Below are 72,089 nucleotides of genomic sequence, written 5' to 3' on the forward strand. Positions count from 1 at the left end.
GAAATCGACGAAGGTAGAAATCAAGAAAGAGCATCAAGTGTTGATGGTTAACAATACCACTAGTTTCAAGAAAAGGGCAAATGGATAGAAGGGGAACTTCAAGAAGAACGGCAAGCAAGTTGCTGCTCAAGTGAAGAAGCCCAAGTCTGGACCTAAGCCTGAGACTAAGTGCTTCTACTGCAAAGAGACTGGTCACTGGAAGCGGAACTGCCCCACGTATTTGGTGGATAAGAAGGATGGCAAAAGTGAACAAAGGTATATTTGATATACAGATTACTGATGTGTATTTAACTAATGTTCGTAGCAACCCCTCGGTATTTGATACTGGTTCAGTTGCTAAAGAGTAGTAACTCGAAACGGGAGTTGCATAATGAACAGAAATTAGTTAAGGATGAAGTGACGATGTGTATTGGAAGTGGTTCCAAGATTGATATGATCATCATCGCACACTCCCTATACTTTCGGGATTAGTTTTGAACCTAAATAAGTGTTATTTGGTGTTTGCGTTGAGCATGAATATGATTTGATCATGTTTATTGCAATACGGTTATTCATTTAAGTTAGAGAATAATTGTTGTTCTGTTTACATGAATAAAACCTTATATGGTTACACACCCAATGAAAATGGTTCGTTGGATCTCGATCATAGTGACACACATATTCATAATATTGAAGCCAAAAGATGCAAAGTTCATAATGATAGTGCAACATACTTGTGGCACTGCCGTTTAGGTCATATTGGTGTAAAGCGCATGAAGAAACTCCATGCTGATGGGCTTTTGGAATCACTTGATTATGAATCACTTGATGCTTGAAAACCATGCCTTATGGGCAAGATGACTAAGACTCCGTTCTCCGGAACAATGGAGCGAGCAACTGACTTATTCGAAAATAATACATGCTGATGTATGCGATCCGATGAGTGTTGAGGCTCACGGCAGGTATCGTCATTTTCTGACCTTCAAAGATGATTTGAGCATATATGGGTATATCTACTTGATGAAACATAAGTCTGAAACATTTGAAAAGTTCAAAGAATTTCAGAGTGAAGTGGAAAATCATCGTGACAAGAAAATAAGGTTTCTACGATCTGATCGCGGAGACAAATATTTGAGTTACGAGTTTGGTCTTCAATTAAAACAATGTGGAATAGTTTCACAAATTCGTGCCACCTGGAACACCACAACTTAATGGTGTGTCCGAATGTCATAACCGTACTTTATTGGATATAGTGCAATCTATGATGTTTCTTACCGATTTACCACTACAGTTTTGGGGTTATGCATTAGAGACAGCTGCATTCACATAAAAAAAGGGGCACCATCTAAATCCGTTTGAGACGACACCGTATGAACTTTGGTTTGGCAAGAAACCAAAGTTGTCGTTTCTTAAAGTTTGGGGTTGCGATGCTTATGTGAAAAGTTTCATCCTGATAAGCTCAAACCCAAATCGGAAAAGTGCGTCTTCATAGGATACCCAAAAGTTACTGTTGGGTACACCTTCTATCACAGATCCGAAGGCAAGATATTCGTTGCTAAGAATGGATCCTTTCTAGAGAAGGAGTTTCTCTCAAAAGAAGTGAGTGGGAGGAAAGTAGAACTTGATGAGGTAACTGTACCTTCTCCTGAATTGGAAAGTAGTTCATCACTGAAATAAGTTCCAGTGATGCTTACACCAATTAGTGAGGAAGTTAATGATGATTGTCATGAAGCTTCGGATCAAGTTACTACCGAACCTCGTAGGTCAACCAGAGTGAGATCCGCACCAGAGTGGTACGGTAATCCTGTTCTGGAGGTCATGTTACTTGACCATGACGAACCTACGAACTATGAGGAAGCGATGGTGAGCCCAGATTCCGCAAAATGGCTTGAGGCCATGAAATCTGAGATGGGATCCATGTATGAGAACAAAGTGTGGACTTTGGTTGACTTCCCCGATGATCGGCAAGCCATAGAAAATAAATGGATCTTCAAGAGGAAGACGGACGCTGATAGTAGTGTTACTATCTGCAAAGCTAGACTTGTCGAAAAAAGGTTTTTGATAAAGTTCAAGGTGTTGACTACGATGAGATTTTCTCACTCGCAGCGATGCTTAAGTCTGTCTGAATCATGTTAGCAATTGCCGCATTTTATGAAATCTGGCAAATGGATAAACAAAACTGCATTCCTTAATGGATTTATTAAAGAAGAGTTGTATATGATGCAACCAGAAGGTTTTCTCAATCCTAAAGGTGCTAACAAAATATGCAAGCTCCAGCGATCCATCTATGGACTGGTGCAAGCATCTCAGAGTTGGAATATACGCTTTGATAAGTTGATCAAAGGATATAGTTTTATACAGACTTGCGGTGAAGCCTGTATTTACAAGAAAGTGAGTGGGAGCACTACAACATTTCTGATAAGTATATGTGAATAACATATTGTTGATCGGAAATAATGTAGAATTATTCTGCAAAGCATAAAGGAGTGTTTGAAAGGAGTTTTTCAAAGAAAGACCTCGGTGAAGTTGCTTACATATTGAGCATCAAGATCTGTAGAGATAGATCAAATCGCTTGATAAGTTTTTTCAATGAGTACATACCTTGACAAGATTTTGAAGTAGTTCAAAATAGAACAGTCAAAGAAAGAGTTCTTGCCTATGTTATAGGTGTGAAATTGAGTCAGACTCAAAGCCCGACCACGGCAGAAGATAGAAAGAGAATGAAAGTCATTCCCTATGCCTTGGCCATAGGTTCTATAAAGTATGTCATGCTGTGTACCAGATCTATTGTATACCCTACACTGATTTTGGCAAGGGAGTACAATAATGATCTAGGACTAGATGTAACATCCCAAATTTTCAATTTGGAATGTTATACATAGATCATCATTTGCATATCATGTTTTGTTGCATTTTGACAAAATCCTCGATAAATCCTAAGCAACTCAAGGACCCTCGGAGAGAGTTGGGGATTTTCTCGAATTTTCTTATTTGATTTTTCAAACGAGGATTGGGATTTTAATTATTTTTCTCTCCGGAAAAATATTTCAATTTATAAATAAACGAGAGGAGAAAATATGACTTCTCCAAAATATTTAAATACTGGAGGAAAAATGTTAAAAATCATTATTTGGAATTTATCGGATTTTATTTGCAATTTTTATTGCATTTAAAAATATGCATGTTTTCAAAATATTTATTTTTGATTTTACAAATGTTCACCCTATTCTAGATTTTCTAACAAGACGGGGAAAATTTATTTCATATTTTTCTGATTTTTAGTTATTTTTCTACGCAATATTTTCCCGCGGAAATTTAAAAAAAAAAAACAAGCGCCCGCGCCGGCTGGGCCGAGCCCAACCGAGCCCACCCGCGCTCTCCTTCCTCCCCACGACGCCGCCGGAGTCCGGCCTCGCCACGGGAACCGCCGCCGCCTCGGTGCCCCCTTCCCCAAGCCCCCTAGCCCCCCTCCATATATACCCCCCCGTTTTCGCCATCACCGCCGCCGCCGCATCTAGCCCGCCGCCGCCGCCCGCCTTTTGCCCCGCCGCCCGCCGCTGGGAGCCCCCGAGCCGGAGCCGCCGCCCCGAGCCCCGCACCCCCGCCGCCCGAGCCCCGTCCGCCGGAGCCTCGCCGGAGTCCCGCCGAGGTACTCCTGCCGCCGGCCGTTTTTGCTATTGACCGGTTTTCTGAAAAAAAAACCTTTTGTTTAAAAAAAAACCCTAGATCGTTTTTTTTCGGTTTTCTTATTTCACGAGCGTTCACCGAACCGTTCGTTTTAACGAACGCGTTCATCGGTTTTTCTCTGTTAACGAACGTCCGTTATTTAACCGTTCGTCCGTTTTTTTTTCGTCGGATTTTCTCGTTATTTTCTCAGATTCGATTTCTGATCGAATTTTCGAATCTGTTTAACTTTTCGCTCGTTTATCGGAATCAGGTGATTCAAGCGCCTAGAGTTTCGTCTCGAAATTCTCTTTCCGTTTAACCTACTCAAACAAGTTTTTGCTACAGTAAAATTTGACCTAGATCCAGATTAGCAAACAAAGTTTCTTTCTTTCGCCGTTTGACTTTCGTTGCTTCTTTCGAGTTGATTCTTTTTGCAAACCGGAGTTCTTAAGTTGAACTTTTTGGTTGGATCTTTCTTTCGAGTTTTACCTGTGCATTAGATGAGTACTGATTGTACGCTTGTTTGTTTGCGATAGAGTACCCGGAGTGTGCCGCTTGTTACTTCGACTCGCTAGGTTTTGCGGATCATCAGCAAGGCAAGTAACACTTTGATCATACCCCGTTCATACCCAGTTTTATTGCATTAGATCTATTCCCTCAAACACATTGCATGATTAGGATCTAATTAAACTATGGGTATTGGGAAGTAGTTGAGGTAGTACCTATTACCTGTTTTCTTATCAAACCCTTGGGAGTTACTTCTACGTTGCTTTTATTATTGCCATGCTATGCTCGTAGACGAGGATTGGGTTTGAGAGATATTCATGACAAATGTGAGTGTTTAATAATGGTTCAACTTAAGGTGGCAACTAAAACTCACATCTGGGTGGATTGAGGCACCTGGAGAACCCAGTGTTGTCTGTATGTATAAGGTCCGCCACCCAGGCTCAAAGGGATCATAAGATTATTCATGCTAGAAACTTCCGTGTGCAGCCGCAAGCTATTATGGGCTCTAGCATTGCTGAGTAGGTTACAGGATCTCTTGAAGAGGTGGACTAGCAGATGTAGGGGAAAGTAGGTGTAGCGGTCCATCCAGAGTAGAGAGTGACTGTTTCTGAAAGACTGTGTCTCGGTCATCCGTTTCTCAAACATCATGCAGTGCGAGAATCAAGCGGAGGCGATCGAGTCTTGTGGGGAAAAGTGCACAAACCTCTGCAGAGTGTACAAACTGATCATGATTAGCCGTGTCCCCGGTTATGGACAACTTGAGTATCTAGTACCTGGATTATCATTTGAATCTCATCACCGTGATACTTATAATTAATTTTGTTGGGTTAATGATGATACTTAATTGGGATTGAGTTGGAGGTACCTTCTCAATGTTTCAACCACCATGATAGTTAAATAAAATTTATTCCTTTGCAGTAGGATAAAATTGGCTTTTCGCAAAAACTGTAACCATAGAGCCTTTCCACCAGCCATATATGCATATAGCATAGCCTTATTATTGTTCATTGCTCTCTATGTGTTACATTGCCAGCATATTCTATGTGCTGACCCGTTTTCGGGCTGCAACGTTTCATGTTGCAGACTTTTCAGACGACGAGTAAGGAGCCTTAGGTCGTGGTCTTATACTCAGTGATGCCGCTGGAGTTGATGGACTCACTTATCTTCCAAGTCTTCCGCTGTTATCGTTATTAGATGGCCTTAAGCCATGTTATTATACTTAATCTCTTTGGAGATATTCGATGTAATAAGTGTGTGATTGCTACTCTGTTATAAATCCTCCATTTGTACTGTGCGTGTCAGCATTACTGATCCAGGGATGACACTGGTGCACAGCAGCACAGGCCATTTGAGGCCTGTTCACTACAAAGTTGGTATCAGAGCACACGCTGACTATAGGACACGACCACTAAGCTTAAGCCCTAGAAAACTTCTCTCTTCTCATTTCTGACCCCTCTCCACTTTCTACTCTTTTAGGAATGGCGAATGCAAGGAGCAAGTTCATGCAACCAGATGAAGACACGCCATTTGGACGACATTTGAAGGAAGTCACCAAGTACTTGAACATAGGAATACCAAGCATCACCGGAACCTGCAACGCTACATTACCTGAAGAGGAGAGCTGGAAGATTCAAGTTATCATTCCAGGAAGAACGTTTGCGCCAATTACGGAACCCATAAGATTGGTTTTCGAAGCACCAACTTGGGGCTTAGGGAAGAGCATGGCCGCACACATCGCCATGGGACGCATTGGAGAAGTCTATCACCAGGAGCTTAAGGATACAATTTATCAAATTTGTGGACGTCGAGACGTGCAATGGGAGATGATCAAGACCAAGAAGGATGGATCAATTGCAGCTTTCATCCAGGAGCAGAACCAACATATTCGACGCCAGGAGAACCAGATATGCACGGACAAGGAAGAACTGAAGAAGGCATTCACGACGATCAAGGAACTCGAAGAAGAACTCAAGACTACACGCGAAGATTATCTGGAAGAAATCAACGCACTAGTCGGGAAGATTGACGACCTGGCGAATAAGATTGGAGCATTTGTGGGAAATCCAGTGCCAAAAGCAGAAGTCGACGAATACACTTGTCCGGATAACTACATCATCATCGACGACACCGACTCGGAACCAAGTGAAGAGGAATGGATTGATGAAGCTGGAGCAGACATCATGGAGTCTTCAACGGATCAGAATTTTTAGTAGACTACCATATCAGTAGTAGTTTTTCCCCCATTTAGTAGTATAGCTCAGCACTTTGTAACGCTAGTTAGCTCGATTGTTTTGCCTTGTTTGGATTGATTGAGTGATATTGATTGAATTTGTCTCATGAGCATATGGGTAGTGTTTTCTCTCTAGACCTCATTCTATTCTTAATTCTCATCTTTTCTAAACCTATCAGATGCCTCCGAGACGCGACACCGGATTTGTTTTCCCGCCAGAGATCACCCAGTTAATTCAACAACAGAATGCCCTGATGCAAGTGTTAGTTCAGAACCAAGGCAACAACAACAACAACAACCCACCACCACCACCACCTGTTGACCACTTAGCCCGTTTCTTAAGGCTAAACCCGCCGGTGTTTTCCAGTAGCACCGAGCCGATAGTTGCAGATGATTGGCTCTGCAAAGTTGGAAGGGAGTTGACCACTGCAGGATGCACAGATGCGGAAAGAGTGCGTTTTGCCGCACATCAGCTTGATGGACCCGCAGCATCATGGTGGGAGAATTATACAGCCACGCACCCTATTGACACTGTCACATGGGATCAGTTTCAGCAAGCTTTCCGTACAGCTCATGTTTCAGCAGGAGCTATGGCTATGAAGAAGCGTGAGTTTCGCAACCTACGCCAAGGAGGACGCACCGTAGGCCAGTATGTGGAAGATTTCAGTAAGTTAGCACGTTATGCACCAGATGACGTTGCTACGGATGCAGCCAAGCAGGAGAAATTTCTGGAAGGATTGAATGATGAGCTGAGTATGCAGTTGATGGTAGCAACTTTCAACAACTACCAGGAGCTGGTAGATAGAGCTCTCATGATTGAAGGGAAGCAACAGCAGATTGAAAACCGCAAGAGGAAGTATGGACAAGGGAAGTACAATTCTGGAGCCCAGCAGAAGCCACGGTTTACCCCAAAGCCGGGAGGACAGTTTCAGCATACCCATGGAGGAGGTAGTTCGCATAACCATAATGGCTCCAAGAATGGTAATGGGAATGGAGGAGGAAACGGACAGAACCGCACCAACCCATCTACCCCAACCAAGAGAGATCTAAGTCACATTACTTGTTTCAAGTGCCAGAAGACGGGACATTATGCAACTGATTGTCCCGAAGCCCAAAATGGAAACGGCAATGGAAGCTCTGGGAAGAAGCCGAACCCGTTCAACAAAGGACATGTGAACCACGTGAGCGTGGAGGAGATTGAAGCTCAGCCTGATGCAGTAATAGGTAAGTTTTTGGTTAAGTCATTTACTGCAACTGTTCTTTTCGATACTGGTGCATCGCATTCATACATATCAAGGGGATTCGTAAACAAGTTTAAGATGTCCACCCAAGTTCTCAAAAGCCCCATGTTAGTAACCTCGCCAGGAGCAGAGTATATGGCCACCCAAGGATGTTTTAAGATACCGTTGGCCATTGGAAGGCATGTTTTCCCCTCAGACCTCATTGTTTTGGAATCGCAAGGTTTGGATGTGATTTTGGGAATGGATTGGCTATCGTTGTATGGAGGAAACATCGATTGTGCCAGCAAGACTATTTTGCTTACCACCCCGGAAGGAAAGAGGATCAAGTATGTATCCAGACATATGCCGAAGAGGACTCAAGTGAATTCCTTATCAGGAGTTGTACAGGAGGAAGTACCAGTGGTGAAGGATTATCCGGATGTATTTCCAGAAGAGTTGCCAGGCATGCCACCAGATAGAGACATTGAGTTCTTGATTGAACTTTTGCCAGGCACAGGGCCAATATCTAAGAGACCGTACAGGATGCCCGCAAAGGATTTGGAGGAAATTAAGAAGCAGATTAAGGAGTTACTGGATAAAGGCTATATTCGCCCAAGTTCGTCACCTTGGGGATCACCAGTACTTCTAGTGGAGAAGAAAGATGGATCACTAAGGATGGTTGTTGATTACCGAGGATTGAATGAAGTGACCATCAAAAACAAGTACCCACTGCCAATGATCAATGATTTGTTTGACCGCCTGTAAGGAGCTAAAGTATTTTCCAAGATCGATCTACGATCAGGATACCATCAGTTAAAGATTCGAGAGCAGGATATACCTAAGACGGCATTTACCACCAGATATGGATTGTATGAGTATACCGTTATGTCATTTGGACTGACTAACGCACCTGCCTATTTCATGAACCTGATGAACAAAGTGTTTATGGAGTTTTTGGATAAGTTCGTCGTGGTGCTCATTGATGATATTTTAATCTTTTCCAAGGATGAAGAAGAGCATGAGGAGCATTTACGATTGGTACTTGAGAAGCTCAGGGAACATTAGTTATATGCCAAATTCAGCAAATGTGATTTTTGGTTGAAGGAAGTTGGATTCCTTGGACATGTTATTTCTGGGGAAGGAATAGCAGTAGACCCTGCCAAGGTTGACACAGTGACAAGTTGGGAATCACCCACTACAGTTGGAGAAATCCGGAGTTTTCTTGGACTTGCAGGATACTACCGGAGATTCATCGAGAATTTCTCAAGGATTGCTAAGCCCATGACTGAGCTATTGAAGAAGGACACCAAATTCGATTGGACTGAGGAATGTGAAGCTAGTTTCCAGGAGTTGAAGAAACGATTGGTTACCTCACCCGTGTTGATTCTGCCCGATCAACGCAAGGACTATGAAGTTTATTGCGACGCTTCTCGTCGAGGACTTGGAGCAGTGCTTATGCAGGAAGGAAGAGTTGTTTCGTATGCTTCACGACAACTTAAACCCCATGAGAAGAATTATGCTACGCATGATTTGGAGTTAGCAGCCGTGGTGCATGCATTGAAGACATGGAGACATTTTCTCATCGGAAACCATTGTGAGGTGTACACGGATCACAAGAGTTTGAAGTACATTTTCACGTAGAAGGAGTTAAACCTCAGACAGAGGAGATGGTTGGAGCTCATTAAAGACTATGATATGAGATTGCATTATCACCCTGGAAAGGCTAACGTAGTAGCAGACGCGTTGAGCCGCAAGAGTCATGTCAACACCCTCATGACAGGAGAGTTACCTCAGGAGTTAGCCGAGGACTTACGCGAGCTATGTTTGGAGATAGTCCCTAGAGGCTATTTAGCGACATTGGAGATTCAGTCTACCCTGATGGAAAGGATCAGAGAAGCTCAGAAGTCAGACAAGGAGATTGAAGAGATAAAGGAGAAGATGAGCAAAGGAAAAGCCAAGGGATTTCATGAGGATGAGCACGATACCTTATGGTTCGAGGACCGCGTATATGTGCCAAACGATCTGGAGATCAGGAAGTTGATTTTGCAGGAAGCCCATGATTCACGGTACTCGATTCACCCAGGGAATACCAAGATGTATTTGGATTTGAAGAATACTTTCTGGTGGACTGGAATGAAGAAGGATATTGCAGAGTTTGTAGCAGTTTGTGATGTATGTCAGAGAGTGAAGGCAGAGCATCAGAAGCCAGCAGGATTGCTACAGCCATTGCCAATACCCGAATGGAAGTGGGATAAAATAGGCATGGATTTTATCACAGGATTACCCAGGACTCGTTCAGGCTATGACTCGATATGGGTTGTAGTCGACCGTTTGACGAAAGTGGCTCATTTCATTCCAGTGAAGACCACTTACACCAGTGCTAAGTTGGCAAAGATATACATGACCAGGATAGTATGTTTGCATGGAGTTCCGAGGACCATTGTATCAGACAGAGGAACCCAATTTACATCGAAGTTTTGGAAGCAGCTACATGAAACATTGGGAACCAGGCTGGAATTTAGTACAACATTTCACCCGCAGACAGATGGACAGACCGAGAGAGTCAACCAGATTTTGGAAGACATGTTGAGAGCATGTGCGCTAGATTATGGATCAAGTTGGGACGACAATTTGCCATATGCGGAGTTTTCATATAACAACAGTTATCAAACCAGTTTGAAGATGGCCCCTTTCGAAGCTTTGTACGGAAGGAGATGTAGAACACCGTTGTTATGGGACGAAGTTGGAGACCGTCAGTTGTTTGGACCAGATTTGATTAAGGAGTCTGAACAGAAAGTGAAGTTGATTCGCGATAGGCTCAAGGTAGCCCAATCCAGGCAGAAGAGTTATGCTGATTCTAAACACAAGGAGACAGTTCACGAAATCGGAGACAGAGTGTATCTTCGAGTATCACCACTGCGAGGAGTAAAGCGCTTTGGAGTTAAGGGAAAGTTAGCGCCCCGTTTTATCGGACCATACAGAGTGTTGGAACGTATGGGAGAAGTTGCCTACAAGCTGGAATTGCCCGAAGGATTGTCTGAAGTACATGATGTATTTCATGTTTCACAGTTGAAGAAGTGCCACGCAGAGATGGCTGAGATACCATTGAGAGATACTGTGCCACTGGAAGCGATTCAGTTGGAAAGTGATTTGACCTATGAGGAGAAGCCAGTTAAGATTCTCGAGTATGCCAGCCGAGTTACCCGCAGCAAGGTTATCAAGTTTTGCAAAGTTCAGTGGAGTCACCACACCGAAGATGAGGCCACCTGGGAGCGAGAGGAAGATCTACGGAAAAACCACTCCCACCTGTTTTCTAGCCAACCCGAATCTCGAGGGCGAGATTCATCTTAAGGGGGGTAGGTTTGTAACATCCCAAATTTTCAATTTGGAATGTTATACATAGATCATCATTTGCATATCATGTTTTGTTGCATTTTGACAAAATCCTCGATAAATCCTAAGCAACTCAAGGACCCTCGGAGAGAGTTGGGGATTTTCTCGAATTTTCTTATTTGATTTTTCAAACGAGGATTGGGATTTTAATTATTTTTCTCTCCGCAAAAATATTTCAATTTATAAATAAACGAGAGGAGAAAATATGACTTCTCCAAAATATTGAAATACTGGAGGAAAAATGTTAAAAATCATTATTTGGAATTTATCGGATTTTATTTGCAATTTTTATTGCATTTAAAAATATGCATGTTTTCAAAATATTTATTTTTGATTTTAAAAATGTTCACCCTATACTAGATTTTCTAACTAGACGGGGAAAATTTATTTCATATTTTTCTGATTTTTAGTTATTTTTCTATGCAATATTTTCCCGCGGAAATTTAAAAAAAAAAACAAGCGCCCGCGCCGGCTGGGCCGAGCCCAACCGAGCCCACCCGCGCTCTCCTTCCTCCCCACGACGCCGCCGGAGTCCGGCCTCGCCACGGGAACCGCCGCCGCCTCGGTGCCCCCTTCCCCAAGCCCCCTAGCCCCCCCTCCATATATACCCCCCCTCCGTTTTCGCCATCACCGTCGCCGGAGGAGCCGCCCGCCGCCGCCGCATCTAGCCCGCCGCCGCCGCTCGCCTTTTGCCCCGCCGCCCGCCGCCGGGAGCCCCCGAGCCGGAGACGCCGCCCCGAGCCCCGCACCCCCGCCGCCCGAGCCCCGTCCGCCGGAGCCTCGCCGGAGTCCCGCCGAGGTACTGCTGCCGCCGGCCATTTTTGCTATTGACCGGTTTTCTGAAAAAAAACCTTTTGTTTAAAAAAACCCTAGATCGGTTTTTTTCGGTTTTCTTATTTCACGAGCGTTCACCGAACCGTTCATTTTAACGAACGCGTTCATCGGTTTTTCTCTGTTAACGAACGTCCGTTATTTAACCGTTCGTCCGTTTTTTTTTCGTCGGATTTTCTCGTTATTTTCTCAGATTCGCTTTCTGATCGAATTTTCGAATCTGTTTAACTTTTCGCTCGTTTATCGGAATCAGGTGATTCAAGCGCCTAGAGTTTCGTCTCGAAATTCTCTTTCCGTTTAACCTACTCAAACAAGTTTTTGCTACAGTAAAATTTGACCTAGATCCAGATTAGCAAACGAAGTTTCTTTCTTTCGCCGTTTGACTTTCGTTGCTTCTTTCGAGTTGATTCTTTTTGCAAACCGGAGTTCTTAAGTTGAACTTTCTGGTTGGATCTTTCTTTCGAGTTTTACCTGTGCATTAGATGAGTACTGATTGTATGCTTGTTTGTTTGCGATAGAGTACCCGGAGTGTGCCGCTTGTTACTTCGACTCGCTAGGTTTTGCGGATCATCAGCAAGGCAAGTAACACTTTGATCATACCCCGTTCATACCCAGTTTTATTGCATTAGATCTATTCCCTCAAACACATTGCATGATTAGGATCTAATTAAACTGTGGGTATTGGGAAGTAGTTGAGGTAGTACCTATTACCTGTTTTCTTATCAAACCCTTGGGAGTTACTTCTATGTTGCTTTTATTATTGCCATGCTCGTAGACGAGGATTGGGTTTGAGAGATATTCATGACAAATGTGAGTGTTTAATAATGGTTCAACTTAAGGTGGCAACTAAAACTCACATCTGGGTGGATTGAGGCACCTGGAGAACCCAGTGTTGTCTGTATGTATAAGGTCCGCCACCCAGGCTCAAAGGGATCATAAGATTATTCATGCTAGAAACTTCCGTGTGCAGCCGCAAGCTATTATGGGCTCTAGCATTGCTGAGTAGGTTACAGGATCTCTTGAAGAGGTGGACTAGCAGATGTAGGGGAAAGTAGGTGTACCGGTCCATCCAGAGTAGAGAGTGACTGTTTCTGAAAGACTGTGTCTCGGTCATCCGTTTCTCAAACATCATGCAGTGCGAGAATCAAGCGGAGGCGATCGAGTCTTGTGGGGAAAAGTGCACAAACCTCTGCAGAGTGTACAAACTGATCATGATTAGCCGTGTCCCCGGTTATGGACAACTTGAGTATCTAGTACCTGGAGTATCATTTGAATCTCATCACCGTGATACTTATAATTAATTTTGTTGGGTTAATGATGATACTTAATTGGGATTGAGTTGGAGGTACCTTCTCAATGTTTCAACCACCATGATAGTTAAATAAAATTTATTCCTTTGCAGTAGGATAAAATTGGCTTTTCGCAAAAACTGTAACCATAGAGCCTTTCCACCAGCCATATATGCATATAGCATAGCCTATTATTGTTCATTGCTCTCTATGTGTTACATTGCCAGCATATTCTATGTGCTGGCCCGTTTTCGGGCTGCAACGTTTCATGTTGCAGACTTTTCAGACGACGAGTAAGGAGCCTTAGGTCGTGGTCTTATACTCAGTGATGCCGCTGGAGTTGATGGACTCACTTATCTTCCAAGTCTTCCGCTGTTATCGTTATTAGATGGCCTTAAGCCATGTTATTATACTTAATCTCTTTGGAGATATTCGATGTAATAAGTGTGTGATTGCTACTCTGTTATAAATCCTCCATTTGTACTGTGCGTGTCAGCATTACTGATCCAGGGATGACACTGGTGCACAGCAGCACAGGCCATTTGAGGTCTGGTCGCTACAGTAGATCACTGGACAGCGGTCAAAATTGTCCTTAGTGGAATAAGGATATGTTTCTCGATTATGGAGGTGACAAAAAGGTTCATCGTAAAGGGTTACGTCGATGCAAATTTTGACACTGATCCAGATGACTCTAAGTCTCAATCTGGATACATATTGAAAGTGGGAGCAATTACCTAGAGTAGTTCCGTGCAGAGCATGGTTGACATAGAAATTTGCAAAATACATACGGATCTGAATGTGGCAGACCCGTTGACTAAACTTCTCTCACAAGCAAAACATGATCACACCTTAGTACTCTTTGGGTGTTAATCACATAGCGATGTGAACTAGATTATTGACTCTAGTAAACCCTTTAGGTGTTGGTCACATGACGATGTGAACTATGTGTGTTAATCACATGGTGATGTGAACTATTGGTATTAAATCACATGGTGATGTGAACTAGATTATTGACTCTAGTGCAAGTGGGAGACTGAAGGAAATATACCTTAGAGGCAATAATAAAGTTATTATTTATTTCCTTATATCATGATAACTGTTTATTATTCATGCTAGAATTGTATTAACCGGAAACATGATACATGTGTGAATACATAGACAAACAGAGTGTCACTAGTATGCCTCTACTTGACTAGCTCGTTAATCAAAGATGGTTATGTTTCCTAACCATGGACAAAGAGTTGTTATTTGATTAACGGGATCACATCATTAGGAGAATGATGTGATTGACTTGACCCATTCCGTTACCTTAGCACTCGATTGTTTAGTATGTTGCTACTGCTTTCTTCATGACTTATACATGTTCCTATGACTATGAGATTATGCAACTCCCGTTTACCGGAGGAATACTTTGTGTGCTATCAAACGTCACAACGTAACTGGGTGATTATCAAGGTGCTCTACAGGTGCTTCCAAAGGTACTTGTTGGGTTGGCGTATTTCGAGATTAGGGTTTGTCATTCCGATTGTCGGAGAGGTATCTCTGGGCCTACTCAGTAATGCACATCACTATAAGCCTTGCAAGCATTGTAACTAATGAGTTAGTTGCGGGATGATGTATTACGGAATGAGTAAAGAGACTTGCCGGTAACGAGATTGAAGTAGGTATTGAGATACCGACGATCGAATCTCGGGCAAGTAACATACCGATGACAAAGGGAACAACGTATGTTGTTATGCGGTTTGACCGATAAAGATCTTCGTAGAATATGTGGGAGCCAATATGAGCATCTAGGTTCCGCTATTGGTTATTGACCAGAGACGTGTCTCGGTCATGTCTACATTGTTCTCGAACCCGTAGGGTCCGCACGCTTAAAGTTCGATGACGATTATATTATGAGTTTATGTGTTTTGACGTACCAAAGGTAGTTCGGAGTCCCGTATGAGACCGTGGACATGACGAGGAGTCTCGAAATGGTCGAGACGTAAAGATCGATATATTGGACGACTATATTCGGACATCGGAAAGGTTCCGAGTGGTTCGGGTATTTTTCGGAGTACCTGGGAGTTACGGGAATACGGGGGAAGAAGTATATGGGCCTTATTGGGCTTTAGGGGAGAGGGAGAGGCAGGCCGCGCGCCCCCATTGACTAGTCCGAATTGGACTAGGGGGAGGGGCGGCGCCCCCTCCTTCCTTCTCTTCCCTCTTCCCTTTCCTTGACTCCTACTCCTACTACTTGGAAGGGGGGAATCCTACTCCCGGTGGGAGTAGGACTCCTCCTAAGGCACGCCATAGAGAGGGCCGGCCCTCCCCCTCTTCCACTCCTTTATATACGGGGAAGGCGGCACCCCTTGGAGACACAACAATTGATCTCTTGATCTCTTAGCCGTGTGCGGTGCCCCCCCTCCACCATAATCCACCTCGATTATATCGTAGCGGTGCTTAGGCGAAGCGCTGCGTCGGTAGAACATCATCATTGTCACCACACCGTTGTGCTGACGGAACTCTCCCTCAAAGCTCGGCTGGATCAGAGTTCGAGGGACGTCATCGAGTTGAACGTGTGCAGAACTCGGAGGTGCCGTGCGTTCGGTACTTGATCGGTCGGATCGTGAAGACGTACGACTACATCAACCGCGTTGTGCTAACACTTCCGCTTTCGGTCTACGAAGGTACGTGGACACACTCTCCCCTCTCGTTGCTATGCATCAGCATGATCTTACGTGTGCGTAGGAATTTTTTTTGAAATTACTATGTTCCCCAACACGAGCGTGAATCATATAGTAGATATGATCAATATAGTGATGTTCACCATTGAAAACTACTCCATCTCACGTGATGATCGAACATGGTTTAGTTGATATGGATCACGTGATCATTTAGATTATTAGAGGGTGTCTATCTAAGTGGGAGTTCTTAAGTAATATGATTAATTGAACTTTAATTTATCATGAACTTAGTACCTGATAGTATTTTGCATGTCTATGTCGTTGTAGATAAATGGCCTGTGCTGTTGTTCCGTTGAATTTTAATGCATTGCTAGAGAAAGCTAAGTTGAAAGATGATGGTAGCAATTACACGGACTGGGTCCATAACTTGAGGATTATCCTCATTGCTGCACAGAAGAATTACGTCCTGGAACCACCGCTAGGTGCCAAACCTGCTGCAGGAGCAACAGCAGATGTTATGAGCGTCTAACAGAGCAAAGCTGATGACTACTCGATTGTTCAGTGTGCCATGCTTTACGGCTTAGAACCGGGACTTCAACGACGTTTTGAACGTCATGGAGCATATGAGATGTTCCAGGAGTTGAAGTTAATATTTCAAGCAAATGCCCGGATTGAGAGATATGAAGTCTCCAATAAGTTCTATAGCTGCAAAATGGAGGAGAATAGTTCTGTCAGCGAGCATATACTCAGAATGTCTGGGTATCACAATCACTTGACTCAGTTGGGAGTTAATCTTCCAGTTGATAGTGTCATTGACAGAGTTCTTCAATCATTGCCACCAAGCTACAAAAGCTTCGTGATGAACTATAATATGCAAGGGATGGATAAGACAATTCCCGAGCTCTTCGCGATGCTAAAGGCTGCGGAGGTAGAAATCAAGAAGGAGCATCAAGTGTTGATGGTCAACAAGACCACCAGTTTCAATAAAAAGAGCAAAGGGAAGAAGGGGAACTTCAAGAAGAATGGCAAACAAGTTGCTGCTCAAGTGAAGAAGCCCAGGTCTGGACCTAAGCCTGAGACTGAGTGTTTCTACTGCAAAGGGACTGGTCACTGGAAGCGGAACTGCCCCAAGTATTTGGCGGAGAAGAAGGATGGCAAAGTGAAAGGTATATTTGATATACATGTTATTGATGTGTACCTTACTAATGCTCGCAGTAGTGCCTGGTTATTTGATACTGGTTCTGTTGCTAATATTTGCAACTCGAAATAGGGGCTACGGATTAAGCGAAGATTGGCTAAGGACGAGGTGACGATGTGCGTGGGAAATGGTTCCAAAGTCGATGTGATCGCTGTCGGCACGCTACCTCTACATCTACCTTCGGGATTAGTTTTAGACCTGAATAATTGTTATTTGGTGCCAGCGTTAAGCATGAACATTATATCCGGATCTTGTTTGATGCAAGACGGTTATTCATTTAAATCAGAGAATAATGGTTGTTCTATTTATATGAATAATATCTTTTATGGTCATGCACCCTTGATGAGTGGTCTATTTTTACTAAATCTTGATAGTAGTGATACACATGTTCATAGTATTGAAGCCAAAAGATATAAGTTTAATAATGATAGTACAACTTATTTGTGGCACTGCCGTTTAGGTCATATTGGTGTAAAACGCATGAAGAAACTCCATGCTGATGGGCTTTTGGAATCACTTGATTATGAATCACTTGATGCTTGCGAACCATGCCTCATGGGCAAGATGACTGAGATTCTGTTCTCTGGAACAATGGAGCGAGCAACAGACTTGTTGGAAATAATACATACTGATGTATGCGGTCCGATGAGTGTTGATGCTCGCGGCGGGTATCGTTATTTTCTGACCTTCACAGATGATTTGAGCAGATATGGGTATATCTACTTGATGAAACATAAGTCTGAAACATTTGAAAAGTTCAAAGAATTTCAGAGTGAAGTGGAAAATCATCGTAACAAGAAAATAAAATTTCTACGATCTGATTGTGGAGGACAATATTTGAGTTACGAGTTTGGTCTTCATTTGAAACAATGCGGAATAGTTTCGCAACTCACGCCACCCGGAACACCACAGCGTAATGGTGTGTCCGAACGTCGTAATCGTACTTTATTAGATATGGTGCGATCTATGATGTCTCTTACTGATTTACCGCTATCGTTTTGGGGTTATGCTTTAGAGACGGCTGCATTCACGTTAAATAGGGCACCATCTAAATTCGTTGAGACGACACCATATGAACTGTGGTTTGGCAAGAAACCCAAGTTGTCATTTCTTAAAGTTTGGGGCTGCGATGCTTATGTGAAAAAGCTTCAACCTGATAAGCTCGAACCCAAATAGGAGAAATGTGTCTTCATAGGATACCCAAAGGAGACTGTCGGGTACACCTTCTATCACAGATCCGAAGGCAAGATATTCGTTGCTAAGAATGGATCCTTTCTAGAGAAGGAGTTTCTCTCGAAAGAAGTGAGTGGGAGGAAAGTAGAACTTGACGAGGTAATTGTACCTACTCCCTTATTGGAAAGTAGTTCATCACATAAATCAGTTCCAGTGATTCCTACACCAGTAAGTGAGGAAGCTAATGATGATGATCATGAAACTTCTGATCAAGTTACTACCGAACCTCATAGGTCAACCAGAGTAAGATCCGCACCAGAGTGCTACGGTAATCCTGTTCTGGAGGTCATGTTACTTGACCATGACGAACCTGCGAACTATGAAGAAGCGATGATGAGCCCTGATTCCGCAAAATGGCTTGAGGCCATGAAATCTAAGATGGGATCCATGTATGAGAACAAAGTGTGGACTTTGGTTGACTTGCCCGATGATCAGCAAGCCAGAGAGAATAAATGGATCTTCAAGAAGAAGACTGACGCGGACGGTAATATTACTGTCTACAAAGCTCGACTTGTTGCGAAAGGTTTTCGACAAGTTCAAGGAGTTGACTACGATGAGACCTTCTCACCCGTAGCGATGCTTAAGTCCGTCCGAATCATGTTAGCAATTGCCGCATTTTATGATTATGAAATTTGGCAAATGGATGTCAAAACTGCATTCCTTAATGGATATCTTAAAGAAGAGTTGTATATGATGCAACCGGAAGGTTTTGTCGATCCAAAAGGTGCTAACCAAGTGTGCAAGCTCCATCGATCCATTTATGGACTGGTGCAAGCCTCTCGGAGTTGGAATATACGCTTTGATAGTGTGATCAAAGCATATGGTTTTATACAGACTTTTGGAGAAGCCTGTATTTACAAGAAAGTGAGTGGGAGCTCTGTAGCATTTCTGATATTATATGTGGATGACATATTGTTGATCGGAAATGATACTGAATTTCTAAATAGCATAAAAGGATACTTGAATAAGAATTTTTCAATGAAAGACCTCGGTGAAGCTGCTTATATATTAGGCATCAAGATCTATAGAGATAGATCAAGACGCTTAATTGGACTTTCACAAAGCACATACCTTGATAAAGTTTTGAAGAAGTTCAAAATGGATCAAGCAAAGAAAGGGTTCTTGCCTGTGTTACAAGGTGTCAAGTTGAGTCAGACTCAATGCCTGACCACTGCAGAAGATAGAGAGAAAATGGAAGTCATTCCCTATGCTTCAGCCATAGGTTCTATCATGTATGCAATGTTGTGTACCGGACCTGATGTGTGCCTTGTTATTAGTTTAGCAGGGAGGTACCAAATTAATCCAGGAGTGGATCACTGGACAGCAGTCAAGAATATCCTGAAATACATGAAAAGGACTAAGGATTTGTTTCTCGTTTATGGAGGTGACAAAGAGCTCGTCGTAAACAGTTACGTCGATGCAAGCTTTGGCACTGATCCGGATGACTCTAAGTCACAAACCAGATACGTGTTTTTATTGAATGGTGGAGATGTCAGTTGGTGCAGTTCCAAGCAGAGCGTCGTGGCGGGATCTACGTGTGAAGCGGAGTACATAGTTGCTTCGGAAGCAGCAGAAGATGGAGTCTGGATGAAGGAGTTCATATCCGATCCAGGTGTCATACCTAGTCCATCGGGTCCAATGAAAATCTTTTGTGACAATACTGGTCCAATTGCCTTGGCAAAGGAATCCAGATTTCACAAGAGAACCAAGCACATCAAGAGACGCTTCAATTCCATCCGCGATCAAGTCAAGGAGGGAGACATAGAGATTTGCAAGATACATACGGATCTGAATGTTGCAGACCCGTTGACTAAGCCTCTCTCACGACCAAAACATGATCAGCACCAAGACTCCATGGGTGTTAGAATCATTACTGTGTAATCTAGATTATTGACTCTAGTGCAAGTGGGAGACTGAAGGAAATATGCCCTAGAGGCAATAATAAAGATGTTATTTATATTTCCTTATATCATGATAAATGTTTATTATTCATGCTAGAATTGTATTAACCGAAAACTTAGTACATGTGTGAATACATAGACAAATAGAGTGTCACTAGTATGCCTCTACTTGACTAACTCGTTAATCAAAGATGGTTAAAGTTTCCTAACCATAGACATGAGTTGTCATTTGATGAACGGAGTCACATCATTAGAGAATGATGTGATTGACTTGACCCATCCGTTAGCTTAGCACTATGATCGTTTAGTTTATTGCTATTGCTTTCTTCATAACTTATACATGTTCCTATGACTATGAGATTATGCAACTCCTGAATACCGGAGGAACACTTAGTGTGCTATCGAACGTCACAACGTAACTGGGTGATTATAAAGATGCTCTATAGGTGTCTCCGATGGTGTTTATTGAGTTGGCATGGATCGAGATTAGGATTTGTCACTCCGATTGTCGGAGAGGTATCTCTGGGCCCTCTCGGTAATGCAAATCACTATAAGCCTTGCAAGCAATGTGACTAATGAGTTAGTTGCGGGATGATGCATTACGAAACGAATAAAGAGACTTGTCGGTAACGAGATTGAACTAGGTATTGAGATACCGACGATCGAATCTCGGGCAAGTAAATACCAATGACAAAGGGAACAACATATGTTGTTACGCAGTTTGACCGATAAAGATCTTCGTAGAATATGTAGGAACCAATATGATCATCCAGGTTCCGCTATTGGTTATTGACCAGAAGTGAGTCTCGGTCATGTCTACATAGTTCTCGAACCCATAGGGTCCGCACGCTTAACGTTCGATGACGATCGATATTATGAGTTTATGTGTTTTGATGTACCGAAGATAGTTCAGAGTCCCGGATGTGATCACGGACATGACGAGGAGTCTCTAAATGGTCAAGACATAAAGATCGATATATTGGAAGGCTATGTTTGGACACCGGAAGGGTTCCCGATGAGTTCGGGCATTTACCGGAGTACCGGGGGGTTACCGGAACCCCCCGGGGAGTCAATGGGCCTTAGTGGGAGAGAGGAGGAGGCGGACAGGTGGAGGGCGCCCCCCCAAGCCCAATCCGAATTGGGTGGGCCCCCCCTTTCCTTCCCTCTCTCTCCCTCTTCCTTCTTCTCCTACTCCAACAAGGACAGGGGGGAAACATACTCCTACCAGTAGGACTCCCCCTTGGGCGTGCCCTATGAGGGCCGGCCCTCCCCTCCTCCACTCCTTGATATACGGGGGAGGGGGCACCCCATAGACACACAAGTTGACAGTTGTCTTAGCCGTGTGCGGTGCCCCCTCCACCGATTTCCACCTCGGTCATATCGTTGTAGTGCTTAGGCGAAGCCCTGCGTTGGTAACTTCATCATTACCGTCATCACGCCGTCTTGCTGGCGAAACTCTCCCTTGGCCTCAGATGGATCAAGAGTACGAGGGACATCACCGAGCTGAACGTGTGCAGATTGCGGAGGTGCCGTGCGTTCGGTACTTGGATCGGTTGGATCGCGAAGACGTTCGACTACATCAACCGCGTTACTAAACATGTGACGCCCGGATAATTAAGCTACAATAATTCTCTGCTAATGATGTCACATCACCCCGATTACTGTTACTAATCTCGCGTTAGTTCGAAACCGGTTCGGATTCAAATTAAAAAAAGCAAGCAAACAACAAATGTTTTCAAATATTAAAACTAAAATGTTCGGAGTGAATCAAATATTTCATAGGTAATTATGGTGGAGAAACCACACCTTTATAAAATATTTAAATACTATAATTTGAATAAAATAATAGCGAAAACTATTATTTAACACTTTTAAATATTAAATAATTACGAAACTAAATTAGATTGGTTAGCAAGTTACTGCGGCAATGGCATATTTGGTAGCATCAAATTAGGTGCCATTTTGGTATTTTACTAAAACAAAAATAAAAGCTATTTAAAAGAAAACATAAACTATCAAAAGAAAAATAAAAAAGGCAGAAAGACAAAGTAAAAGAAAAAGGCTAGAGCCTACTGTGCACTAGGCCTGCTAACTACACGGGAGGCCCAGCCCAACTTCCCCTCTCCTTCCTCCTCTGTTCACATAGGGGAGGTGGACCCCGGGCAGCCGCCCGTGGCCGCGATTGCCACGTGCCGATCATCCGCCGCGCCCCCCGTCGACCTATAAGGGTCGCATCGCACCCCGAAATCCTAGCCCGCCTTTCCGTTCCCCGCACACACGCCGTTTCCTCTTTGCTCGCCTCGCCGAGCGCCTCCATGGCCGCGTCGTCAACGTGCACGCGGCCACCGGCCACCGTCCGCCACACCGACGGGTCCAGGAGGTCCACTGTGGACCAGTTCGTCGCCTGCGCCCTCAAGACCAAGCCGGAGAGCCCCGCATCGCCGCCATCGAGTTCGTCTTCGACATCCTGCACCGCCGACCGCCATCGTCAATTCGCTCGACCCCGACCGTCCCCGGCTTCCCCGACCACGTCCCCGGCCCCGTGGTGAGCAACTCCTCCGGATCCCCTTTCGTCCGCCTCGATTGGGTCGTATTTTGCCGTCCCCGAACACATCCGATCTCGCGCGTACGCGTACGTACGTATGTGCGTGAGCTGCTGCCTGCTTCTGCTGCTTAACTGACGTATGCGGCTGCAGTGTACTGCTGGTTGCCGCCGCGTGACCTGCCCGCAGCCGCCGCTCGCCCCCTGCTACCTCTACTGTCGCTGCCGCAAGCTGTTGCTGCTCCCGCTTGCTGCTGCTCACTGCTGGTGCCCGCCGCCGCTGCTCCTGGCTGCTAGCGATTGCTGCTCCCAGATGCTGTTGATTGCCGGCTGCTGATTCTTCCCTACTGCCGCTGCTAGTTGTTGTTCCAGCCGATGCTGGTTGCTGTTAGTGGCCATGGCCGTGGCCATGTCCAAGCCCGTGTGGTGTGCGTGTGTATGCACAACCACCGCCGGCCGGCCGTGCATTTTATCTTAGCGGCTAATTACTAATTAGTAGTTAGGTTATCTACTAGCACATGACATGTGGGACTCCCCTTTAATTAAATTCGTTAGTTGTTTTATTAGCACTTGGACAATGACATGTGGACCACACATTCTGTTGACCAGTCAAATTGACCTAGTCAACCCAACCCATGGACCTACCTATAATACACACTGGCTAGCACATCACAATGTGACAGGAGTATTTAGGTATATAATTTCGAATTGAAATATTTTAGAAAATCCTTAAAACTTTAAAAAATCATATAAAATAATCCGTAACTCGGATGGAAAAACTTTGTACATGAAAGTTGTTCAGAACGACGAGTCGAATCCGGATACGCAACCCGTTCGTCCGCCACACATCCCTAACATAGCGAACTCGCAACTTTCTCTCTCCGTTTCATTTGTCCGGAAACACGAAACATCGGGAATACTTTCCCGGGTGTTTCCCCTTTGCCGGTATCACCTATTACCGCGATTGGGCACCCCTAGCAACGCTCATTGTCATGTCATGCATATGTTTGCATTATATTTATTGTTTCTTCCCCCTCTTCGCTCGCTAGACTCCGAGACCGACGTCGCTGCTACCCAGTACGACTACGGTGTTGACGACCCCTCCATCTTGCCAGAGCAATCAGGCAAGCCCCCCCCCTTGATCATCAAATATCGCATATTCTTCTCTATACTGCTTGCATTAGAGTAGTATAGCATGTTACTGCTTTCCGTTAATCCTAATCTACTGCATAGCCTGTCCTTGCTACTACTGTTGTTACCTTTACCTGCAATCCTACATGCTTAGTATAGGATGCTAGTATTCCATCTGTGGCCCTCCATTCTTGTCCGTCTGCCTTGCTATACTATCGGGTCGTGATCACTCGGGAGGTGATCACGGGTATATACTTATATACTTTACAAGATACCTGTGGTGACTAAAGTCGGGCCGGCTCGTGGAGTACCCGCGAGTGGATCTTTGTGGCGGAGCGACATGGCAGGTTGAGACCACCTAGGCGAGAGGTGGGCCTGGCCCTGGTCGGCGTTCACGGTTACTTCATAATAACACGCTTAACGAGATCTTGGTATTTGATCTGAGTCTGGCCATTTGGTCTATACGCACTAACCAACTACGTGGGAAAGATATGGGCACTCGACGTCATGGTATCAGCCGAAGCCTTCGTGACGTTTGCGACTGAGCGGCGTGCGCCAGATTGGACCGCGTAACGTAACTTGCTTTGTAATGGAGGTTGCTAGGTCCCGGCCGCCCTCACAACATGCAGGTGTGCAATGGGCGATAGGCCCAGACCCCTGCGCCATAGGATTTAGACCGGCGTGCTGACCTCTCTGTTCTGCCTAGGTGGGGCTGCGACGTGTTGAACTTCCGAGGCCGGGCATGACCCAGGAAAGTGTGTCCGGCCAAATGGGATCGAGCATGTTGGGTTATGTGGTGCACCCCTGCAGGGAAGTTTATCTATTCGAATAGCCGTGTCCCTCGGTAAAAGGACGACCCGGAGTTGTACCTTGACCTTATGACTACTAGAACCGGATACTTAATAAAACACACCCTTCCAAGTGCCAGATACAACCCGGTGATCGCTCTCTCACAGGTCGACGAGGAGAGGATCATCGGGTAGTATTATGCTATGCGATGCTACTTGGTGAACTTACCATCTACTCTCTTCTACATGCTGCAAGATGGAGGCTGTCAGAAGCGTAGTCTTCGACAGGACTAGCTATCCCCCTCTTATTCTGGCATTCTGCAGTTCAGTCCACCGATATTGCCCCTTTACATAGATACCCATGCATATGTAGTGTAGATCTTTGCTTGCGAGTACTTTGGATGAGTACTCACGGTTGCTTTGCTCCCTCTTTTCCCCTTTTCTTCTTTTTCTCGGATGTTGCAACCAGATGTTGGAGCCCATGAGTCAGTTGCCACCTTCGATGACTCCTACTAGCACGAGGGTGCCTACTACTACGTGCAGGCCGTCGCCGACGACCAGGAGTAGTTTAGTAGGATCCCAGGCAAGAGGCCTGCGCCTCTTTCGATCTGTATCCCAGTTTGTGCCAGCCTTCTTATGGAAACTTGTTTAACTTATGTCTGTACTCAGATATTGTTGCTTCCGCTGACTCGTCTATGATCGAGCACTTGTATTCGAGCCCTCGAGGCCCCTGGCTTGTATTATGATGCTTGTATGACTTATTTATGTTTTTAGAGTTGTGTTGTGATATCTTCCCGTGAGTCCCTGATCTTGATCGTACACGTTTGCGTGCATGATTAGTGTACGATTGAATCGGGGGCGTCACAAGTTGTTATCAGAGCTGACTGCCTGTAGGAATCCCCCTTCCACACTCCTTGGCCGAAGTCGAGTCTAGACATTACAATTTTTTTACTAACATGGTTGTGTGTCTTACGGGCCCATGTCACCATTGGGTGGTATTAGGATATTTTACTCCTCGATCCTTACTCTGGGATTCTGATCTCTCTTCTATTCGGGTTAAATGATTTTACTAAATCTGACTCTAGGTTCTCGTAACTACTTCTCCCGGAGAGCCCCTTATCACAGATGATCGCCTACTGCACCAGAAGATTTTGAAGATACTCTTCGATCATTTTCGAGACCCTTGTGCCCTCTGCCTTTTCAATTCCCTATTACCGATGTATCCATATGGATAACGACATATACTTGTTGTTCATACAATTACTCTGAGTTTCTCTTGTTATTACAAGATGCATCGAATTGCTCTCCGACTCTTAAGAATCCCTTGTACCACTGCCTTGTAGTTCCTTGCCACAGAAATACCCATACGGATAATTCCTCGCACTTATCGAGTATCCACTCATTCCCAGATGTTCTTGTGTTCTGCAAAAGACTTCGAAATACTATTTGATCTTTCGAAACCTCAACAACCTGTTGTTCTGGGAATTCTTGCATACTTGCATTCCGGTTAATTCCTTTGGACTAGCAATTTACTTTAAAAACCTTTGTGATTGTCATTCTGATCCTTTTGATTCCACTTGTGTGTGAATGCACACAATCATCAGTTGTTCCCTGGAATTTATCCTTCCAATTCAGACGTCATTCCAGACATGAGCTGGATCTCGACCAATCAAATTGCCATCGATTGTACCCCTAAGGCTATTCAACTTATCCATCCCTAATCAGAGCATTGCTTCTGATCCCTTGTCTTGGAATTCATAATTCCTTTGCATTTAAGCTTTGAGTTAGTCAGTTGTTTCTATAATTCGATGCACTTGCATTCCTTCTTCCTTTGATAGAGTACCGATACTCACATCAGCTCCGTTGTAGACCACCAGACCTCTTGTTGGATTATTATCCGACAGTGCCCTTCATATTCAAATAATCTTGTGAGCCTTTCCACGAATATATAAAGCCTTTGGTAAATTGTATCCTCTGTTTTCTCAACCATGCTCTGTTTTCGAGCTGGTGGTATTTACTATTGAAGCTTGTGGTATATGTTTCCATGATACCCTGACGGGTTGAACCTATGCCTTCCTTAATATGTGTGAACTCGGAAGTTTTCACGAGTCATACTCTTCTGGTATTTTGCTAGATAAAATTTCAACACTACAACTTCTTCGAAAGTGAGAGGTGAATGGAAGGTTATACATTGAAGAAGTGGGAGTCGACCTTGAACTTTGTGTTCATGCCCACGGACACGATGTAGATCTTATCAAGCAAGCTTCTCTTAAAATTAATTATTTCCTTGGTGTAAGTTCATCTTATATCCGGGATATGGTCTTTTGCGATCGTGGTTCCGACCATATTGTTCTTCCTTGATCGCATTTCTTGGACAAGTTGAAGTACTTGTCTTCTACAGATCAATACACCTATTCGACCTCTATTCTGCTCTACCTTAGAGTATACCCTATGGTATCTCGAGAATGTCAAAGAACCGTGTTGCTTCCTATGAGTCTTCATCTAGTACTGTTTCTCACCATTTTCAGATTTCCCCAGGGTTATGAATTATTACACACTCGAGAACACCGATAAGTGAATCGATTCCGCACTCCGATTCAATAACTCTAAGTAATTATCATTGCTTATGAGTTTAATATTCCTTCAAGTCATTCCTAGCCTGATCGGCTATATCATTATTGTGCTAAATTTTACTGTGCTACATGGTCCTTCTTCTCATAGCACAATTTTTGATGATGAGCTAACCTTACGTCGATCTTCCTCGTCATATCGTTTAGCCTTAAACCGCAAGCTTGATTTCGAATTTGTGTCGTACCCTTGGTTCCAATAACCTTTCGTGTCATCATTCCTTTGACTTGATGTCATCGCCGACCGATTACATCTTCATGAAATCTCTTAACAAATGTGTCGTGAACATCATCAACATATTGAGCTCTTCCAAGATACCCATCGAATTCATGATGAGCAATACCATCCTTCCTCGATGATTTGTATTATCATTGACCACTTGATTGCCTTCCGTTCAACACAAACTTGTTCGTGTTTTGTGTCATACCTTGAGATCCTTGCTATCCAGCATTTGTTCGTCTTTACCTTGGGGTATTACCATCTTTTATGTCAAGAATGTCGTGAGAATTTCACCACCTCTTAAGAATTCTTGATACATGTGATACCTTTTGACATATCCGTTCATTCCTTGGTCTCCGTGTTATTTCTAACCGGAAAACCGACAATCGAACTATGATGTGCGACTTCAAAACTTCTAGCAACCCTATTGCTTCGAAGTTAATGGTCGATATTTCATTCTTAGACCATTGGTTATCGAACCACCATTCTAACATTGATCATGCTACTTAAGCCCATATTTCGGGTGCACCTTTCGACCAATGTTTAACTGTGTATGTTTTCCTCGAGCATACATCATTATATCATTTGATCTGACTAATGTTATCTCCTTGTTCACATAATTGTGGAAACCCATCTTTTGGAAGTCTCGATGAATTGTCGCTGAGTTCATCAGCTACCACCTTATCCCTTCATTAGTTTAATGATGAGCTTTTGTTTCGGAACTCGCTTTCGTAGTAATTTTCCCGAGAATCTTACAATGTCGTCTCGTCAATTTGTTTTGCACCTTTTCTTCTCAGGCATCCTGAGTCTAAGGTATCCTGAACCAAATCAGATCCGATTCTCGGTCAAATATGATGGTTGGAACGTATTTCTAGGAGTTATAACATCTTTACATGACCCGGTAAGGTGATGTCATGCCTAGCACACCTGGCCGGAGGCCCTATTGTTATAGTTTCCTTTTCAGCAAGGTTACCCATTCTTCCATGGGGAAACTGTAAGACTTATTCCACAAGTTGTTCCTGATGAATCCTTCTTATATCCATAGTCCGACCTTGCTTAAAGTCCATGTAAATGATATCTTGAAACATGTCTGTGGTACTCCGATCTTCAATAAGAACGTTCGAAGCACAATGCTAGATTTTCTTTATCAATTATCCTAACACCTTTGTATGGGTAATGTCGTGAAATTCCTCTCTCATTACCTAAATGGTTTTCTACTTTCTATCCTATCATGGATATCATACTTTGCTTATCCTTGGGAACGATATACCCCCTGAAATATGTGTTTAAACACATTTTCCTTTCCATTGTTCTGTTTAATCTGATGATCACCTTTTCCTTTCCAATATTTTGATTAATCTTTCTTGTGATCTATATGATCTAAGCAGTAATAATTCACTACTTATATAAACACCTTTGTGTACTACTCTGTCAATAAGACCCTATTACTATTGTTGATGACATTCCGGTAGTCACCGATGGACGAGAACCTTGCCTATTGGTCCGCCTCGTTCAACGAGCAGAAAAATGGTTCTCTTCGTCCCTCGCCCTTGGTACCAACGTTGTTGCCAACATAACTGGCAGGCTACCCTCTGATATGCCTTGCTATCGTGACCATGCAAGATGTCAACCCCCTTTCTACTTTTAAGCCACATGGTGGGCCCATAACCCACAGTTCCACAGGATAGAAACTTGACTCTCCTGTACACCCTGTTGTCAAAGTTATTCCTCGCGCTTGACTTATGTAATTCATGTGCCACCTGCCTAGTGATCTATTCTGGTATCAGACGCAATACTTATTCTCGTTGCTCTGAACCCCTTTCACCTTCTAATTAGGCCATCGAACGATTGTTTGCCCATTGGAAACTTCTCATGGTACCTTCTTACTTTACTCTCTATATTTTCTTAAGTATCTATTCGAGAGATACTTTCTGCCACATTCCCTGAGTTGTCTAATAGATAGCCAACCTTGTAAAGTTCTTCCGAAGCTACCCCTTATCCTTTTCGTAAGTACGAAGGAAATTCCCGATGAAAGGATGACGAATTCATCATGATGATCTGAAGCAGAGAAATGAAGACATCAATGTAATGGATCGACCTCTTTGGGAAGAGCCACTAAGACCGAGAAGACTCGTTAGAATTTCGCAACCAAATCCCTTCCCCCTTACTTCCCCTCTTAAATCTCGGGACGAGATTTCTTGTAGTGGAGGAGAATTGTGACGCCCGGATAATTAAGCTACAGTAATTCTCTGCTAATGATGTCACATCACCCCGATTACTGTTACTAATCTCGCGTTAGTTCGAAACCGGTTCGGATTCAAATTAAAAAAAATCAAGCAAACAACAAATGTTTTCAAATATTAAAACTAAAATGTTCGGAGTGAATCAAATATTTCATAGGTAATTATGGTGGAGAAACCACACCTTTATAAAATATTTAAATACTATAAGTTGAATAAAATAGTAGCGAAAACTATTATTTAAACACTTTTAAATATTAAATAATTACGAAACTAATTTAGATTGGTTAGCAAGTTACTGTGGCAATGGCATATTTGGTAGCATCAAATTAGGTGCCATTTTGGTATTTTACTAAAACAAAAAAAGGTATTTAAAAGAAAACATAAACTATAAAAAGAAAAATAGAAAAGACAGAAAGACAAAGTAAAAGAAAAAGACTAGAGCCTACTGTGCACTAGGCCTGCTAACTACACGGGAGGCCCAGCCCAACTTCCCCCTTTCCTTCCTCCTCTGTTCACATTGGGGAGGTGGACGCCGGGCAGCCGCCCGTTGCCGCGATGGCCACGTGCCGATCATCCGCCGCGTCCCCCGTCGACCTACAAGGGTCGCATCGCACCCCGAAATCCTAGCCCGCCTTCCCGTTCCCCGCACACGTGTCGTTTCCTCTTTGCTCGCCTCGCCGAGCGCCTCCATGGCCGCGTCGTCAACGTGCACGCGGCCACCGGCCACCGTCCGCCACACCGACGGGTCCAGGAGGTCCACCGTGGACGAGTTCGTCGCCTGCGCCCTGAAGACCAAGCCGGAGAACCCCGCATCGGAAAGAAGTCCACATCACCCCCCGGGGTTTCAGAAACCCACTAATCCACCCCCTCACCTCTAAAACCGGTTAATTAACCCCCTAAGAGCTCTAATACTGGCCAAATGACCCCCTAATCCCAATTCGAGTCGCCGGTGGTTTTGCTTGTGTGGCTCTCCACGATTGCCACGTGGGCTTGGTAGGGTGGTTCTTGGACTTAACTGCTCCTCATGTTTTCTTGACGGGTTAACTGCTCCTCATGTTTGTTTGGGCCTCGTTCCTTCTTTCCTTTCAACGAGATGGCCGCGGGGCAAGACGTGATAATCGCCGCGTGAGCAGAGCAGCGCGACTACTCCAGGTGAGGCGCTCAACTCCTCTATGCCCCGCACACACGTCCTTCTCTGTGTGAACCACGCATTGAAACTGGTGCCTACAACGACCCTTTCTGAATTCAGATGTCACACGCCTACCTAGCTAGTCCTCGATCAGTCCAGTGATTAGTACTAACGCACCACAGTTGCACTGGGCTACTGTTTGTTTAGTTAATGTATGTATATCGTGATTATCTCTATGCACTTGAACAGTCTAGGTTCTGAAGATTTTAAAGCAGTTTTTTCAAATTCAGAAGATACGACTTGGCTCCCTGGCCACTGCCATTTTCCAAGATTTTGATTTTTGCTCCATGACTAATCTGGACCGACATCTTAGTATTCTTTTCATGGTACTTGTGTGACCATAATTAAACAACTAGCCGGCCGGTGAGCTACAGTACACATTGAAACAGTGCTCTGCAACCAACAGTTCCCTTTCAGACACTTGCTAGAATCGATAACCCAGGTTGATGCCTGCCTGCAGGTATTCAAGAAGTAATCAACTTTTGCTAAATGCACTCACCAACAGAAAACACAACCACTGTTGTTCTCTTATCCTTTTGAAGAAAAGCTATGTCGTTAGTATCATACATGATTCATGTAAGCTAAAGCACTCCTCGCCCTTTGCTTTTGCAGTTTGTATCCAAAATCGATGGGGAACACCTAGTCCTTTGTCTCCCTTGAGAAGTAAATACAAAGAGCAAATTGAGCCAACGACGCATTCTACTTGTAAAAAAAATTCCCAAAGAAAGCAACAGATTGCATTCAGATTACATATATGTGTCCATAGGCAACAGGTTGCAGACTCAGCAGTACATCCACTAAAAAAATTGCTTTCTCTGAGTTCTCTCTTCTCAACTAAACAGAGACAACCGTACCAGCAAGAAAAGCTAACACCTTGTACACCTACTAATTCTCAACTAAACTGAATTATCTCTTCTTAGAGCATCAAAACATGCCTATAAATAGTATAATGTACACCATTTGGGCCCCTGGGATGATTCCCTGTGTTGTTTTCCTGCAAGTACTGATGCTCTGAGCATGCTTCAGTTTCGGGCTGTGCCAAATCCTGCTCTTGAGTAGTTCTCGCAGCAGCTCTGCTCTCTCCTTCCTCCGGTCCACGAACATCTGTTGCAACAAAACAGGGCATGTACTTCAGAAAATGGCATAAAGTTCAGTGCATATGCATCTGTATTGTACAAAATTAGTACACATGATGTACTCCATGCGCCGCTATTACACCGAGCCATGACGAGGTGGTCCATGTCCATGGCGTTTCCATGTCCCGGGAGATGGATCGGAGGAGGAGAGAAACTAGGGAGGTGGGGCGGCCATGGAGACAAAGAGAGGAGGATAGGAACTAGAGAACAAGGACGGGCAAGCTTCAGCTGGCGTCCATGGCGACGAACAGGGGAGGAGGAAGAGAGGAACTAGGGATGGGGATTGGGGATTGGGTGAAACTTCAGACTTCTGCACGCCTCATATCTCTTTGCGCCTTCCCCCAAGCCGAGCTGGGAACCATCCGGAGCCACGTAGGCAAAACCGCTTGCAAAAACCACCATAATCAGCGACATGGGGTGCTTTGCTTGGTTTTGGATAGTCCAGGGGGTCAATTAACCGGGATTAGGGCTGGGGGTGTGGGTTAGCCCGTTTCTGAAACACCAGGAGGTGATGTGGACTTCTTTCCCCGCATCGCCGCCATCGAGTTCGTCTTCGACATCCTGCACCGCCGGCTGCCATCGTCAATTCGCTCGACCCCGACCGTCCCCGGCTTCCCCGACCACGTCCCCGGCCCCGTGGTGAGCAACTCCTCCGGATCCCCTTTCCTCCGCCTCGATTGGGTCGTATTTTGCCGTCCCCGAACACATCCGATCTCGCGCGTACGCGTACGTACGTATGTGCGTGAGCTGGTGCCTGATTCTGCTGCTTAACTGACGTATGCGGCTGCAGTGTACTGTTGGTTGCCGCCGCGTGACCTGCCCGCAGCCGCCGCTCGCCCCCTGCTACCTCTGCTGTCGCTGCCGCAAGCTGTTGCTGCTCCCGCTTGCTGCTGCTCACTGCTGGTGCCCGCCGCTGCTGCTCCTGGCTGCTAGCGATTGCTGCTCCTAGATGCTGTTGATTGCCGGCTGCTGATTCTTCCCTACTGCCGCTGTTAGTTGTTGTTCCAGCCGATGCTGGTTGCTGTTAGTGGCCATGGCCGTGGCCATGTCCAAGCCCGTGTGGTGTGCGTGTGTATGCACAACCACCGCCGGCCGGCCGTGCATTTTATCTTAGCGGCTAATTACTAATTAGTAGTTAGGTTATCTACTAGCACATGACATGTGGGACTCCCCTTTGATTAAATTAGTTAGTTGTTTTATTAGCACTTGGACAATGACATGTGGACCACACATTCTGTTGACCAGTCAAATTGACCTGGTCAACCTAACCCATGGACCCACCTATAATACACACTGGCTAGCACATCACCATGTGACAGGAGTATTTAGGTATATAATTTCGAATTGAAATATTTTAGAAAATCCTTAAAACTTTGAAAAATCATATAAAATAATCCGTAACTCGGATGGAAAAACTTTGTACATGAAAGTTGTTCAGAACGACGAGAATCCGGATACGCAGCCCGTTCGTCCGCCACACATCCCTAACATATCGAACTCGCAACTTTCCCCCTCCGGTTCATCTGTCCGGAAACGCGAAACACCGGGAATACTTTCCCGGGTGTTTCCCCCTTCGCCGGTATCACCTATTACCGCGATTGGTCACCCCTAGCAACGCTCATTGTCATGTCATGCGTCGTCATGCATATGTTTGCATTATATTTATTGTTTCTTCCCCCTCTTCGCTCGCCAGACTCCGAGACCGACGCCGCTACTACTGAGTACGACTACGGTGTTGACGACCCCTCCTGCTTGCCAGAGCAATCAGGCAAGCCCCCTTGATCACCAGATATCGCCTATTCTTCTCTATACTGCTTGCATTAGAGTAGTATAGCTTGTTACTGCTTTCCGTTAATCCTATTCTGCTGCATAGCCTGTCCTTGCTACTACTGTTGTTACCTTTACTTGCAATCCTACATGCTTAATATAGGATGCTAGTATTCCATCTGTGGCCCTACACTCTTGTCCGTCTGCCTTGCTATACTATCGGGTCGTGATCACTCGGGAGGTGATCACGGGTATATACTTATATACTTTACATGATACCTGTGGTGACTAAAGTCAGGTCGGCTCGTGGAGTACCCGCGAGTGGATCTTTGTGGCGGAGCGACAGGGCAGGTTGAGACCACCTAGGCGAGAGATGGGCCTGGCCCTGGTCGGCGTTCGCGGTTACTTCATAATAACACGCTTAACGAGATCTTGGTATTTGATCTGAGTCTGGCCATTTGGTCTATACGCACTAACCAACTACGTGGGAAAGATATGGGCACTCGACGTCATGGTATCAGCCGAAGCCTTCGTGACGTCAGCGACTGAGCGGCGCGTGCCAGATTGGACCGCGTAACGTAACTTCCTTTGTAATGGAGGTTGCTAGGTCTGCTTCCGGCCGCCCTCGCAATGTGCAGGTGTGCAATGGGCGATGGGCCCAGACCCCTGCGCCATAGGATTTAGACCGGCGTGCTGACCTCTCTGTTCTGCCTAGGTGGGGCTGCGACGTGTTGATCTTCCGAGGCCGGGCATGACCCAGGAAAGTGTGTCCGGCCAAATGGGATCGAGCGTGTTGGGTTATGTGGTGCACCCCTGCAGGGAAGTTTATCTATTTGAATAGCTGTGTCCCTCGGTAAAAGGACGACCCGGAGTTGTACCTTGACCTTATGACTACTAGAACCGGATACTTAATAAAACACACCCTTCTAAGTGCTAGATACAACCCGGTGATCGCTCTCTCACAGGTCGACGAGGAGAGGATCGCCGGGTAGGATTATGCTATGCGATGCTACTTGGTGAACTTACCATCTACTCTCTTCTACATGCTGCAAGATGGAGGCTGTCAGAAGCGTAGTCTTCGACAGGACTAGCTATCCCCCTCTTATTCTGGCATTCTGCAGTTCAGTCCACCGATATTGCCCCTTTACATAGATACCCATGCATATGTAGTGTAGATCTTTGCTTGCGAGTACTTTGGATGAGTACTCACGGTTGCTTTGCTCCCTCTTTTCCCCCTTTTCTTCTTTTTCTCGGATGTTGCAACCAGATGTTGGAGCCCAGGAGTCAGATGCCACCTTCGATGACTCGTACTAGCACGAGGGTGCCTACTACTTCATGCAGGTCGTCGCCGACGACCAGGAGTAGTTTAGTAGGATCCCAGGCAGGAGGCCTGCGCCTCTTTCGATCTGTATCCCAGTTTGTGCTAGCCTTCTTATGGCAACTTGTTTAACTTATGTCTGTACTCAGATATTGTTGCTTCCGCTGACTCGTCTATGATCGATCACTTGTATTCGAGCCCTCGAGGCCCCTGGCTTGTATTATGATGCTTGTATGACTTATTTATGTTTTTAGAGTTGTGTTGTGATATCTTCCCGTGAGTCCCTGATCTTGATCGTACACGTTTGCGTGCATGATTAGTGTACGAGTGAATCGGGGGCGTCACAAAACGCTTCCGCTTTCGGTCTACGAGGGTACATGGACACTGTCGGTGTCAAAACCGGCGGATCTCGGGTAGGGGGTCCTGAACTGTGCGTCTAGGATCGATGGTAACAGTAGACAGGGGGCACAATGTTTACCAAGGTTCGGGCCCTCTCTATGGAGGTAGTACCCTACTTCCTGCTTGATTGATCTTGATGAATATGAGTATTACAAGAGTTGATCTACCACGAGATCGTAATGGCTAAACCCCTAGAAGTCTAGCCTGTATGACTACGATTATGATTCTTCTTCTTCGGACTAAGCCCTCCGGTTTATATAGACACCGGAGGGGACTAGGGTTGCATAAAGTCGGTTACAGAGAAAGGAATCATCATATTTGGTCGCCAAGCTTGCCTTCCACGCCAGGGAGAGTCCCATCCGGACACGGGTAGAGCCTTCGGCCTTTGTATCTTCACAGCCCATCAGTCCGACCCATGGCTAACAGGTCGGATGCCCGAGGACCCCTTAGTCCAGGACTCCCTCAGTAGCCCCCGAACCAGACTTCAATGACGAGGTGTCCGGCGTGCAGATTGTCTTCGGCATTACATGGCGGGTTCCTCCTCCGATGACTTCAAGGTGATGTATTCGGCTTTCCATTTAATGTCGTACCCCTCGGCTTCTGCGTATCAACAATTTCAGCTTCCACGTGTCGAGCGAATGCGAGAGGCCAGGGTGTTTTTACACATAGCACCCTGGCCCTGTAAGGAGGAGTGTCTATTTAAAGAGATTGGATCTCAGATCCATTCAACACCATGCGGAAAAATCCTCAGAGCTTGCTAGAAAGACCACTCCAACATGGCTAGCGCTCCCAGCTCTTCCTCCCGTCCCTGCGTCCCAGAAAAAGGCGATTGGGAGAAATGTTCCGTATCCCACGGTCAGCTAGTGAAGCTGCAAACGCAGGGATTTCTTCCCCCCGCGGATCTGGTCCCTGTCCTGGCTGGATTGACCTCCTTCAATGGCGAGGCCCAGGCGGAGAACTTCCCCAACCCATCCGGGGGGAGCGGGTGTGCTTCGTCCCTTATCTGCTAAGAGGTGTCAGACTTCCAATTCATCCGTTCCTCTGAGGGCTTCTGGAGTATTATGGCCTCATGTTGGGAATCGTAGCATAATTTTAAAAATTTCCTACGCTCACCAAGATGCATCTATGGAGTATACAAGCAACGAGGGGAAAGAAGTGCATCTACATACCCTTGTAGATCGCGAGCGGAAGCGTTCCAATGAACGTGGATGACGGAGTCGTACTCGCCGTGATCCAAATCACCGATGACCGAGTGCCGAACGGACGGCACCTCCGCGTTCAACACACGTACGGTGCAGCGACGTCTCCTCCTTCTTGATCCAGCAAGGGGGAAGGAGAGGTTGATGGAGATCCAGCAGCACGACGGCGTGGTGGTGGATGTAGCGGGATGCCAGCAGGGCTTCGCCGAGCTTCTACGAGAGAGAGAGGTGTAGCAGGGGAGGAGGGAGGCGCCCAAGGCTGTAATGTTGCTGCCCTCCCTCCCCCCCTTTATATAGGCCCCCTGGGAAGGGGGGCGCCGGCCAAACCCATCTGGAGGGGGGGGGGGGCGGCGGCCAGGGGGGTGCCTTGCCCGCCAAGGCAAGTGGGGCGCCCCCCCACCCTAGGGTTTCCAACCCTAGGTGCAGGGGAGAGGCCCATGGGGGGCGCCCAGCCCACTAGGGGCTGGTTCCCTTCCCACTTCAACACATGGGGCCCTCCGGGATAGGTGGCCCCACCCGGTGGACCCCCGGGACCCTTCCGGTGGTCCCGGTACAATACCGGTGACCCCCGAAACTTTCCCGGTGGCCAAAACTTGACTTCCTATATATAATTCTTTACCTCCGGACCATTCCGGAACTCCTCGTGACGTCCGGGATCTCATCCGGGACTCCGAACAACTTTCGGGTTTCCGCATACACATATCTCTACAACCCTAGCGTCACCGAACCTTAAGTGTGTAGACCCTACGGGTTCGGGAGACATGCAGACATGACCGAGACGCCTCTCCGGTCAATAACCAACAGCGGGATCTGGATACCCATGTTGGCTCCCACATGTTCCACGATGATCTCATCGGATGAACCACGATGTCGAGGATTCAATCAATCCCGTATACAATTCCCTTTGTTAATCGGTATGTTACTTGCCCGAGATTCGATCGTTGGTATCCCAATACCTTGTTCAATCTCGTTACCGGCAAGTCTCTTTACTCGTACCGCAATGCATGATCCCGTGACTAACGCCTTAGTCACATTGAGCTCATTATGATGATGCATTACCGAGTGGGCCCAGAGATACCTCTCCGTCACACGGAGTGACAAATCCCAGTCTCGATCCGTGCCAACCCAACAGACACTTTCGGAGATACCCGTAGTGCACCTTTATAGTCACCCAGTTACGTTGTGACGTTTGGCACACCCAAAGCACTCCTACGGTATCCGGGAGTTGCACGATCTCATGGTCTAAGGAAAATATACTTGACATTGGAAAAGCTCTAGCAAACGAAACTACACGATCTTTTATGCTATGCTTAGGATTGGGTCTTGTCCATCACATCATTCTCCTAATGATGTGATCCCGTTATCAACGACATCCAATGTCCATAGTCAGGAAACCGTGACTATCTGTTGATCAACGAGCTAGTCAACTAGAGGCTTACTAGGGACACGTTGTGGTCTATGTATTCACACATGTATTACGATTTCCGGATAATACAATTATAGCATGAACAATAGACGATTATCATGAACAAAGAAATATAATAATAACCATTTATTATTGCCTCTAGGGCATATTTCCAACAGTCTCCCACTTGCACTAGATTCAATAATCTAGTTACATAGTGATGAATCGAACACCCATTGCGTCCTGGTGTTGATCATGTTTTGCCCTAGGGAAAGGTTTAGTCAACGGATCTGCTACATTCAGGTCCGTATGAACTTTACAAACATCTATGTCTCCATTTTGAACACTTTCACGAATGAAGTTGAAGCGACGCTTAATATGCCTGGTCTTCCTGTGAAACCTGGGCTCCTTCGCAAGAGCAATAGCTCCAGTGTTGTCACAGAAGAGAGTCATCGGGCCCGACGCATTGGGAATCACCCCTAGGTCGGTAATGAACTCCTTCATCCAGACTGCTTCCTGTGCTGCCTCCGAGGCTGCCATGTACTCCGCTTCACATGTAGATCCCGCCACGACGCTTTGCTTGCAACTGCACCAGCTTACTGCTCCTCCATTCAATATATACACGTATCCGGTTTGTGACTTCAAGTCATCCAGATCTGTGTCGAAGCTAGCGTCGACGTAACCCTTTACGACGAGCTCTTCGTCACCTCCATAAACGAGAAACATATCCTTAGTCCTTTTCAGGTACTTTAGGATATTCTTGACCGTTGTCCAGTGTTCCATGCCGAGATTACTTTGGTACCTTCCTACCAAACTTACGGCAAGGTTTACATCAGGTCTGGTACACAGCATGGCATACATAATAGACCCTATGGCCGAGGCATAGGGGATGACACTCATCTTTTCTCTATCTTCTGCCGTGGTCGGGCATTGAGCCGTGCTCAATTGCACACCTTGCAATACAGGCAAGAACCCCTTCTTGGACTGATCCATATTGAACTTCTTCAATATCTTGTCAAGGTATGTACTCTGTGAAAGACCAATGAGGCGTCTTGATCTATCTCTGTAGATCTTGATGCCTAATATATAAGCAGCTTCTCCAAGGTCCTTCATTGAAAAACACTTATTCAAATAGGCCTTTATACTTTCCAAGAATTCTATTTCCCATCAATAGTATGGCATCCACATATAATATGAGAAATGCTACAGAGCTCCCACTCACTTTCTTGTAAACACAGGCTTCTCCATAAGTCTGTGTAAACCCAAACGCTTTGATCATCTCATCAAAGCGAATGTTCCAACTCCGAGATGCTTGCACCAGCCCATAGATTGAGCGCTGGAGCTTGCATACTTTGTTAGCATTCTTAGGATCGACAAAACCTTCCGGCTGCATCATATACAACTCTTCCTTAAGGAAGCCGTTAAGGAATGCCGTTTTGACATCCATCTGCCATATCTCATAATCATAGTATGCGGCAATTGCTAACATGATTCGGACGGACTTCAGCTTCGCTATGGGTGAGAAAGTCTCATCGTAGTCAACCCCTTGAACTTGTCGATAACCCTTAGCGACAAGTCGAGCCTTATAGATGGTCACATTACCATCCGCGTCTGTCTTCTTCTTAAAGATCCATTTGTTTTCTATGGCTCGCCGATCATCGGGCAAGTCAGTCAAAGTCCATACTTCGTTTTCATACATGGATCCTATCTCAGATTTCATGGCTTCTAGCCATTTGTCGGAATCCGGGCCCGCCATCGCCTCTTCATAGTTCGAAGGTTCACCGTTGTCTAACAACATGGTTTCCAGGACAGGGTTGCCGTACCACTCTGGTGCGGAACGTGTCCTTGTGGACCTACGAAGTTCAGTAGTAACTTGATCCGAAGCTTCATGATCATCATCATTAACTTCCTCCCCAGTCTGTGTAGGCACCACAGGAACATTTTCCCGCGCTGCGCTACTTTCCGGTACGGAAGGGGTGACTATCACCTCATCAAGTTCCACTTTCCTCCCACTCAATTCTTTCGAGAGAAACTCCTTCTCCAGAAAGGACCCGTTCTTGGCAACGAAGATCTTGCCTTCGGATCTGAGGTAGAAGGTATACCCAATAGTTTCCTTAGGGTATCCTATGAAGACGCATTTTTCCGACTTGGGTTCGAGCTTTTCAGGTTGAAGTTTCTTGACATAAGCATCGCATCCCCAAACTTTTAGAAACGACAGCTTAGGTTTCTTCCCAAACCATAATTCATACGGTGTCGTCTCAACGGATTTCGACGGAGCCCTATTTAAAGTGAATGCGGCAGTCTCTAAAGCATAGCCCCAAAATGAGAGTGGTAAATCGGTAAGAGACATCATAGATCGCACCATATCCAATAGAGTGCGATTACGACGTTCGGACACACCGTTTCTCTGAGGTGTTCCAGGCGGCGTGAGTTGTGAAACTATTCCACATTTCCTTAAGTGTGTACCAAATTTGTGACTTAAATATTCTCCACCACGATCTGATCGTAAGAATTTTATTTTCCTGTCACGTTGATTCTCAACTTCACTCTGAAATTCCTTGAACTTTTCAAAGGTTTCAGACTTGTGTTTCATTAGGTAGACATACCCATATCTACTTAAATCATCAGTGAGAGTGAGAACATAACGATATCCTCCGCGAGCCTCAACACTCATTGGACCGCACACATCGGTATGTATGATTTCCAATAAGTTGGTTGCTCGCTCCATTGTTCCGGAGAACGGAGTCTTGGTCATCTTACCCATGAGGCATGGTTCGCACGTGTCAAATGATTCATAATCAAGAGACTCCAAAAGTCCATCTGCATGGAGCTTCTTCATGCGCTTGACACCAATGTGACCAAGGCGGCAGTGCCACAAGTACGTGGGACTATCGTTATCAACTTTACATCTTTTGGTATTCACACTATGAATATGTGTAACATCACGTTCGAGATTCATCAAGAATAAACCATTGACCAGCGGGGCATGACCATAAAACATATCTCTCAAATAAATAGAACAACCATTATTCTCGGATTTAAATGAGTAGCCATCTCGAATTAAACGAGATCCAGATACAATGTTCATGCTCAAAGCTGGCACTAAATAACAATTATTGAGGTTTAAAACTAATCCCGTGGGTAGATGTAGAGGTAGCGTGCCGACGGCGATCACATCGACCTTGGAACCATTCCCGACGCGCATCGTCACCTCGTCCTTCGCCAGTCTCCGTTTATTCCGTAGTTCCTGTTTTGAGTTACAAATATGAGCAACCGCACCGGTATCAAATACCCAGGAGCTACTATGAGTACTGGTAAGGTACACATCAATTACATGTATATCACATATACCTTTGGTGTTGCCGGCCTTCTTGTCCGCTAAGTATTTGGGGCAGTTCCGCTTCCAGTGACCACTTCCCTTGCAATAAAAGCACTCAGTCTCGGGCTTGGGTCCATTGTTCGACTTCTTCCCGGCAACTGGCTTACCGGGCGCGGCAACTCCCTTGCCGTCCTTCTTGAAGTTCTTCTTACCCTTGCCCTTCTTGAACTTAGTGGTTTTATTCACCATCAACACTTGATGTTCTTTTCTGATCTCCACCTCCGCTGATTTCAGCATTGAATATATCTCAGGAATGGTCTTTTCCATCCCCTGCATATTGAAGTTCATCACAAAGCTCTTGTAGCTTGGTGGAAGCGACTGAAGGATTCTGTCAATGACCGCGTCATCCGGGAGATTAACTCCCAGCTGAGTCAAGCGGTTGTGCAAGCCAGACATTCTGAGTATGTGCTCACTTACAGAACTATTTGCCTCCATTTTACAGCTGAAGAACTTGTCGGAGACTTCATATCTCTCGACCCGGGCATGAGCTTGGAAAACCAATTTCAGCTCCTCGAACATCTCATATGCTCCATGTTTCTCAAAACGCTTTTGGAGACCCGGTTCTAAGCTGTAAAGCATGCCGCACTGAACGAGGGAGTAATCATCAGCACGTGATTGCCAAGCGTTCATAACGTCTTGGTTCTCTGGGATTGGTGCTTCACCTAGCGGTGCTTCTAAGACATAATCTTTCTTGGCTACTATGAGGATGATCCTCAGGTTCCGGACCCAGTCCGTATAGTTGCTGCCATCATCTTTCAGCTTGGTTTTCTCTAGGAACGCGTTGAAATTGAGGACAACGTTGGCCATTTGATCTACAAGACATAGTGTAAAGATTTTAGACTAAGTTCATGATAATTAAGTTCATCTAATCAAATTATTTAATGAACTCCCACCCAGATAGACATCCCTCTAGTCATCTAAGTGAAACATGATCCGAGTTAACTAGGCCGTGTCCGATCATCACGTGAGACGGACTAGTCAAGATCGGTGAACATCTCCATGTTGATCGTATCTTCTATACGACTCATGCTCGACCTTTCGGTCCTCCGTGTTCCGAGGCCATGTCTGTACATGCTAGGCTCGTCAAGTCAACCTAAGTGTATTGCGTGTGTTCCGAGGCCATGTCTGTACATGCTAGGCTCGTCAACACCCGTTGTATTCGAACGTTAGAATCTATCACACCCGATCATCACGTGGTGCTTCGAAACAACGAACCTTCGCAACGGTGCACAGTTAGGGGGAACACTATTCTTGAAATTATCATAAGGGATCATCTTACTTACTACCGTCGTTCTAAGCAAATAAGATGCAAAAAACATGATAAACATCACATGCAATCAAATAGTGACATGATATGGCCAATATCATTATGCTCCTTTGATCTCCATCTTCGGGGCACCATGATCATCTTCATCACCGGCATGACACCATGATCTCCATCATTGTGTCTTCATGAAGTCGTCACGCCAACGATTACTTCTACTTCTATGGCTAACGCGTTTAGCAACAAGTAAAGTAATTTACATGGCGTTATTCAATGACACGCAGGTCATGCAAAATAATAAAGACAACTCCTATGGCTCCTGCCGGTTGTCATACTCATCGACATGCAAGTCGTGATTCCTATTACAAGAATGTGATCAATCTCATACATCACATATATCATTCATCATATCTTCTGGCCATATCACATCACATAGCACTTGCTGCAAAAACAAGTTAGACGTCCTCTAATTATTGTTGCAAGTTTTTACGTGGTTTGTAGGTTTCTAGCAAGAACGTTTCTTACCTACGTATGACCACAACGTGATTTGCCAATTTCTATTTACCCTTCATAAGGACCCTTTTCATCGAATCCGTTCCGACTAAAGTAGGAGAGACAGACACCCGCTAGCCACCTTATGCAACTAGTGCATGTCAGTCGGTGGAACCTGTCTCACGTAAGCGTACGTGTAAGGTCGGTTCGGGCCGCTTCATCCTACAATACCGCCGAAACAAGATACGACTAGTAGCGGCAAGAAGAATTGGCAACATCAACGCCCACAACTGCTTTGTGTTCTACTCGTGCATAGTAACTACGCATAGGCCTGGCTCATGATGCCACTGTTGGGAATCGTAGCATAATTTTAAAATTTTCCTACGCTCACCAAGATGCATCTATGGAGTATACTAGCAACGAGGGGAAAGGAGTGCATCTACATACCCTTGTAGATCGCGAGCGGAAGCGTTCCAATGAACGTGGATGACGGAGTCGTACTCGCCGTGATCCAAATCACCGATGACCGAGTGCCGAACGGACGGCACCTCCGCGTTCAACACACGTACGGTGCAGCGACGTCTCCTCCTTCTTGATCCAGCAAGGGGGAAGGAGAGGTTGATGGAGATCCAGCAGCACGACGGCGTGGTGGTGGATGTAGCGGGATGCCGGCAGGGCTTCGCCGAGCTTCTACGAGAGAGAGAGGTATAGCAGGGGAGGAGGGAGGCGCCCAAGGCTGTAATGTTGCTGCCCTCCCTCCCCCCTTTATATAGGCCCCCTGGGAAGGGGGGGGGGCGGCGGCCAGGGGGGTGCCTTGCCCCCCATGGCAAGTGGGGCGCCCCCCCACCCTAGGGTTTCCAACCCTAGGTGCAGTGGGGAGGCCCATGGGGGGGCGCCCAGCCCACTAGGGGCTGGTTCCCTTCCCACTTCAGCCCATGGGCCCCTCCGGGATAGGTGGCCCCACCCGATGGACCCCCGGGACCCTTCTGGTGGTCCCGGTACAATACCGGTGACCCCCGAAACTTTCCCGGTGGCCGAAACTTGACTTCCTATATATAATTCTTTACCTCCGGACCATTCCGGAACTCCTCGTGACGTCCGGGATCTCATCCGGGACTCCGAACAACTTTCGGGTTTCTGCATACACATATCTCTACAACCCTAGCGTCACCGAACCTTAAGTGTGTAGACCCTACGGGTTCGGGAGACATGCAGACATGACCGAGACGCCTCTCCAGTCAATAACCAACATCGGGATCTGGATACCCATGTTGGCTCCCACATGTTCCACGATGATCTCATCGGATGAACCATGATGTCGAGGATTCAATCAATCCCGTATACAATTCCCTTTGTTAATCGGTATGTTACTTGCCCGAGATTCGATCGTCGGTATCCCAATACCTTGTTCAATCTCGTTACCGGCAAGTCTCTTTACTCGTACCGCAATGCATGATCCCGTGACTAATGCCTTAGTCACATTGAGCTCATTATGATGATGCATTACCGAGTGGGCCCAGAGATACCTCTCCGTCACACGGAGTGACAAATCCCAGTCTCGATCCGTGCCCACCCAACAGACACTTTCGGAGATACCCGTAGTGCACCTTTATAGTCACCCAGTTACGTTGTGACGTTTGGCACACCCAAAGCACTCCTACGGTATCCGGGAGTTGCACGATCTCATGGTCTAAGGAAAAGATACTTGACATTGGAAAAGCTCTAGCAAACGAAACTACACGATCTTTTATGCTATGCTTAGGATTGGGTCTTGTCCATCACATCATTCTCCTAATGATGTGATCCCGTTATCAACGACATCCAATGTCCATAGTCAGGAAACCGTGACTATCTGTTGATCAACGAGCTAGTCAACTAGAGGCTTACTAGGGACACGTTGTGGTGTATGTATTCACACATGTATTACGATTTTCGGATAATACAATTATAGCATGAACAATAGACGATTATCATGAACAAAGAAATATAATAATAACCATTTATTATTGCCTCTAGGGCATATTTCCAACACCTCCAACTGCACAACTTCACTCTCGCCTCCATCCTGCACATCGCGGGTTATGTTGCTCTTTGTGAGCTATTCCTGGGTTGTGAGGCCCATTTTGAATTATGGAGAAAGTTGTTCTGTCTCGTCCCGCGTAACCACGAGGGATCCATATTTGAAGTGGGCGGAGCCGAGGTATGGTGCATCGCCGAGACCGGATACCTGTCCGGCACACCAAAGAAAGCATCCGAAGAATGGCCTTCCGAATGGTTCTATATCGAGGACGTTGCACTTCCTGACCCAGTTTGGAGGGGTCTTCCCGAGTTTACAAGCGTTCCTTTGAGGAAACGCCACAGCTGGCGCCCTCGAAGCCTCGAGGAGGAAGATAGTGCGGAAGTTCATCAACTCATGAGCAAGATAAAGACGCTCGCCCAGTCCAGATTACCAATAGTCGAGGTAATGGCGACTTCCATAGTACGGGGGGTTCAGCCACTCCAATACAGAGGGCTTCCCATGTGGCACTACAATGGGGAGGATGACGCCTCCCGCTGTGGCCGAAAGGGTCCGGACACCCCCGCCGCTCTAGCCAAAATATTGGCCGAACTGTTCAAAGGGGAGGAAGATGAGTTTCTTCGTATCAAGCACAAAGATGGATTTTCCATGTACAATCCTCCTAGCTGGGTAAGTCCCAACCCCTCTGCTCTACTCACTCCACTCCCTGAGCCACTTTCAATGAATACTAATCCGTCCATTTATAACAGCAATGGCGAAAGATCTCCGAGGGGCTTCACAGCCCTGCCCCGCAGCCAGATGGCCACAACCGGGACCTTGACCCCGGATTCGAAGAGGATCCGGATATATTCGTGGTGCTCAAGGATGGGGTGTTTTACCAGGCGAGCTATGACGGCACGGAAGTAGCCATCACCGTCGACTATCCCGGTCTTCTCCCTGCTTCGCACATAAGTAATCAGGAGACATTTCCTCTGAAAGAGTTTCCTCGTTCTACCTCACCCACCGCACTGTCTCGTGCTCAAAAGGGGAGGCGTTCGGTGCGCCATGATACCCAGAGGCTACTCCAAAGAGAGCGGCCCCCGCGCCGGGCAAGCCTTCGAAGAGGAAGGCAAACGAAGGCATGGCCGAGCCTTCATCGAAGAGGTATGGATTTGTAAATGTGCCTCTTGGCAGTCGCATCCAACTGTGACTTTTTCGTTTGTCCTGTATCAGGATAAGAGTTCGCCGGACTATGTCCGGGGGTCCGGCCGGTCATACGCCCAACAGCCGGGATCCAGATTCTGCCGCAAAGACAGGGGCTGATACGGGGGCGAGGCCGGATTGTCCTTCGGCAGAGGATTCGGATGATGTATCCATCACAAACTCGGAAGTGGAGAGCGCCATGAATCATCGGCTCCGGAGGGCCGTTCTACGCGACCCCCGCTTTACCATTCAATGCCTTCAGCTCGGCGGATGCATACATCCGAGCTGCTCGAGACGGGCTTAACAGAGCCACATACCAGCATTTAAAAGATATGCAGGTAAGTTTACATTGTTAAATATGATAATTATATACCAGTAGCCCCCGAGACTTGAAGCAGTTGATACAACTGATTTAAGGATCGTTGTATAACCAGGTGCTTACAGAGAAGAACAACCCATTGTCTCGAGAGCTAGAAATGTGTCGGACACAGCTAACTGCTGTTACCGCCGAACTGGAGAAATCCAAGAAGGCGTCACCTGGTAATATTCCCCTCCATTGAGAAAACATAATTATGTACCGGCAATGCTAACACTGTTGCTCATCTTATGGCAGGATCGTCAGATCATTTGAAGGAGCAACTGAAAGCCGCCCAAGCGGAAGAACAAGAAGCCAAAAGACTGCTGGCCGCGAGCGAACGTGTGCTGACACGAGTCAGAGATGAGAAAAACAAGCTGCAGGATGCCCACACCCAGCTGGGCGAAGAACTGAAAGATGTACGGGCCCAGCTGGCTGATTCCATGAAGGAAAATAAGAGGCTGCACGACGACATATTTGGTATTTGGTCACACTTACCTCCGTGTAGTTCGGAGATGAAAGTGAATGACAGAATTATATCTGCAGGTATGCTGACCGGCCGTCCCGAAGAGGAGATGTCCGGAATCTCGGGCGATCTGCTACAAGAGCTGTCGCAAATGCACGAGCAAGCTCGGCAGGCGATGTGAAGTGTTGCCAAGGCTTTATGGCCATCCGCCTCCCCTCCAGGAAGGATGGAGGAGCTTATACAACTATTCAAGGGAGCGCGACGGCGCTTCCGATTATGGAAGATATCGGCCTGCCGGGAAGGTGCACGAGAAGCCTGGGCCATGGTGAAAACACGGTATGCCAAGCTTGATCCAAATCATATGGCCCGGGTCGGACCTCTAGGGTCAGATGCGAAAGAAATTCCCGTGAATTTGGTATATGACCAAGTAGAAGTAGCCGCCATATATTGCCAACAGGATTGTAAGTTAGACAGCCTGTTAGACGGTATAGAGGAGGAAATTTATGAGTCCAATTGACTATGTACTTTCCCTGACGTATTTGTCCCTAGCCGGATTGTAAAACGATTGTCATGGCAGACCTTTTCGCTTCAACCTCTGTACCCGAAGGTGCAGAGTGTTTCCGAATACCTGAGCGGCAAAATATACCGGGGTATGCGTGGAAACCAGGCGTAGGGGTCATAGTTGCTTGAACAGACAAGTTGTATATGTTATATTACATTGTGATTGTAAGAAACATCTTCCAGAGAGAATAGTTCCGTTAAGGGTTCCTTTCCCTGGGTGTACATGCGTTAATGTGCATGTCCGAACTGTGATTGAAAAAATCGCAGTATATTCAACATCTGGGGGTTCATATTTTAATGACTGTAACAACATCTTTAGTTCGCGGACCGAATATTCCGTTAAGAACGCTAGCTTTCGACTTCACCCAGTCTGAGGTACACATCCGTATGACCCGGCAGTAACAATCGCAGAGGTGCTCCCTTTATGCCCTAGCTGAACTAACGGGAACGTAGGGCATAAGCACAGGAGCCAGGCAACCCAGCTTGGCCAAAACTTAAGTCATATCGATGCATATAATGGAGAAGAAAAGGTACATATGGGGAAAATGCACATATGTGATGAGCTTGATGCTCGAAAAATAACAATAATAAGCTTCTGTCAAAGAAGCCCCCAGGTATAATTGACGTACATATTTGAGGATGTGTATGTTACAAGCGCACGGTTTAGCCACACGAAAAGCTTTAAGGCTAAAAAAGAAAAAAAGCGAAAAGAGAGGAAAAAGTAATGGAAACAATAGGGAGAAGGAGACGAACAAAGAGTTCGGCGCTAGACATAGAATCTTCGGAGTCTGGCCGCATTCCAGGGGTTCGGCTCTAGGCGATTGTCTGACGCATCACGCAGGCGGTATGCTCCTCCGGTGAGAACTTCGTCAATGATGAAGGGACCCTCCCACTTGGGCTTCAGTTTGTCCTTTTTCTTCTCCGGCAGGCGTAGAACAAGTTCACCAACATTATAAGTCTTGGCCCGCACTTCTGTGCTATGATACCTGCGAGCCTGCTATTGATAAAATGCGGAACGGGCTTTTGCAACGTCGCACTCCTCCTCCAGGGCATCTAAGCTGTCCTGCCGATCAAGCTCTGCCTCTCTCTCTTAGTACATGCGCACTCGAGGTGAGTCATGAATAATTTCGCAGGGTAACACAGCCTCTGCGTCGTACACCATGAAGAAAGGTGTATATCCGGTAGTGCGATTGGGCGTGGTCCGCAGCCCCCAGAGTACGGAGTCGAGCTCCTCAACCCAGTGCTTGTCTGATTCTTTCAAAGACCGCAGCAGTCTAGGCTTGATGCCGCTCATAATAAGACCATTGGCTCGTTGGACTTGACCGTTTGTTTGTGGGTGATAGACGGAGGCGTAATCGAGCTTAATGTCCAGATTGGCGCACCAGTTTTTCACCTCATCGGCTGTGAAATTGGAGCCCGTTATCGGTGATGATGCTGTGTGGGACACCATAACGGTGTACAATGCCGGATATAAAGTCTATCACTGGTCCGGCTTCGGCCGTTTTAACTGGTTTGGCCTCTATCCACTTAGTGAATTTATCCACCATGACCAGCAGATATTTTTTCTTATGGCTTCCTCCTTTAAGGGGTCCAACCATATCAAGCCCCCAGACCGCGAAAGGCCAAGTGACGGGGATTGTTTGCAGAGCGGTGGGTGGCATATGGCTCTGGTTGGCGAAAAGCTGGCATCCGACGCAACGTTGGACAAGGTCCTGTGCGTCTGCTCGGGCCATCGGCCAATAGAAACCTGTACAGAAAGCCTTGCTTACAAGGGCCCGAGCCGCGGCGTGGTGACCACCGAGACCAGCATGAATTTCAGCCAAGAGCTGCCGCCCCTCTTCCTCGGAGATACATCTTTGGAGTACTCCGGTAGCGCTTTTCTTGTAGAGTTCTCCGTCGTGAACCTTGTAGGCTTTCGAACACCGGACAATGCGGCGAGCCTCATTCTGATCCTCAGGGAGTTCTCGCCTATTAAGGTAGGCCAAGAAGGGTTTGATCCATGGGGCAATGACTGCCATGATGAGATGGGCGATGGTGTTATTTCGGTGGTTGAGCCCCCGATGGAGTCAGTGTGTTCGGAATCTGGGGATGTGGTCGGATCCGGACTGGTGTTGCCGCTCTCCCCTTGCCACACCATGGAAGGCTTAAAAAGCCTTTCCAAAAAGATATTAGGTGGGACGGGGTCGCGCTTGGTGCCGATGCGAGCAAGGACAGCCGTTGCTTGATTGCTTTCTCGAGCCACATGATGGAACTCGAGCCCCTCGAATCGAGCTGACATCTTGAGAACGGAATTACGGTAAGCTGCCATCTTTGGATCTTTGGCGTCGAAATCTCCATTTATTTGAGATATTGCGAGGTTTGAGTCCCCGCGCACTTTCAAGCATTGTATGCCCATGGAGACAGCCATCCGAAGACCATGCAATAAGGCCTCGTATTCGGCTCGTTATTGGGGTCTGTGTATAATATTTGGAGTACGTACTGGACTACGTCTCCAATGGGGGACGTTAAAACGACGCCCGCTCCTAACCCTTCCAGCATTTTGGAACCATCGAAATACATAACCCAGTTTGAATATGTGCCGTACTCTTTAGGGAGTTCGACCTCTGTCCATTCGGCGACGAAGTCCACCAGTACTTGGGATTTAATGGCTCGACGCGGTTTGTATGTTATGTCGAATGGAAGGAGCTCAATGGCCCATTTGGCAATCCGGCCCGTAGCATCGTGGTTGTTTATTATGTCATTGAGTGGTACTTCAGAAGCCACCGTGATCGAACACTCCTGGAAGTAGTGTCGTAGCTTCCGAGATGCCATGAAGACCGCATATGCTATCTTTTGATAATGAGGGTACCGGGATTTGCATGGTGTGAGGACAGTGGATACGTAGTATACCGGCTTCTGAAGAGAGAATTTGTGTCCGTCCTGCTCTCGCTCAACGACGAGCACGGCACCCACCACCTGGTGTGTTGCATGTATAATAACATGGGTTCGCCGACATTCGGCACGGCCAGGATTGGATTGCTCGCTAGAAGGGTTTTGATTTCTTCTAGTCCGGCCGTTGCCGCATCCGTCCACTCGAAGTGATCGGTGCGCCGAAGAAGGCGATAGAGTGGCAATGCCTTTTCTCCTAATCTGGAGATAAAGCGGCTTAAAGCTGCCACGCATCCGGTGAGTTTTTGGACCTGTTTAAGGTCCGTTGGCGTAGCCAATTGTGACAAAGCTTAGATTTTGGTTGGATTTGCTTCAATACCTCTATTGGAAACGATGAAGCCCAGCAGTTTTCCAGCGGGGACGCCGAAAACACACTTTTCCGGATTGAGCTTGATGTCATATGCACGGAGGTTGTCGAATGTGAGACGTAAATCGTCTATTAGTGACTCGACGTGCCTAGTTTTGATGACAACGTCGTCCACGTATGCTTCAACTGTCTTGCCGATCTGTTTCTCAAGGCATGTTTGAATCATGCGTTGGTAGGTTGCCCGGGCGTTTTTGAGCCCGAAGGGCATCGCGTTGAAGCAGAATGGCCCATATGGGGTAATGAATGCCGTTGCGGCTTGATCGGAATCCTTCATTTTGATTTGATGGTATCCAGAATATGCGTCAAGGAAGCATAGTGAGTCGTGTCCTGCGGTAGCATCAATGATCTGGTCGATGCGGGGGAGGGGGAAGGGATCCTTAGGGCAGGCCTTATTGAGGTCTTTGAAATCGACACACATGCGCCAAGATTTATCCTTCTTTGGCACCATCACCAAGTTTGCTAGCCAGTCCGGGTGTTTTATTTCTCTAATGAACCCGGCCTCGATTAGCTTGGCTAGCTCCTCCCCCATAGCTTAACGTTTGGGTTTGGAAAAGCGCCGCAGTGTTTGCTTGACCGGTTTATGTCCCTTCAATATATTGAGGCTGTGTTCGGCCAATCTGCGTGGGATTCCTGGCATATTAGAAGGGTGCCAGGCGAATATATCCCAGTTCTCGCGCAGGAACTCTTGTAGCGCGACATCGACCGTTGGGTCTAGTTGTGCCCCGATAGATGTTGTCTTCTTAGGGTCCGTTGGATGAACTTGGAATTTGACTATTTCTTCTGCTAGTTTGAAGGAGGTGGATTTGGGTCGTTTGTCCAGGATTACATCGTCCCTATCCACCGTGGAGCGCAATGCGGTTAATTCTTCGGCAGCAAGGGCTTCAGATAATGTCTCAAGGGCCAGGGATGTGGTTTTATTTTCAGCGCGGAGTGCTATGTCCGGATCACTGGCGAGAGTGATTATGCCGTTGGGCCCGGGCATCTTGAGCTTCATATACCCGTAGTGAGGTATAGCTTGGAAGCATGTAAATGCATCTTGCCCCAATAGGGTGTGATATCCACTGTTGAAAGGGGCCACTTGGAAGGTTATTTCCTCGAATCGATAGTTCTCCGGTGTGCCGAATACCATGTCGAGCGTGATTTTTCCCGCGCATCGCGCCTCCCGACTGGGAATAATTCCTCGGAAGGTCGTGCTACTTTGCTCGATGCGGCTCCTGTCTATTTCCATTTTGCTGAGTGTATCCTCGTAAATGAGGTTAAGTCCGGTGCCGCCATCCATGAGAACCTTGGTGAGCCGAAAGCCGTCCACGGTCGGACTGAGGACCAAGGCGGCTAGTGCCCGGACTGTCCTGAATTTTGGTTCATCACCGGCATTAAAAGTTATGGCCGTGTCGTTCCAGGGGTTTATTGCTGCGACTTGGCAGACTTCGGCGAGGTCGCGGAGTGCCCTTTTGCGCTGATTTTTTGAAGCAAAGGTCTTGAAGACCATCAATACTCTGAGGTCGTCGTCTTCTGGGGGGTGTTGTTCTGGGGTATTTTTGGTGAGGAGATCTTCGCCGCTCTTGGCCACTTGCCGGAGTATCCAACATGCTCTAAGGTTGTGGATTGGTGTGGTATCCGGTGTTGTATGTATTTTGCATGGCCTATCGAGGCATCCCTCCAGAACAGTTCAGCGCCCCGTAATGGGCTTTGAGTTCTTTACTATTAGACCAGGCGCCCCACGAGGGTGCGTCCTTTTTGCCCGGACGAGGGCCCGAGTTGAAACCGGTGGTTCCCAACGAGCTGCCTGGGTTTTCCTGGCGCTTTCCATTACGCTGTACTTCTGTACTATGGTTGCCAAGTCAGCGAAGTGTGATACACGATGGCGGTTGATGGCGTTGAGGATTCCTTCGTCCGTGCAATTGTTGCAGAATACTGAGATCACGTCTTCATCGTGGCAATCTTTAATCTTGTCTTTGACAAGGAGGAATCTGGCCCAAAAGTGATGGACCGTTTCCTGAGACTGCTGTCGTATGTACATAAGATCGCATATAACTGGGTGGGTGGGTAAATCTGAACCCTGACCCAATTTGGGATCCGGAGTTTGTAAATCTTCCGAACTTAATGGTTCGGACTCCGGGATACCAACTGATGTTTTAGGACCGTCATCCGATTCTAGGTTCGGAAGGCAGGGCACGTCGTTCCGCGGACAGGTATCCAGCTCCTCGAGCTCGGAAATCCGAACATAGTTCATCCTCAATATAGAGGAAGAGTTATTGTCTTGCTCCTCCACTACCGCTACCTGATGGGTGATCGGCGGAGATTTGATTTCTCACTGGTCAGGTTTAAGCCCAATCCGATCGTAGTCTGTAGCGACCCCCAAGGCGGCGATGCGATCTAGGAGTTCGTTTAAAGACGACAACTCCGCCGGATCCATTCATTTGGAGCATTCGGAGTCAACGCGGAGACGATTTTCGATGACTCGAGAGGTCGTCGTCAGCTCAACGGCCGAACAAGCGGTCATGGTAAAGCCGCCAAGTCGGAGGGTTTGGCCCGGAGCCAGGGCTCCTCTGGAGGTGATATTATCCTTGACAACAAGGCGAGCCATCAACTCTGTCTCCGACATCACAGCGGAACTCTCAATGAAAGCACCAATGTCGGTGTCAAAACCGGCGGATCTCGGGTAGGGGGTCCCGAACTGTGCGTCTAGGATCGATGGTAACAGGAGACAGGGGGCACAATGTTTACCCAGGTTCGGGCCCTCTCTATGGAGGTAATACCCTACTTCCTGCTTGATTGATCTTGATGAATATGAGTATTACAAGAATTGACCTACCACGAGATCGTAATGGCTCACACCCTAGAAGTCTAGCCTGTATGACTACGATTATGATTCTTCTTCTTCGGACTAATCCCTCCGGTTTATATAGACACCGGAGGGGACTAGGGTTGCATAAAGTCAGTTACAGAGAAAGGAATCATCATATTTGGTCGCCAAGCTTGCCTTCCACGCCAGGGAGAGTCCCATCTGGACACGGGTAGAGCCTTCGGTCTTTGTATCTTCACAGCCCATCAGTCCGGCCCATGGCTAACAGGCCGGACGCCCGAGGACCCCTTAGTCCAGGACTCCCTCAGACACACTCTCCCTGCTCGTTGCTATGCATCACCTAGATGGATCTTGCGTGTGCGTAGGAAAATTTTGAAATACTACGTTCCCCAACAGTCGGAGGCTCCCAAGTGACACCTAAGCAATCTAGGAGACACCACTCTCCAAAAGGTAATAGATGGTGTGTTGATGAAAAACTCCTTGCTCTTATGCTTCAAATGATAGTCTCCCCAACACTCAACTCTCTCTCTCTCTCATAGATTTGGCTATGGTGGAAAGATGATTTGAGTGGAAAGCAACTTGGAGAAGGCTAGAGATCAAGATTCTTGTGGTTGGATTGGAATGTCTTGGTCTCAACACATGAGTAGGTGGTTCTCTCTCTCTCTCAGAAAATGAGTAGTGGAAGTGTAGGCACGTTCTGATGGCTCTCTCACAAATGGAGATGGGGTGGAAGGGTATATATAACCTCCACACAAAATCCAACCGTTACACACATTTGACCCAACTCGGTCAGACCGAATAGAAGAAATCGGTGAGACTGATTTAGTTCAAAATGTGAACGTTAGGAATCTTGGTGGGACCGACATGATCAACTCGGTGGGACCGATTTGCTAGGGCTAGCGCAAAATCTCATCTCGGTGAGACAGATTGCATGAACTCGGTGAGACCGATTTCAGCAAAGATCAAGCAGAGAGTTGGTCAAGCAAACTCGGTGGGACCGATTGCACATTTCGGTGAGACCGAAATAATTACAACATGCAACAGATAGTATGCAAGGCCATCTTGGTGAGACCAAGATCCGTATCAGTGAGACCGAATTGTCTAGGGTTTCTGGCGTGGCTATGTCAACTGAACTCGGTGGCGCCGGATAGATCAAATCGGTGGGGCCGAGTTTTACTTTGGGTTTTGGACATATGTGGAAATGAGAAAGTGGCTGAGGGTTTTGGAGCAATATCGCTAAGCACTTTGAGCAAGTAGACCATTAAGCAACACCTCATCCCCTTTTAATAGTATTGGCTTTCCTATGGACTCAATGTGATCTTGGATCACTAAAATAGAAATGAAGAGTCTTGAGCTTTTGCCAATCTTTGTCCTTAGCATTTTGAGGCGTCCACATCTCTAGTCCATGCCATGCCAATCATTGAACTTCCTGATATATTTAACTTGAATGGATATTAGTTCGATGAGATATATGTTGTTATGAATTATAAAAACCACCCGGGGATTAGTTGCACTTTCATTGTGCTCATGGTCTATTTATTATCCAAGTACATTGCCCGTCTCTATTCCATAATCTCATTGCTACCGCGGAACCTTCTCCCTTTAGTTTTCAATCACTTCGGTTGCACACCATATGTTGCCTCCCTCATACCCTCCCGTCGTTGATCCATACTGGTACTTGTGAGCTGCGTTGTGATTTTCCCCGAAGAGGAAGGGTTAAGCAGTACGGTACAGATAAGTATTTCCCTTAGTGAGAAACAAGGTTTATTGAACCAAAAGGAGTACCAACCCAACCCTAGTGAATAGTACCTGCACACATAAAAGCAGATACTTGCACCCAACACGAGCAAGAGGGTTGCCAATCCCCTTGAACTCGTTATTTGCAAGGATCAAATCTTGTATAGGTAGCTAGGTAAATTGCAAAACAAAATAAAGTAAACAAATTGCAGCATGGTATTTTTCTTTTTTATAATATGATTAAATCAGACCCGGGGGCCATAGTTTTAACTAGAGGCTTCTCTCTCGAAGCAATAGCATACAGTGAGTAAACAAATTATTGTTCGGCAATTGATAGAAAAGCGCATAGTTATGATGCTATTTATGGCAATGATCATGTATATAGGCATCACGTCCGTGACAAGTAGACTGACTCCTGGCTGCATCAACTACAATTACTCCACTTTGAGAGCACTTCTATGCTTGCCTCTCTAGGTATTAAGTTCATAACAAACAGAGTAATGCATGAAGATGACATGATGTAGACAAAGCAAACCCAAGAAATATGAATAAACCCTCGCTACCCTTTCTGTCATTGGGTGAGGACACTGCAAGATTGAACCCATTACAAAGCACCTCTCCCACTGAAGATAAATCAATCTAGTTGGCCAAACCAAACGGATAGATAGGAGAGAAATACAAAGCTATAACAATCATGCATAATAAAGTTCAGAAAAGACTCAATTACTTTAAATGATAATATGATCATAAACCCACAATTCATAGGATCCCAACAAACACACCGCAAAAGAAGATTACATCGGATAGAACTCCAAGAAGATCAAGGAGAACATTGTATTAAAGATCAAAGAGAAAGAAAATGCCATATATATACTAGCTATGGGCCCGTAGGTCTGTGGTGAACTACTTACGCATCGTCAGAAGGCAGCAAGGATGATGTAGAAGCCCTCCATGATTGACTCCCTACTACTTGTGAGTTGCATTGGGATTTTCCCTGAAGTGGAGAGGTGATGTAGCACAATAACAATAAGTATTTCCTTAGTGAGAACCAAGGTACCAATCTAGTAGGAGAATCACACAAAGTCTTGTGAACAGCAACTACACACACAAAAGCAAATACTTGCACCCAACACGGGCAGGAGGGTTGTCAATCCCTTGAACTCGTTACTAGCAAAGATTAATTCTGATAGTGATAGATAGATAAAGTAAATTGCAAAACAATATAAAAGGAATAAAATTGTAGCAAGGTATTTTTGGATTTTATATATGATAAAAGTAGACGTGGGGGCCATAGTTTTCACTAGAGGTTTATCTCTTGAACACATAGCATACGGTGGGTGAACAAATTACTTTTGGGCAATTGATAGGAAAGCGCATAGTTATGACGATATTCAAGGCAATGATCATGTATATAGGCATCACGTCCGAGACAAGTAGACCGACTCATGCCTGCATCTACTACTATTACCCCACCCATCGACCGCTATCCAGCATGCATCTAGGGTATTAAGTATAAAAGAGAGTAACGCCTTAAGCAAGACGACATGATGTAGACAAAGTAAAATCAACTAATATGAATAAACCCCATAATTTTACCCTTAGTGGCAACAATATAAATACGTGTCGTGTCCCCTACTTTGTCACTGGGATATAGAGCACCACAAGATTGAACCCATTACAAAGCACCTCTCCCACTGAAGATAAATCAATCTAATTGGCAAACCAAACGTACAGATCGGAGAGAAACACAAAGCTATAACAATCATGCATAACAAAGATCAGAAATGAATACATTAATATTCATAAATACTCATATCATAAACCCACAATTCATCGAATCCTAACAAACACACCGCAAAATAAGATTACATCGAATACAACTCCGAGAACATCGAGGAGAACATTGTATTGAAGATCAAAGAGAGAGAAGAAGCCATCAAGCAACTAGATATGGACCTGTAGGTCTGTGGTCAACTACTCACGCATCATTGTAGGGTAGAAATGATGATGTAGAAGCTCTCTGTGATCGATTCCCCTGCCGGCAGAGTGTCAGATTCTGGGCTCAACAGACTGGATATATTCAAACTCTGGGGTGTGTGCGAAGAACTCAACCTCCCCAGTCTGCCTACCCATCGATCCCGTGGCCTAGCTCGATGAACTGGAAGGAAATGGGACAAGGCAGTTTACCCAGGTTCGGACCACCTTGCGGTGTAAAACCCTACTCCTGCTTTGTGGTGGATTGGCCTCGAGGTGGGCTGAGGATGAACTAGTACAGTGGGCGAACAACCTCAGGAGGTGTGTTCTTGAGATGGTGAGGGAGAGGATGATCTGAGTGATCCGTCCCCGTCTATGGTTGTGGCTAGGTCCTATTTATAGTGGCCTTGGTCCTCTTCCCCCAAAACGGAGGCGGGAAGGGATCCCACAAGGGCCAAATTCAAAGGAAGACAACTAGTACATCTTATCCTAACAAAAGTAGTCTTCACCTGCAAAGCCTCTGGCCGTGACACCGTGGTGGGCTCGGTGATGACCTCCGTCCTGCTGTCTTGGTGGTCTTGGTATTGTTGCATGGAACTGGAAACCTTTGGATGATTCCTCGTGACTCGGTGCCTGCGCTTGCCTCTTTAGCACCAAAGAGGAAACTGCTATCCTGCGCCCGCTGGCGCCCGCCTGGCCTTGGTCGTCATGGCTCACATCATCCGAACCTCACGAGGTGAGGGCTCGCATAGGAATCACCGCTCCTCAGGAGCCAGCCTGAGGAGGCCGATCCTCCTGGAGGTCTTGGCGTCGTCCGCCTTGCGAGGCCTGGCCCCTCGCGAGGGTCTTGAGTCGTCGATGCTGAAGGTGGGTCGTACCAGATGTGGAACCCCTTCAAAATTATAAGGACAAAGTTTGGCAAAAGCTCAAGAATCTTCATTTCTATTTAAGTGATCCAAGATCACATTGAGTCCATAGGAAATACAATACTATTAAAAGGGTATGAGGTGTTGCTTAATGGTCTACTTGCTCAAGTGCTTAGTGATATTGCTCCAAAACCCTCAACCACTTTCTCCATCCAAATATGTCCAAACTCTAATTTCATACTCGGCCCCACCGATTCTTTCTTCCCGGAGCCATCGAGTTCATTTGACATAGCCACTGCGAGAAACCCTAACAATTCGGTCACACCGATAAGGATCTTGGTCCCATCGAGATGGCCTTTCCAGCGCTCTGTGATCTACTGCATTCGCTTTGGTCCCACTGAGTTTATGCAATCGGTCTCACCGAGTTGGCTTGACAGATTCTCTGTTGCTTATTGCTTCACTTTGGTCCCACCGAGTTGATGCAATCGGCACCACCGAGATGATGTTTGCCCTAAGGCCTAGCACATCGATCCCACCGAGTTGTTGTAGTTGGTCCCACCGAGATTCCTAACGTTCATATTTTTGAACAGATCGGTGCCACCGAGATGAGTCAAAAGTGTGTAACGGTTGGGTTTTTGTGGAGGCTATATATACCCCTCCACCCCTTCTTCCTCACTGAGGAGAGCCATCAGAACGTGCCAACACTTTTCACCATCCATTTTCTAAGAGAGAACCACCTACTCATGTGTTGAGATCAAGAGATTCCATTCCAACCTTTTGAACCTTGATCTCTAGCCTTCCCCAAGTTGCTTTCCACTCAAATCCCTCTTCCACCATAGCCAAATATGTAAGAGAGAGTTCGGTGTTGGGGACACTATCATTTGAAGCACAAGAGCAAGGAGTTCATCATCTACACACCATCTATTACCTTTTGGAGAGTGGTGTCTCCTATATTGGTTAGGTGTCGCTTGCACTACAAAGAAAACACTTCCGTGATGATACGTGTTTGTCATAGTAGGTCACGTTTTCTGTCATGCATGTACATCCATGATGATTTTATGACAGAATCAAGATATTCATACCTGTGCTGTCGTAGAAGTGTTCCATGACAATACCAAAATTATCATCATGGAATCCACTTCCATGATGATAAATGGCGCATCATGAAAGCGCTTTCGTCAAGGGTGACCGACATGTGGCATCCACCATAACGGGTCGCCGTTAAGCTATCAAGTTCCAGTTTGGATCCGATAACCCGTTAACAGCCCCAACCAATGGGGATTTCCACGTGTAAAATCGTCATTGGCTGGAGGAAACACGTGTCCGCTCATCGTTGGGACAGATGTCATCCACTCATTGGACAGAAGGCACCTATGGTACTTCGACACGTGTCATGGCCCAACAGAGGCCCATTCCCGTGAAAAGGCCGGCCCGTTTGACTTGGTCAAAAGGTAGCGGGCCGGCCCACAGAAAGCCTGTTAACGACCTGTTCGCATATAGCCCATTTATAGCCCGCTAACTCAGGGCCAGTTACGGCCTACCCGAATTAGGCCCAGTAGCGTCATCTGGGCCATCAAATATGATTCCAGCTCATTGTAACTTCCAGCCCATGTATGGCCCATGACGTCTTTCGGCCCATATGAGGCCCTTTGTAACTGTTAGCCCATTAACGGCCCATGGTGAAACTGGCCCGTAATGAACAGTGCATCGCTTTATACCCATTAACGACCCATTATTCCATTGGGCCATTTCCAGCCCGTGCTATCTTTCGGCCTTCTCAGGGCCCATTTATTCTTGGGCTCATTTCCAGCATTCGGTTACTTACGGCCCGTTACTGGCCTTTTCTGCTTGTGGGCCAAATTCAGCCCATGGTTACAGTCGGCCCGTTTGTGGCCCGTTAATCCGTTCGGCCGTTTTGATAGCGTCATCAAATACGGCCTATTAACGATGTTCCGTTATGGTCGGCCCATGAACGTATGATTCCAACTCTAGCCCGTTTATGGCCCATAATGCGGTCCTTTATTGGCCCATGTTTGGCCAATCAATTATACGGCCGGTAGAAGGCCCATTGTTTCTACGGCCCGTAGGACTCCCAGGCTCACTACAGTAAATATGCAGCCCATGGTTATTGTGGCCTAGTTTTAAAAAATAGGTTATTGCGGCCACTAGCAAACCGCGAAAAAAGAACTGCACTGACTACAAGCAAACAAATGAACGAGACAACAAGAAAATAAATAAGCAAGCAACTTAGGCTAGGCTATCACGGCTATTACACATATTACATCCACTGGGCATCAAAGTTCGCCACCAGTGCAAATATAGGGAACAAAGCAACATATCACATATACACTGGTTGTCAAAGTTGGCGACCGGTGCAAATAAACGCCGCAGCAAAACAAGTCCAGAACTGAAACCACTTCAAAAGAGCTCAAGAAACAATATCCTGGGTACCCATAATGCTGGCAAGATGCTTAGCTGTAACACCCCGGATGTAACTTTCCATATTGTAACTCCAACTCTTGCCATTTTCGGCTATGTGTTATGATATTCCCTTCGTGGTCGGGTTTTGTTTGTCGTTTTGCATTTTGCTCATGTCATGCATCTCATATCATGTCATCATGTGCATTGCATTTGCATACGTGTTCGTCTCTTGCATCCGAGGATTTTCCCCGTTGTCCGTTTTGCAATCTGGCACTCCCACCTCCTCCGGCGCACCCCCTTTTGTTTCCGTTTCGTGAGCGGGTGTTGAACGTTCTCGGAATGGACCGAGGCTTGCCAAGTGGCCTTGGTATACCACCGGTAGACCACCTGTCAAGTTTCGTTCCATTTGGAGGTCGTTTGGTACTCCAACGGTTAACCGGGTAACCGCAAAGTCCTTTTGTGTGTTGCAGCAAAACCCCCCACCAAACAGCCCAAAAACCCCTCTAAGTCTCTTCCATGCCCTAGGTCGTTCGATCACGATCGTGTGGGCGAAAACCGCACTCCGTTTGGAGTCTCCTAGCTCCCTCTACCTATAAAACTCCTCCCCTCCGAAATTATTCGCACATGAAACCCTAGCCCGTTCACCTCGCGCCGCCGGACACGTCCGCCGCCGGCCGGACGAAACCCACCGCCGCCCGCAGCCAACCCCAGTGCACCACGTGGCCGCGCCCGCGGCCACATCGTCGCGGCCCGCCGAGGCCCGGGACCGGCCCCCGCGGCCCGAGCCACCCCGCGCGCCCGCCTCCTCGCCGGCGCCCCGCGCGCCCGCCTCCTCGCCGGCGCCCTGCGCGCCCGCCTCCTCTCGCCGGCGCCGCCGCGCTCCTCCGCGCCCGAGCTCCGCCGGCGCCGCCGCCGTCTGCCGCCGCCGCCCGCCGCCCTGCCGCCGTCGCCTCGCCGTCCGCCGCCTTCCCCTGCTCCGGTCGCCGCCCCGCCGTTGCTCTCCTCCGCCTCCTCCGACCGCCCCGTCCTCTGCTCCGGCGAGCCCGAGTCCGGCGAGCTCGGCCCGATCCGATCTGGATCCACCGCAGCGGTTGACTTCTCCTCCCCTCTATTTTTCTCGTCCCGTATCATTTTACATTACATGCTCCTGTTCATTGCATTGTAACTCTCTGCATATAGCTCCGTTTCGCGCGTGTAATATATCGAAATATTCTTCTCGAGATGCTCTTCATTTTGTTCCATTGTGCCATGTTCATTTGAGTCCATCTTGATGCCCAAATCTCTGGTGCAAGAGTGCTATATGCTGTTAACTGCTGTTACTTATCAGAACTTGGTGATTTGTTATTTTTGTTGCATTTGATGTGTGCATCTTATGGGCATGAGCTCTACATGTGTTTTGATGTATGCCATGCCGTCTTTACAGAGGTATATGCCATGTATTTTTTTCATCTCTGTGGTGACTAGAACAAGCATGCAAACTAGGCTCCTTGATGTTTCTGATTTCAGGGACTTAGTAATTTTACTAAGTCTGTGACTGCTGTTATTTTGTTGCCATGTATCCATGTGTCTACAGAGAGATCCATACTCCTTTTGGAGATGTTCAGTAAGGATGTTTTGTAGATATAGTTGCGTTCTATCCATCCATGCCCCTGTTTGAAATTGTGGAGTGCCATAGCATGACCCAATCTTACTCCACTTTTGCTATAAAATCTTCCTGGCAGATTGTTTACGTGTTATTCAATTTTGCCAAGCTTGTTGTAGTTGATCCTTTCATGCTATGTACTTGCTCTTGCCATGGATAGCTTCATAAACATGCGATATTGCTGTAGGTATGCTTGTTTTGTCATGCATTTCGTTGTGGTGAGTGCATCAAGCTCACAAAGATGCCCTCATAATGTCTGTTTCTGCCATGCTCTTTTTTCTGCCAAGTCTGAAACCTGTTACCGAAACTTGCTATGTTTACATGGGTGCCATCATATCTTCTCGTCCTTTTTGGCTCATTGTCAGTAAGAGACTTTTGTTCTTTGCATTTATTAGATTCATGCCATGCCTTATTTTGCTATGTTAAGCTCCTGTAGCATGTTGATTGCTTGCTCTGAACATTGCTACCTGATGCTGTTTCCGGCATGTCCAGTAATTTCACCAAGTCTGTGAACCTGATATCTTTTGCACTTTTGCCATGCTTGTTTGAGCCTGTTATGTTGCGATCTAGCCGTAACTCAGTGTTCATCTTTTGTCAAGCATCTCCTGTAGATTAATTTCATATGCATTGTTAGTATGTTGAGGTGCTGTAGCATAGTTTCTTGTTGCATTCTAAGTGCTATCATGCTGTTAATCACAGATTCGTGTTATTCTTGTTTTGCTTGCCATTTGTAAACCGTGCATCCGTTTCCGTTGATCTTTATATCGTTTTCGACCGAAATCATCTCATCTTTCAAGTGGCATGCTTGGTTTGTCAAGTTACTGCCTTGTTCATCATTTTTCCTCCGGAGCACGCATACGCATCGCATACCACATCTCACATATCATACATGTTCTGCATCATGTTGCTTGTGCATTTCCCATGATTGATTGTGGTTCCATTGCTTGTGTTCTTGTTTTGGGTAGAGCCGGGAGACGAGTTCGTGAACGAGGAACCTGTTGAGTATGCTTACGATGATCAAGCTTTCGACAACTCTGAGAACCTTGCAGGCAAGATGACCATACCCTCGAAATCACTTCTATCTTTGCTTTGCTAGTTTTCGTTCTATTGCCATGTTTTGCTACCTACCACTTGCTATAGCATGCCTCCCATATTGCCATGTCAAGCCTCTAACCATCCTTTCCTAGCAAACCGTTGTTTGGCTAAGTTACCGCTTTTGCTCAGCCCTTCTTATAGCGTTGCTAGTTGCAGGTGAAGTTGAAGTTGGTTCCATGTTGGAACATGGATATTTTTGGAATATCACAATATCTCTTATTTAATTAATGCATCTATATATTTGGTAAAGGGTGGAAGGCTCGGCCTTATGCCTGGTGTTTTGTTCCACTCTTGCCGCCCTAGTTTCCGTCATACCGGTATTATATTCCTTGAGTTTGCGTTCCTTACGCGGTTGGGTGATTTATGGGACCCCCTTGATAGCTCGCCTTGAATAAAACTCCTCTAGCATGGCCCAACTTTGGTTTTACCATTTGCCACCTAAGCCTTTTCCCTTGGGTTTTCGCGAGCCCGAGGGTCATCTTTATTTAAACCCCCGGGCCAGTGTTCCTCTGAGTGCTGGTCCAAACTAGAGCCACTTGCAGCGCCACCTTGGGGAAACTCGAGGGCTGGTTTTAGTTGTATGTAGTGTTCATCCGGTGTGCCCTGAGAACGATATATGTGCAGCTCCTATCGGGATTTGTCGGCACATTCGGGCGGCTTTGCTGGTCTTGTTTTACCATTGTCGAAATGTCTTGTAAACCGGGATTCCGAGACTGATCGGGTCTTCCTGGGAGAAGGTTTATCCTTCGTTGACCGTGAGAGCTTATGATGGGCTAAGTTGGGACACCCCTGCAGGGTATTATCTTTCGAAAGCCGTGCCCGCGGTTATGAGGCAGATGAGAATTTGTTAATGTCCGGTTGTAGAGAACTTGTCACTTGACTTAACTAAAATACATCAACCGTGTGTGTAGCCGTGATGGTCTCTTCTCGGCGGAGTCCGGGAAGTGAACACGGTTTGAGTTATGCATGAGCGTAAGTAGTTTCAGGATCACTTCTTGATCATTTCTAGCTTCGCGACCGTTGCGTTGCTTCTCTTCTCGCTCTCATTTGCGTATGTTAGCCACCATATATGCTTAGTGCCTGCTGCAGCTCCACCTCATTACACAATCCTTTCCTATAAGCTTATATAGTCTTGATCTCGCGGGTGTGAGATTGCTGAGTCCTCGTGACTCACAGATTCTACCAAAACAGTTGCAGGTGCCGACGATGCCAGTGCAGATGACGCAACCGAGCTCAAGTGGGAGTTCGATGAGGAACGTGGTCGTTACTATGTTTCTTTTCCTGATGATCAGTAGTGGAGCCCAGTTGGGACGATTGGGGATCTAGCATTTGGGGTTATCTTATTTTCATTTGGATTTGACCGTAGTCGGTCTATATGTGGTTTTTGGATGATGTATGAATTATATTTATGTATTGTGTGAAGTGGCGATTGTAAGCCAACTCTCGTTATCCCATTCTTGTTCATTACATGGGATTGTGTGAAGATGACCCTTCTTGCGACAAAACCACAATGCGGTTATGCCTCTAAGTCGTGCCTCGACACGTGGGAGATATAGCCGCATCGTGGGCGTTACAAGTTGGTAATCAGAGCCATCCCCGACTTAGGAGCCCCCTGCTTGATCGAATCGCTGGCGTTGTTGAGTCTAGAACAAAAATGTTTTGAGTCTTAGGATCATATATATCGGAGAGTAGGATTCTTTTTACTCCTCAGTCCCTTCGTCGCTCTGGTGAGGTCTCCTGACGTAGAAGTTTTGACTCTTCTCTCCTCAAATTTCACTAAAAAAATTTTTTAGGATCACGCGGGTATCTTGGAATCGTTCCGATGGTTTTGTGACAAGAACATTGTTCTTGGTGCCTCCTGACATTTAGGGGTTGTGGCAGTGTCCCGGGGAGTTGAGCTCCGAGGTGTTGTCGTCACAATTTTATCGTTGCAGTTCTGGAATACCTGAGTTTCGCCGACATCGAAATCTCTTTTATGCAGTTGTTGGTGAGATCACCTCGACGCCACCCAGTACTGGGGCGGGAGTTTGGGAGTATTGCCATAACTCATATAACGGATGCTTTTTGAAGGTTGAGGTAAACGATTTCCGAAGGTTTCTTGGTTATGTGTTGACGGATGGATACAGCTGGATCTAGGGATTGCTAGTTTGGGTGATATATGTTTGTGTCCCCTGTATCCCCAACACCAGATTGCATAACCAGAAAGTTTCGGGAGTTTATAAGTGGGAATTCAAGTAGCTCCTAGGATATCTTTCCAACAGACGCATGATATGAGATTGGGGTTCGACGTCTAGTGGTCTGCCTTTCCACGGTTGGTTTTACAGTGGTCTCGTAGTGTCTTAAAGAGTCCTTGGCTATGCCGACTCGGGGACGCTTCGTATGTCATGTGCACTACCTTGTACATGATGGTGCTGTACGATCGAGCCCGTGTGGGCCCCACCACGAAAACTTCGGACGAAATCTCTATCATATGTTTGTTCCGGCTTATTCTGCAAGCCAATACTTTGTTTTGTTTTGAATTGTGGTTTTCGAATTGCTTCGAAGTCAAATGTTGATTCCATACCTTTTTTCTAAGTGGCTTCTCACCTTAATGGAAGTGTGATGATTTACTATGGAATTCATTCGTTCATCCTCGTTCGAATGTTTATTGTGAAGACTATATGTTGCAATTTCTATCCGTTGATTCAATTTGTCTATCAAGATGCTAACGGATGTCACCCTCTTCAGGATGGCTCAGCCAACGCGTCAGAATCCGGAACGCAATGAAGGGAGTCAGGCGAACCCTCCGCCACCACCTCCGCCTCCGGAGGCATGGCAAGCTATCATGGCAGCCACCAACGCCAATGCTCAGATGATTCTGCAACTCTTTCAAGAACGCACCCAAGGGCAAGGCAATCAAGGAAATCAAGGCCAAGGCAACAATCAGCCTCATTTCGCTACCCTCAACCAGTTTCTCGCAAATCAGCCCAAGTCTTTCAGCTACTGTGCCGAGGCCACAGATGCCGATGATTGGCTCGTGGACATCAACATGCATTTTGAATGTAGCAATGTCAGGCCTGAGGACTATGTCAAGTTCGCTTCTTTTCAGCTCAAGGACCAAGCTGCTGATTGGTATCAACAATACAAAGATTCCAGAGGAGGTCGTGTGATCACTTGGACTGACTTCTGTCGGGACTTCAAAGCGCACCACATTCCACAAAGTGTTGTTGAGAGCAAGCGTGAGGAGTTCCGCAATCTCAAGCAAGGCAACATGTCCGTGTATCAATACAACACTCAGTTTCAGAAACTCGCTCGCTTCGCTAAACAAGACGTTCCTGATGAAAAGAGCATGATCTATCAATTCAGAGGTGGCCTCAGAGAAGATCTGCAATTACCTCTCGTGCTTTTTGAGCTGACCAAGTATGATGATTTCTACAATATGGCACTGAAGCAAGAGGCTGCTCAGCTCAAGTGTGAGGCTTCTAAGAAGAGAGTCAGGGACGCAGTTCAGTCTTCTTCTTCCTCACTAGTGGCTGCTAAGCAACAGAAGTTCTGGTTGCCTCCTCCTCCTCCGTTTTGTCAGCCTTACCAGCAGAAGAACAAAGGTGGCCATGGATCTTCCCACTCATCCAACTCTGGCTGTCAGAACAAGTCTCAGAATCAAGCTCCAAAGTCGAATGCTCCTTATCATCGTCCACTCTCAGAGGTGACTTGCAACAAGTGTCAGCAGAAAGGTCACTATGCTAACAAGTGCTTCAACCAAAGGCGCCTTCCGCCTCCTCCTCCTGTGAGATCTTCCAGCAATGCAGGTCAAGCATAATCCAAAGTCTGCAAAGGTGAACATGATGAATGCAGCTCAAGCGGAGGAATCTACTGATGTGATAATGGGTAATCTCTCAGTTAATGATATTCCTGCAAAAGTCTTATTTGATACTGGTGCATCTCTTTCTTTCATTTCAAGACCTTTTGTTGCCAAGCATGAGTTTGTGAAGGAAAAGATTCCTATCCCGTTGAAGATTGTGTCCCCGGGTAAGCAAATGACATCTAATAGTTGTGTCCCGGATGTTTCCATCAAGATGGGGAACTATAAATTTCTGGCTAAACCAATTGTTCTTGGTGACTCGAATATTGATCTTATTCTCGGGATGGACTAGCTTTCTAAGCACAAGGCTCAACTTGATTGTGCTGCCAGGGAAATTCGTTTGACACACTCTTTTGAGGATGTGATTATTTATGCCACTCGTGATGAAATCATTCGGTTGTTTTATCTCAATGAGAAGGGCGAGTTGAATGCCATCTCTCAGATTCCAGTCATTTGTGAGTATCAAGATGTCTTTCCAGAAGAGCTTCCGGGTATGCCTCCTCACCGGCCAGTTGAGTTCGTTATCGATCTTGAGCCGGGCACTCAACCCGTTTGCAAGCGTCCATACAAGCTTGGACCCAAGGAGTTGAAGGAATTGAAGAAACAACTCGATGAACAAGAGCGTCTGGGTTTGATCAGACCGAGCATCTCCATGGGGTTGTGGTGTTCTTTTTGTCCAGAAGAAGGATGGCACGGAACGACTTTGTGTCGACTACCGTCCAGTGAACAAGAAGACAATCAAGAACAAGTATCCACTTCCCAACATCAATGAGCTATTCGAGCAACTCAAAGGTGCTAAAGTATTCTCCAAGCTTGACCTTCGTATGGGTTATCATCAGATTCGCATTCGTGAAGAAGATATTCCCAAGACAGCATTTAGAACAAGCTTTGGTTCTTATGAATATACTGTCATGTCTTTCGGTCTTGTCAATGCTCCTCCAACATTCTCTCGGATGATGAATTTCATCTTCAACCCCTATACCAATGAATTCGTCCTGGTGTATCTCGATGATATATTGGTCTTCTCCAAGAATAAGAAGGTTCATGCCAAACATTTGCGATTGGTGCTCGACAAGCTCAGAGAGTATCAATTTTATGCGAAGTTTTCCAAATGTGAGTTTTGGCTTGATGAAGTTCTTTACCTTGGTCATATCATCTCTGCCAAGGGCATCGCTGTTAATCCCGAGAAGGTGTCTGCAATTGTGAATTGGGAACCTCCTCAGAATGTCAAGCAGCTTCGCAGTTTTCTTGGTCTTGCAAGCTATTGCCGAAGATTCATTGAGAATTTCTCTAAGATTGCAAAGCCTCTTTCCAACCTCCTCCAGAAGCATGTGAAGTATGTCTGGTCTCCTGAGTGTGACGTTTCTTTCAACACTCTCAAAGAGAAACTCGTCACAGCTCCTGTCTTAACTCCTCCTGACGAATCCAAGTCATTCGAAGTTTTCTGTGATGCTTCTCTTCAAGGTCTCGGTGCTGTGTTAATGCAAGAGAAGAAAGTTGTGGCCTATACCTCTCGTCAATTGAAGCCCAACGAAAAGAACTACCCCACTCACGATCTTGAGTTGGCGCAGTTGTCCATGCACTAATAACATGGAGACATCTCTTGTTGGGAAGAAAAGTGGACATTTTCACCGATCACAAGAGTCTCAAGTACATCTTCACTCAGCCCAACCTCAACCTCAGGCAAACTCGATGGGTCGAAATGATTCAAGAGTACAATCCGAGTATTGAATATACTCCAGGCAAAGCCAATGTCATTGCAGATGCTTTGAGCAGGAAGGCTTATTGTAACAGCTTAATTCTCAAGCCATTCCAACCGGATCTTTGTGAAGCTTTCCGCAAGCTGAATCTCCAAGTTGTTCCTCAAGGATTTTTTGCCAACCATAGTCTCTCCTACTTTGGAAGATCAAATTCGTGAGGCACAACTCCTGGATACCATGGTGAAGAAGGTGAAACGTGGTATTGACAAGGGTCTTTCCAAATACAAGTGCTATCGCATTGATGACAGAGACACTTTATTCTTCGAGGACCGGATTGTGGTTCCTAAAGGTGATCTAAGGAAAGTCATAATGAACGAGGCGCACAATTCTCTTCTTTCCATTCATCCTGGAAGTACGAAGATGTACCATGACCTCAAGCAGTCGTATTGGTGGACTCGAATGAAGCGAGAAATCGCTCAATTCGTGAATGAATGTGATGTCTGTCGAAGAGTGAAAGCAGAACACCAACGACCAGCTGGTCTCCTCCAACCTCTTGCTATCCCAGAGTGGAAGTTTGATCATATCGAAATGGACTTCGTGACTGGATTTCCCAAGTCCAAGCGCGGAAATGATGCTATCTTCGTTGTCATCGACAAGCTTACTAAAGTGGCTCATTTCCTTCCAATCAAAGAATCCATCTCAGCAGCTCAGTTGGCAGAGCTATACACCTCCAGGATTGTCTCCTTGCACGGCATTCCACAATTGATTTCTTCAGATCGTGGAAGCATCTTCACTTCTAAGTTCTGGGACTCCTTCCAGAAGGCCATGGGCACCAACATTCGCTTCAGCACAACTTTCCATCCTCAAACTAGTGGCCAAGTAGAGCGAGTCAATCAAATCCTTGAAGATATGCTCAGGGCTTGTGTCATTTCCTTTGGCATGAAATGGGAAGATTGTCTTCCATATGCCGAATTCTCCTACAACAACAGCTTCCAAGCGAGTTCGGGCAAGGCCCCATTCGAGATTCTGTATGGCAGAAAGTGCCGTACTTCTCTAAATTGGTCAGAGACTGGTGAACGCCAACTTCTTAGCAATGACTGAATCACAGAGGCTGAAGAAATGTGTAAAGTCATCCGTGAAAATCTCAAAGCCGTGCAATCGCGCCAGAAGAGTTGCTATGATAGTAAGCACCGTGATGTGGCTTTCGAGATCGGAGACCATGTCTACCTCCGCGTCTCTCCAATGAAAGGCACTCGTCGCTTCGGTATCAAAGGGAAGCTTGCCCCTAGATACGTGGGTCCTTTCAAGATCATTGGCAAAAGACGCGACCTCGCCTATCAACTTGAGCTTCCTTCCAACTTCGCGAACGTGCACGATGTGTTCCACGTGTCACAGCTTCGCAAGTGCTTCAAGACTCCTGAGCGCACCACCAACTTCGAAGAGATTGACCTCCAAGAAGATCTGTCTTATCATGAGCACCCCGTTGATATTCTTGAAGAAACTGAGCGCAAGACTCACAAAAAGTCTATCAAATTCCTGAAAGTGAAGTGGTCGCACCATTCCGACCGAGAAGCCACCTGGGAACGTGAGGACCACCTCCGTTCCGAATATCCGGAGTTCTTTCAGTCCTAGATCTCGGGACGAGATCCTCTCGTAGTGGTGGAGTGTTGTAACACCCCGGATGTAACTTTCCATATTGTAACTCCAACTCTTGCCATTTTCGGCTATGTGTTATGATATTCCCTTCGTGGTCGGGTTTTGTTTGTCGTTTTGCATTTTGTTCAAGTCATGCATCTCATATCATGTCATAATGTGCATTGCATTTGCATACGTGTTCGTCTCTTGCATCCGAGCATTTTCCCCATTGTCCGTTTTGCAATCCGGCACTCCCACCTCCTCCGGCGGACCCCCTTTTGTTTCCGTTTCGTGAGCGGGTGGTGAACGTTCTCGGAATGGACCGAGGCTTGCCAAGTGGCCTTGGTATACCACCGGTAGACCACCTGTCAAGTTTCGTTCCATTTGGAGGTCGTTTGGTACTCCAACGGTTAACCGGGTAACCGCTAAGTCCTTCTGTGTGTTGCAGAAAAACCCCCTCCAAACAGCCCAAAAACCCCTCTAAGTCTCTTCCATGCTCTAGGTCGTTCGATCAAGATCGTGTGGGCGAAAACCGCACTCCGTTTGGAGTCTCCTAGCTCCCTCTACCTATAAAACTCCTCCCCCCTCCTAAATTATTCGCAGATGAAACCCTAGCCCGTTCCCCTCACGCCGCCGGACACGTCCGCCGCCGGCCGGACGAAACCCGCCGCCGCCCGCAGCCAACCCCAGTGCGCCACTTGGCCGTGCCCGCGCCCACATCGTCGCGGCCCACCAAGGCCCGGGACCGGCCCCCGCGGCCCGAGCCGCCCCGCGCTCCCGCCTCCTCGCCGGCGCCCCGCGCGCCCGCCTCCTCTCGCCGGCGCCGCCGCGCTCCTCCGCGCCCAAGCTCCGCCGGCGCCGCCGCCGTCTGCCGCCGCCGCCCGCCGCCCTGCCGCCGTCGCCTCGCCGTCCGCCGCCTTCCCCTGCTCCGGTCGCCGCCCCGCCGTTCCTCTCCTCCGCCTCCTCCGACCGCCCCGTCCTCTGCTCCGGCGAGCCCGAGTCTGGCGAGCTCGGCCCGATCGGATCTGGATCCACCGCAGCGGTTGACTTCTCCCCTCTATTTTTCTCTGTCCTGTATCATTTTACATTACATGCTCCTGTTCATTGCATCGTAACTCTCTGCATATAGCTCCGTTTTGCGCGTGTAATATATCGAAATGTCCGTCTCGAGATGCTCTTCATTTTGTTCCATTGTGCCATGTTCATTTGAGTCCATCTTGATGCGCAAATCTCTGGTGCAAGAGTGCTATATGCTGTTAACTGCTGTTACTTATCAGAACTTGG

General features: G+C 46.5%; 3 long non-coding RNA genes across 3 annotated transcripts; 2 read left to right on the plus strand and 1 right to left on the minus strand.

Moving 5' to 3' along the window:
- The first annotated feature begins 22,287 nt into the window (after positions 1-22,287).
- On the plus strand, positions 22,288-25,347 carry LOC141039309 (uncharacterized). Its single transcript, XR_012200238.1, has 2 exons — positions 22,288-22,658; positions 25,044-25,347. It is a non-coding gene; the product is annotated as an uncharacterized lncRNA (long non-coding RNA).
- Positions 25,348-31,571: 6,224 nt separating this feature from the next.
- On the minus strand, positions 31,572-32,276 carry LOC141039311 (uncharacterized). Its single transcript, XR_012200240.1, has 2 exons — positions 32,041-32,276; positions 31,572-31,957 (listed from the first exon to the last, which is right to left on the minus strand). It is a non-coding gene; the product is annotated as an uncharacterized lncRNA (long non-coding RNA).
- Positions 32,277-32,489: 213 nt separating this feature from the next.
- Positions 32,490-35,343, plus strand: LOC141039310 (uncharacterized). The gene is made up of 3 exons (XR_012200239.1): positions 32,490-32,628; positions 33,683-33,757; positions 35,024-35,343. It is a non-coding gene; the product is annotated as an uncharacterized lncRNA (long non-coding RNA).
- The last annotated feature ends 36,746 nt before the right edge of the window (positions 35,344-72,089 follow it).

The sequence above is a fragment of the Aegilops tauschii genome, chromosome 1 (assembly GCF_002575655.3).
Source record: "Aegilops tauschii subsp. strangulata cultivar AL8/78 chromosome 1, Aet v6.0, whole genome shotgun sequence".
NCBI classification, from domain to species: domain Eukaryota; kingdom Viridiplantae; phylum Streptophyta; class Magnoliopsida; order Poales; family Poaceae; genus Aegilops; species Aegilops tauschii.